Source organism: Saccostrea echinata, unplaced genomic scaffold (assembly GCF_033153115.1).
Source record: "Saccostrea echinata isolate AGI-Se365-2 ecotype Australia unplaced genomic scaffold, CSIRO_AGI_Sech_v1 ptg000022l, whole genome shotgun sequence".
Classification (NCBI taxonomy): Eukaryota; Metazoa; Mollusca; class Bivalvia; order Ostreida; family Ostreidae; genus Saccostrea; species Saccostrea echinata.
In genome coordinates, this window is record NW_026889771.1 from 6,587,193 (window position 1) to 6,650,355 (window position 63,163).

General features: G+C 34.3%; 4 protein-coding genes and 1 long non-coding RNA gene across 6 annotated transcripts; 2 read left to right on the plus strand and 3 right to left on the minus strand.

Moving 5' to 3' along the window:
- Positions 1-227: 227 nt before the first annotated feature.
- LOC133190311 (uncharacterized) lies at positions 228-6,240 on the plus strand. The gene is made up of 3 exons (XR_009721587.1): positions 228-337; positions 3,856-4,565; positions 5,595-6,240. It is a non-coding gene; the product is annotated as an uncharacterized LOC133190311 (long non-coding RNA).
- Positions 6,241-6,920: 680 nt separating this feature from the next.
- LOC133190310 (SPRY domain-containing SOCS box protein 3-like) lies at positions 6,921-10,130 on the minus strand. Its single transcript, XM_061325855.1, has 4 exons — positions 9,932-10,130; positions 9,160-9,299; positions 8,225-8,374; positions 6,921-7,868 (listed from the first exon to the last, which is right to left on the minus strand). The coding sequence occupies exons 2-4, from the start codon at positions 9,290-9,292 to the stop codon at positions 7,483-7,485; spliced, it is 669 nt and encodes a 222-aa protein (XP_061181839.1). The 5' UTR covers positions 9,293-9,299; positions 9,932-10,130; the 3' UTR covers positions 6,921-7,482.
- A 3,582-nt stretch (positions 10,131-13,712) lies between these two features.
- Positions 13,713-20,651, plus strand: LOC133190827 (PRKCA-binding protein-like). 2 transcript variants are annotated; one of them, XM_061326511.1, is made up of 10 exons: positions 13,713-13,818; positions 14,709-14,949; positions 15,355-15,421; positions 15,554-15,643; positions 15,777-15,893; positions 16,493-16,626; positions 16,900-16,992; positions 17,427-17,527; positions 18,027-18,121; positions 19,736-20,651. In XM_061326511.1, exons 1-10 carry the CDS (start codon positions 13,772-13,774, stop codon positions 19,978-19,980), a joined length of 1,230 nt encoding a protein of 409 aa, XP_061182495.1. In that variant the 5' UTR covers positions 13,713-13,771; the 3' UTR covers positions 19,981-20,651. The 2 variants fall into 2 exon arrangements, with proteins under 2 accessions (XP_061182495.1, XP_061182494.1); XM_061326510.1 differs by lacking the exon at positions 13,713-13,818 and adding an exon at positions 14,173-14,341.
- Positions 20,652-28,065: 7,414 nt separating this feature from the next.
- On the minus strand, positions 28,066-48,745 carry LOC133190309 (fatty acid synthase-like). The gene is made up of 29 exons (XM_061325853.1): positions 48,693-48,745; positions 48,270-48,440; positions 47,365-47,505; positions 45,865-46,038; positions 45,566-45,766; positions 45,158-45,268; positions 44,115-44,345; positions 43,334-43,767; positions 41,806-42,036; positions 40,713-40,902; positions 39,021-39,250; positions 38,373-38,674; positions 37,892-38,274; positions 37,492-37,761; positions 36,989-37,168; positions 35,602-36,841; positions 35,389-35,510; positions 35,023-35,276; positions 34,462-34,822; positions 32,355-32,465; positions 31,980-32,197; positions 31,457-31,807; positions 31,087-31,330; positions 30,664-30,912; positions 30,178-30,528; positions 29,970-30,088; positions 29,604-29,861; positions 29,153-29,392; positions 28,066-28,326 (listed from the first exon to the last, which is right to left on the minus strand). Exons 2-29 carry the CDS (start codon positions 48,406-48,408, stop codon positions 28,201-28,203), a joined length of 7,461 nt encoding a protein of 2,486 aa, XP_061181837.1. The 5' UTR covers positions 48,409-48,440; positions 48,693-48,745; the 3' UTR covers positions 28,066-28,200.
- A 2,198-nt stretch (positions 48,746-50,943) lies between these two features.
- On the minus strand, positions 50,944-56,096 carry LOC133190828 (uncharacterized). The gene is made up of 6 exons (XM_061326512.1): positions 56,013-56,096; positions 52,164-52,215; positions 51,604-52,069; positions 51,436-51,504; positions 51,249-51,330; positions 50,944-51,084 (listed from the first exon to the last, which is right to left on the minus strand). Exons 1-6 carry the CDS (start codon positions 56,093-56,095, stop codon positions 51,021-51,023), a joined length of 816 nt encoding a protein of 271 aa, XP_061182496.1. The 5' UTR covers position 56,096; the 3' UTR covers positions 50,944-51,020.
- Between the last annotated feature and the right edge of the window lie 7,067 nt (positions 56,097-63,163).

Consider the following 63,163-nt stretch of genomic DNA (forward strand, 5'->3'; position numbering starts at 1 on the left):
TCCCATGAAGATCTCTAATTACCAAAGACCCTGTATTCCATCGACGAAAGCTTTTATTAGAATCTCACACTATGAAATAAGTTTATAGGGAAATAAAGTTTTAAAAAGTTAAGCACAATATGATAAGAGAAAAGAAAAAGTTCCCGGACTTCTTGTATTGCCTTACTCACCATTCAACTTTACGGGATCGATAAGTGCATGCGCGTCACTCTCCTCGTTTGGTACATATTTTTTACCTGGACGATCAGATCTGGGAAGGAAAAGAATGAATCTAGAAAATTGGAAATTTAAGTTTATTTCTGTTTTTGTATTAATTGGGATTTCACATTCAAAACGGGTAAGTATCAACATTTGATTGTTTCAAAATTTGATTTGTTTTGAGATATACAGGTAGAATTACTATACAGTTGATGTATCCAATAGCTCGAAAATTGGGGAAATTTTTGTCTCCTCAATTCTGTCTCTTTATAAATTAATACCAATTTTATCAAGATCTGCACCCAAAGAAAAAAATATTGCTCGCTCATCAATTAATGTCTGAGATTGATGTAAATGCAAGTATTTAAACAAAACAATAATATTTTCAAAATACATATTCCCGTTAAACTTGTGCAAGTTTTTCCCCTTAACAAAATTATTGTATCGGTACAAAATTCAAGAGTGTTTGATAAAGAAAATTCTGTGCAAATAATGTGTTTTATATTGAAATTCTAAGTATTGAATTCCGGTCGAAATGAACTGACTTCAAATGATACAAAAATAATATTAAAATACAAAGAGACCAATAATTGTACTCTGATATCTGAACACAGTAAATTAAAATGACAACACGAGCCATATCAGGACCATTATGGAGTAACATCAATATTTTCTGTGAACAATCACTAATTACGAAGCCAATTAAGTACGTTTTTCCTCCTTATAATGACCAAATAATGAGACAAAGATCTGAAAAAGAACATGAGGCGAAAATTAATTTACATGTACATCCTTGTGTTGCATGACTTAAAATGAATGAAGGGTCCAATATCGTGAAAAATACATACCTGAACTATTTTGGACTAGTTTTTCATATCATGCACACATAAAGCAGATAAGCTGGAACATAGGAACCCATTCAGATAAAAGTAAAAGAATGTAAGGGCTGTGACTTCTAAATGATAGTGAAAACGAACAATTCTCAGCGTACAATACAAGCGGGAAATATTAATTTGTATTTGATCATTTGTAAGATACTTTTTATATCATGCCATAAAACTGTCATATAAACTCAAGGTATACATCCAAAACACCTCATGTAGGTGTAAAGCAGAGGTTTTAGTGATGAGTTTTGAACCATAGTGTACAATGAATGTCGACTCTTTTGAACAATTTCAGATTTGCAAGGTGTCAATTTAGTATATGAACTGAGAGATACATTTTAATTAGTGCAATGAAATTCTAAATACCATAATAATCACGTTTTATTTGCCCTTCCTTGTCAAAACGACTTACAGTCCTAAAGCAACGTCTATTTGTGATTTTTATACCGGTATACTTCAAATCAAATAGTTACACTGGGTATCATGACATTTCCATTGGTCGGTGCCAAGTACCCATAGGCCCAAAGCATGGAAATAAGTTGCCAATTTGAACTATCTTTTGAACAATTGTCAAAATGACTTTGCGATCTATTTACCCCTTAATTATGTGATCTCGGAGTCTTTGAAGTAATATTTGTATGAACTTGGCTACAGCCTCATCATAAACGGTATCAACATTGTATAATAGTCCCTTCTGTGTGCGGTATGTTGTTGCCAAATCGTTGTTAATCAGACAATTATAAGCAAAATTACCAAAATTCTCTCCTTCAACGTCCCTTGGAGTAGAACGGAAATCTCCGGTGTTATTAAACGGATAGTATCACGTCTTGTACAATCGTGTATCGATCAAATGAGATTGATTAGATTAGGGGAATATACCCACATTCAGTCATAACACTGACAAAAGCTAATAAATTTCATTTCTTGGACAGCCTGCTGATGACACTCAATGTCTGCCATGCTGCATGCTGATTGGTGTACATTAATGTTTTATATTCAGTCTCCGAGGACTAGGGATATTTTCATTTAGTTGTCCATTAGCTTGGAGTAGACAGGTCATCTTCTGAAGCAAACTTCGATGGAACAGACGTTCGACATCTCAAACAAATTGTGCTTTATTTGTCCATAGGTCAATATTAAACGTTTTCTGAGGAGCTTTACGATGAGAACGTGGTTAATAGTACTATATTGGTGCATTTAGCTTTATTCTTTTTCCTATGTTTTCCCCGAGATTTATACGACTAATTTACTTTTTCATGTAAATATTTCTATAAAATTATAGACGTGTAACCCAATAAATTAATTAATCAATGAAACAAAGTGAAAGAATACATGTATATAAATTGTTATAAAAGACAAGGGGATCGACCCATAATTAAATTGAACAAGTCAGCTGTTACTTATACACGGTGTTGAAATTATTGAGCTTCATTCAACAATAGCTGCAGGTTTGTAGCTCACTGGTCTGGGAAAAAATGGATATGAACGACCATATCCCATTTTTTTAAGACCAGTGAGCTACAGACCTGAAACTAGCCAAGAGGCTAAGAAACCCTATAACAACCATGGAACTCATGAAAAAAGTCATCTACTTTATCTTAAAAAGCTTTGATTATTCTGTAATCCAGAAAAGGCTGACAGAACCATCCATTGATGTAGTTAAAATTCTTATGACTACATAAGAGGAATATCATACGTATATGATGGTATCGGTAAAGACATTATTCCAAGACATCGCTTTAAATAACAAAGGAGAATTTATGTATAAATCTTGACTTTTTGTGTATGATTATGCAGCATCCTACCACACGGAAAGTAACTAATATTCGAAACTGCATGAAATATTATTATAAGACATGGATAAGCTGTTAAGCGATGTCAACCGAGTACTCTTTTTATAACCTCGATCTTTGACTGTGGTGTGGTCTCAACTGTTTCTTCCTGGAGCTGCTATAGCTTCCAAGTCATAAATAATAAACGTATCACGACAAACAAATCCAGAAAACCTAATATTTTTTAACAAAAACATGTCATTTTACCCGTGGGATCAGCCACCACGGTAAAAGAAACTTGTGGAATAACGAACAGTTTATCCATAACAATACATCAATTTCAGAAGAAAAAAATTATCACGCCAACTTTAAAGTATAATTATCGATTGTAAAGGCGCTTTGGTAATGGGGATCCCATTGCGTTATAAAACAAGGCCAGTTGACATTTAACTTGTGCCAAAATAGATGAAGACTTGCGGGACGCAATGTACTTCTTGAATCAAGGAAGTCGTTTGTCACAGGCTCTTTTTGTCACTTGTCACTTCTTATTATATGCACTCTTAAAGGTTCTTTCTTTGGTCTTTGGACACATAGGATAAAGGTTACAAATAAGTCTGCGTCTGATAAAACTACATTCTGCCGAAGAATGCTTGCATTTTGTGTTGTCTGCCGAAGAGTTCTTGCATTTTGTGCCGTGAAAACCTAATTCTAGTTAGAGTTAATCAAATGAGACCCTATGAATATAATGTCTCTGGGAATTGCAAACTTTCAACAATCATAAATCATTTATATATACAGTGTACATTTTAATAGAATATTGGAGGGTGTGTATTGTGTGCAGAATTAAAATAATAAAAATTAACTGATTAATGCAAGTTACTTGAACTGCGAAATAAGAACTGCTTTTTATTAATAACTGTTTAACTTTCTCTGGAGCAATTCAGAAATGTGTAATACATGTGTATTGGTTTTTGTCATAATTTTTGTCGTTGTTGTTTCAGTACAAGTACTGCGGGGAGGGATGCTGTCCTCACGAATTCTGTGCTTATCATAAAATATGTTATCCCATCATCCATTGCGATCCTACGTGTCCGGACGGCAGCTGTCAAAATGGACTATGTTTTCCCGCCAAACCGTGCACGAGGAATTTTGAATGTGGTTTTGCAGAAACGTGTACATTCAACTACAACCTCGGTTACACAACTTGCCAGTATAACCTTAACATTGGAGAAACTCTTTGCTCTGATCGAAATGGAAATGCTGCATTTAACCCTAAACCAGATGAAAGCCCATTTGTCCACAAAAGTTTTAACAATCAGGATAGTTTTTGAGACTTACCCTCACCAGCTAAAGTTTTCAATAATTTCAGTATATAATCACAATGCCTTTGAACTTTTCTCGTTGAATCGTAATATACTGAGTTTAGAAATATTTCTTTTCAGGAAGAATATTTTTTTTTTTAAAAACTTTAAATTTTTACCTCCATTTTAATTCACATTTCAGAGCACGTTTTAAGCAATCAGTGAGTCCATAGAATGGATCAAAAACAAATCAAACAAGAAATCTGTCACATATATATCCTTTGTGTCAAAAAGCATATTCATTCATTCCAAACAAAGCCAGTTTCAGATAGAGCTTTTCTATTTTTATGCCCCGTAATCGAAGATTCGGGGGTATATAGTTTTTGCCCTGTCCGTCCGTCTGTCTGTCTGTTTATGTTTGTCCGCAAAAACTTTAACATTGCCCATAACTTTTGATTGGTTGGAGCTATGACTTTCATATTTTACATGTGTGTTCCTTGTGACAAGACCTTTCTTTGGGTACCTTCATATTTGACCTTTTGACCTTGACCTTGGAGATTGACCCAGTTTTGCAAAATTTAAACCATCTTTAACCTTGACCATTACTTTTGAACAGTTGGTGCTAGGGCTTTCATACTTCACATGTGTAATCCTTGTGACAAGACCTTCCTTTGGATACCAACAATTTTGACCTTTTGGCCTTGACCTTGGAGTCAGTCAACTTTTGAAAAACTATAACCTTGGCTATAACTTTTGTTGGGTTGGAGCTAGGACTTTCATACTTCACATATGTAATCCTTGTGACAAGGCTTTTCTTTGGATACCAACAACTTTGACCCTTTCACCTTGACCTAGGAGTTTGACCTATTTTTGAAAAACTTTAACCTGCCTAAAACTTTTGAACAATTGGTGATAGAGCTTTCATACTTCACATGTGTAATCCTTTTGACAAGACCTTCCTTTTGTTATCAACAACTTTGACCCTTTGACTTTGACCTAGGAATTTGACCTACTGTTGAAAAACTTTAACTTTGGCCATAACTTTTGAACGATTGGTGCTAGGGCTTTCATTTGTTCACATGTGTAATCCTTGTGACAAGCCCTTCCTTTGGATACAAACAATTATAGCCCATTGACCTTGACCTTGGAGTTTGACTTACCTTTTGAAAACTTTAACCTTGACCATAACTTTTGAATAGTTGGTGCTAAGACTCTCATACTTCACATATGTAATCCTTGTGACAAGGCCTTACTTTGGATACCAACAACTTTGACCCTCTGACCTTGTTCTTTTACCTACTTTTGAAAAAATTTAACCTTGGCCATAATTTTTTGAACAGTTGGTGCTAGGGCTTTCATATTTCACATGTATTTCTTGTGAGAAGGCCTTTCCCTGGGCACCATTAATTTTGACCATTTGACCTTGATGTTTGTCTTAGGTACTTTTGAAAAACTTTAACCTTTTCCATATCTATTCAATGGTTGCTGCTAGGGCTCTCATATTTCACAGGTATATTCCTCGAGACAAGATCTTACTTTGGGTATGAACATATTTGACTTGCATTTGAGAAAGTTTAACCTTCACTATAAGTTGCCATACGGGGGCATCAGTGTTTCACAAACACACCTTGTTTTCATGGTAAGCGAATAATTTGCAATCATTTCCTTAAATTCACTGCAGGTTTGATTTTTTCCCCCAAAGCACACTCAAATATACCTTAAAGAAAATATTCCATTGAATCTAAGAATACTCTGTTAAACTCAGTGTCATTTACTGATCTAATTTAGATCATTTTCAGGTAATCTTTGAAAAAAAAATATATAGGCTGTTCATTACTATATAGGTTTGTTTGACTGTACTTCTAGTAACATTAAAAAATCTGAAGCTTTTAGTTTAGTATTTATTATCATTTAGAAACATTATTACTATATCATAGTACTCATGTTTTGATATACCAAGTACCATAATCAACACTTAATAATAAATGTACAATCATGTAGAACTGTAATTGATAATTTTTTGAAAGAATACAACCAATATGAATGTATGATCTTACACAAAAAAATTAAGATTGACATTTAATTTTCATTTACATGTATATTGATGATGACAATTTTCTTTTGGTTTAAATTTCTGAAATGTCCAAAGTGAATTTGTATATCTTTTTATGTCTCTGAATAACAATTACTGAAAGACCTATTTTGCAATTTGATTTTGTTTCAATGTTCACATGGTATTTTCTTCATGTACACAGTAAAATTCTAAATACAACAGTTTTTGAATTGCTCATTTTTAACACGGCAACATTAAATATTAAGCACTTAACACCATTAGCTACCTAATTGAAAAAAAAATATTGAATGGTAATAATACAAATATTTCAAAATATATAATAGAAATTCTACTACATTGTAGTTGCACTGAAAGATCTGATCAATTTGATCATTAGTAACAGAAAACTTGTCGATAATTTGTTTCAAATTGTTTGATACATGCTTTGAGAAATGATTCAAAGTTATTATCACAAAGTGCAAAAATCCAATAATATGGAATGTTTTCAAAAGTAAATATGATACATGTATCACTTAAGAGTGCCTTTCAAATCACTGAAAACAAATTTGATATCAATTTGATTAAAAGACAGTCACAACCATGCCCGAGACATTAAAAAAAATTAGTACTGTGTGCGTATGAAAATGCAGATAGTTACTGCTACATGTATAAATCAACAAAAGCAAACCAAATTACACAGAAAAAAAAATGATTTCAGAAATCTCTTCACATAACATACTCAACAAGTCAAAAATTCAAACATAATACAAATCTATCTCATAACTTAATATATTTACATACTAGTATATATGTAAATGTCAGTGCACCAATTAATTTGCATTGTAATTGCATTGTCAAGATTAGGCCTGAGGACAATTTTTCTGTTTTGCACTACATCAAAATTTGAAAACCTTTTTGCCAACATAGAAAAGAAACAAACAAACAAAACAAAAATCACACACACAAACACACACACACAAGTTCATGGATAAAAAATATTAAAATATGACAAAAATCAGCCATCTTTATATGTATTTGCGTTATCATAAAAAAGAATATCTCTGGTAGAAAACATTTGTGTTTGTTTTTCAAAAAACCAGGTTGGAAAAGATACCTGTGTACAAAAACAAAAAAAGAAGGAAAAAATTCCTCTGGCCTTAATAACAATTGTACAGCACTATATAAACATTGAAGTATTCTGTACATATGTATACAGTGACATAGATTTAGCAGATACAAATCTAACACAAAGAAATGCAACCTTTCTCCAAACATCAGATATTCTTCAATGAAGTTTTAAGGACTTTTGGGAGAGGTAAGGTTTCAGCAGAATCATTATAATCTAAATGTCTCTTAATGGTCTGGAGACACTTTTCCTGGAGAGTCAGGTATCGACAATATTGCTCCCCTAGTCCCAGCTCTGTTTCTGATGCCGTAGAACTGACAATGGGATATAAACAACCCGAGGCATTGTTCAGTCCTGTAAATGCCACACCCATATATGTTCCATTGACACTGAATGCCAGGGTCCCCTTGTAGAGGTTAAGATGGCATCCAATCACAGTTGTTTTGTCAAAGAAAGGTTCACAATACTGAATCTTTTGGCCTCCATGCCATGTTGTACCTTTGTAAGATAAGCCCCAGCTCTCTTTGTCAAACCCTGTTGAAACAAAAAGAAATGATTAAAACTGTTTTAGTACATATATTTCGTAACAGCTCATGAAAAGCACTGAAAAACCAATTATTACATGTTTTTGGATAATTTGCTAATTCCTTCATTTGTAAACTTTCTCACTCCCAGGGGAAATTAATATATTAACAAATTGTAATATCTGTATTTACTTTAACTGCTATCTTTTTCACTACATACTTCCTGACACACATAAATGCAAACAGCTGATAAGAAATCTGTCATTATTTCCTTAAGTTTATAACTTAACCATTCTCTCAGAGGATATGAAATGACAACCTACACATTAATTTCGATCAAAAACTAATCATTTAAATGGTACCCACCAATAAGGTCTACATATTCATAATTGCTTCTATGTAGAACTGCATTTTCTGTTCCTACACCCACCATCACTGAGGTTCCACATGGGGGCTCCAGGAAAACAATTTCCCAGTAGTGTTCCCCCTCTGTAAACCCCTTTGAGCCTCTAACTCCTGAAATTAAAACATAAATCTATTGGAACCCTTAGGAGAAGAAATTGTACATTTTATATATGAGAAGATAACATTTTTTAGCATCTGGTTAGATTTATGAAAATATGTAATGATGAAGGCAATTGTTTGATCAAGTATGAAAAAATCAATTGAAATGACTTTGAAGTACTATGCACATGTTCTTACAACCGTCCAACACCATGACAATGAAGTACAAGTGTTTATATTTTTGGTAATTGGCATGTGATGAGGCAAAAAGAATCTAGTCTTGTCTCTGTTAATGCCTCAAAACCTGAGAAGCAAAGGATATGCTGTACTAGCTTGTTTATTTTATGTTTGTTTTTGCTCTCTCTATAAATAATAATCTTCACTTGGCAGTAAATTGAAACTTTTCAATAAAGGGACTTCATATTGGACAAGGTCAAGTAAATTGAAACTTTTCAATAAAGGGACTTCATATTGGACAAGGTCAAGTAAATTGAAACTCTTCAATAAAGGGACTTCATATTGGACAAGGTCAAGTAAATTGAAACTTTTCAATAAAGGGACTTCATATTGGACAAGGTCAAGTAAATTGAAACTCTTCAATAAAGGGACTTAATATTGGACAAGGTCAAGGCAACAGTTTCTTCAGAATTCAAGGTCAAAAATGTACAAATATACCATGTTCAAGAATAGATAAAAACTACCAGCAATCACTACCAATTTTTCATCAGAATATATTGATAAAGTCCTATAGTGATTTAATAATTTTCAATGAATAAAAATTGCATAAATATGAATACCAGCAGTTCCTGTGCTTTCATAAATGGGGTCAATATAAAAGAAGGCACTATGTCTGTCTGATGAAAGCAATACTTCTGGAGATTTGGCAACTTGATCCCAAACCCAATATTCTTGTTGAAATCCACTGAACATACTATTCCTACAAGTTAAAGACTTCTGATTAATTCGGTAAGAAATGTATCCAACATGCTCATGCAGGAGTGATCCAACATTAACATATTTACGTAGATTGAATAACATTACATCCTAAGCTTTTCATCCAATTAACTGATTATCTACTTATTTGAGACATATCAAATGCATGCATAATAAACCCTGACTATTTAAACTTAAACGAATGCATGATATTATTATTATATGTTATTAATATGTTATTATATGTTATCAATTTTAAATGCAGGATTAATAACCTGAGAATACTGGATCAGCATTAAACTGTACACAGTTATAAATCTGTGAATTGGATTATAGGCCTACGTATTGTTGGGTTCAGGGGGCATACATTGTACATGAAAACATGTGTAAGTGTTAAAGATGTACGTACACGTTTTATGACAATCATTTATCATGATATATATATATATATATATATATATATATATATATATATATATATATATATATATATATATATATATATCAATCAATCAGGTCTAAAGCCCTGGGCAGCTCTATTTAACATGCATTTGTGAATAATTATTCAATATAAACCTCTTAAATACAAGAAGAATATTATATATATATCGTACCACAGTATAAATTTTTACTTACACGTCCTTTCTCGGCAGCGACTGGAATTCTATTTAATGTTTACTATATTTTCGGTATCGTGCGCAGTGTTTACTTCCAACGTCCTTGACCCGTGATAGATAACACAATCCGAATATATTTACATGTAAACAAGATTTCCATATCGACGTGCATTTAGTCACATAGCTATAACATTAGCTAAAATAATGCTATATTTTGATACATGGAGATTCTTTCTGATCCCCTTAACCACTGTCAAACAAGCTTATTTTGCTTAACTGGAAACGCACGTTGATTGGACATGTGAGGCACACCCCTTGCTAAGTGTTGGTAAAATGGGTAGCAAAATCGCGGCCGATGTCGTATAACGTTTCCTCTGGACAGCTATAGTAATTTTCGTTCTCGTCGAGTGTAATTGGTTCCATTCATTAATTTTGCTTTCTGGCATTTATTTAACATCCTCTGCAGGTTAATCAACTGAATTTAAACTATACTTTACACAACTAGAACTTCCTTTAAAATGATTTGGACATTACTTAAATGAGACTTAAATGTTAAATTGGCTGGAATAAATCCCACAAGCTGGAAAGGCATGGTCACGTGTTGCTGGGACATCCTGGCAAATTCTAAAGCTTCTAAACAAAGACCATAATCGTAAAAGCGTGCAAGCGATGAAATTCTTGAGCTTTGACCTCGAAAGTCAAGGTCAAAGTCATGGACAACTTAAACAACGATGAGAGCGTGTGACCTTTGACCTTGACCTTCAGATCACAAGAAACTTTTGGTTTGATTATTTAAATTGTCGCTCGATTGTAATATCCATCAGCTTATAATCACCTTACTTTCAACTTAACACCCCCACACCGCAGTAGGGACGTAGGATACTTCTTTTAACTTAAAACCAGACCTCTAATCGATACTACTGTACTGCAACCAAGAGCGTCCCCATCCAATCCCACGCCCTTCCTAAGGAAGAAATATTAAATGGAATTTAAAATTTGAAGTCGTTTTTCCTGTCGTTTGATGTTAATGGTGCATGGAAATTAAATAAGTTTAGATTCCTTCTGAATGATAGATCTTGACCACAAAACTGCCTATTTTCGATGTATCGGGTTGAGTGAAATTCATGAAAATTGGGAGCATCATATCTAAAAAAAAAGAAAGAAAGAAAAAAAAAAGCTTGCCAATGGAATTACACTGACTTGTTTACATTATTCATGTAGAAATAATTAAAAAAACAAAACAAAACAGAAATTAGAAAAAATAAGACCCAAACCATAAAAATCTAGAGATGCTTTGATTGTAGTTCCTCTCAAGCGAAACTATATAGGTGTTATTTATACATGTACTTATCTACTCCGTGATCCGGGGGACGCATGATTAAACCATTCAATAAATGAAGCCATTAAAGACGGTCACTGGCAGCAACCTGCGCTCTCCAACTGCTCCACTCCGGTTCTTCTCTCTCTCTCTCTCTCTCTCTCTCTCTCTCTACTGTGCACCTCCAGGATCGTTGGTCTTCCTCGCTTTCTTTTTTTTTTCCTTCAAGAGCCCAAGTTAAAGCAATTCTGATCTGGGAATTAATGTTAACCATTTACAAATGCTAGACTGTTTACCAGCTTGTATAGACGTAAAGACGTATTTTTTAATAGTTAATTGTTTATATTCGTTCGTGAATGATGAATTCGTTAACAATAACTATGTATTTTACATTAATTTTGTAATCAGATTTTGGTCGAGGTGCACTAGATGAAGTTTAGAGAGATAAACTACAATATTAAGATATGCTAACTAGAAATCATATATGTATTATTTCTTTTCGCCATCTTTTTTGTGTAAAAATTGAACTGTTTGACATATTGTATGCATTGAACATGTCTATAGGCATCCTAAAAAAAACAACAAAAAAAAAAAAAAACAACTAAAATCCAGAATTGCACAATTCACATTTATATTTTTCACCCGTCAACTTAATTTATTTACCAAGCAGCTGATTTATCTTTGTATTTAATTTAATATCATCGACATTTACCATTTCGGGAAACAAAAACACCAATTATACCGATGAACATTCTGAAAATTTTGATATAATTTTTTTTTACCCTAACCCTAACCATGCAACGGACGGTCCGGTTCTCTCTTATTACACTCATTATACGCCCGCATGGCGCAGTGGTTAGAGCGTCTGCTCTAGAGTCGCGAAGTAAGGAGTTGATCCTTACGTCGCGGGTTCGAATCCCACTGTGGGTTATGGAGACCGGTCCTTCGGATGAGACCGTATAAACCTAGATATAACGTTCTATCGTTAAAAGGATATTGTCCTACGGACCCGGTTTATAGAAATTCGTTCTGTGTATTGGCAATGTTGCAAAATAAACTCGGACTCTGTGCATTTTCTATGAACAATCCAGAGAGTTCCGAATGTCAACATGGCGTTAAATTTGAAGCGAGGAAAAAACGTTAAGAAAATGAGTTGAATTTTCGTATTTATATGGATTATTTTAGGTTCGCTATGCTAACGCATAGCTCATGGCTTGGTCAATCGAGTGATTTTTATTGACTTTATTGATAAAATTGCGAACTCCTGTGGATTATTCTAACTCGTATAAACCGAAGTCCCGTGTCGCAGTAGGTGCTGGCACGAAAAAGATCCCTCACTGCTCAATGGCCGTAAGTGCCGAGTAAAGGTCAAAATTTGCAGCTCTCCACCGGCAAGTGGTGGCGTCTCCGTATGAGTGAAAAATTCTCGAGAGGGACGTTAAACAACATACAAACAAACACTCATTATACCGGCAAGCGGTAAATCTAGTCTTCACGACTCCCGACGGTCCCGGATTTGGGTTTTTAGTCGATTTCTTTTTTATCTGTTTAAAGAAATTCTTCAAACTTTTCAGGCACATTTTCTAAGTTTAAATGAATTCATTAATACATGAAAACCTTAACAAATTTACGTATTTAATACTGAATCAGCAGTATCACCTGCCAAAAAGCGGTAAATCTAGTACAAGCTCCAGACAGCACAGTATTACGTTAAGCTACAACTCCATATCATTGTTCGTAGGGAAAGTAGTCCCGGAGAATTGACACTGTATGGAGTTTGAAATTTACGGGGTTTTTTTTTCTTGTTGAACTCTTTGCCACATGTTTGTGTCTACGATAGTTATAATTAACTATAATTTAAAAAAAAAGAAAGGAAAAACTTAAAATAAATAAATGAAAAGTTAATTCACGTTTGAAAGAAAAAAGAAGAAAAAAAAATTAAATTAAAAAAAAGGAGGGGGGGGGGGGCTCTGAGGTAGAACCACGTCCACGTCGTAGAGCCTGGGAACACAAACATGTTGCGGCAAAGAGTTCAACAAGAACCCCCCCCCCCGGAAAATGTGGGTTTTTTGTGCATGCAAATTAACTGGCATGTAAATCAGGTTTTCCTCTTATTTTTAAAAAAAATCTATACTTCAATTTGTTGTATTCAATCGCAATTCTACGAAAACATCGATGTCCGTCTTTGGTTTTCGCATTTATAACAGAATACTAGATTTACCGCTTTTTGGCAGGTGATACTGCTGATCCAGTATTAAATAAGTAAATTTATAAAGGTTTTTATGTATTAATGAATTCATTTAAACTTAGAAAAGGTACCTGAAAAGTTTGAAGAATTTCTATGCATCGATAAAAAAGAAATCACCAAAATCCGGGACAGTCGGGAGTCGGGAGGACTAGATTTACCGGTTTCTCAGTATACCAGTCCCTCTTGCACATGCGTTGAATATATTGACAAAATGACAACTTCCGGTTAAAAAAGCTGATACGCTCAGGTTTAGTCGTCTTTAAGTACTGATCTTGTTTATTCGGGGAAGAAAAATGTATTATGATGGAAGTCAGGAATTTGAACTGGAAGAGGATAAATTGTATGATTTATTTTTGGATCTGCACTTGAATTTAAGCAAATAATTCACACCATGAAATTTAAACTTCACCGTACCAGCTGTTTCCCACTTTCAAACACATTATTTTAAGCATAGTCTATGTTTTAAGATATGCACTTTTTGTCTTACTGGGTAGTTTGAAATTAGACAAAACTACATATAGGTTTTATGCAAAAATTCAATAAGATTTTGCCTGTTAAGGCTGTTTGCAAGGAAGTATCCTGTTCGAATTGTAGTCACGTGATAAATGTCCCTCTAAACTAGCCGTGCGTGTCACATGCAAAGAGTGTATATTGCTGTGACGTGGCATATTTATGCATCAATATTATTTGATATTGCAGTTTGAAGAAACCCTGTAAAAATCATGGAAAATTGAATATCTAATATAAGTTGAAATGGATGAATACATTCATGAATATGAATATACACTGGTTCCAACTTTTGATATGGATGAGTATGACCCTGAAGAAGATGGTTATTTTGAATATTTGCCAGAGGATAAAATGTATACTAAAGTTCTAAGTTGTTTTGCATTTATGTTTCAAATTATTTGCGGAAGACTAATGTTCTATAAGCATGATTTTCCCTTTTCAAGATTTAACTTTTTGAATGAAAAGTGCATGGCTGAGAGGTTTTTAGGAGCAAAGGGTGGTTTTTATTTATTGCAGTGCAGATATTTTTCCTTAATTTTTTTCCTTTGAAATTATATAATTCATTGTGTATTGCTATCATATTTTTTTGCATTAAACAAATTTCAGTATATAAATGACAGAAGTAAATATAATTAATTTTATTTGACATGTTCGTGATATGCACACAGAAGAAGCTCTGCATAAGGTATATGCTTCACTAAAATGACATTTAATTTTTAGGGGTATGACAGTGACCTCTGGAGTGGTCACACTACAGAAGGACTCCCAGAACTTGATAGGTATCAGTATTGGAGGAGGGGCACCTCTCTGTCCCTGTCTATATGTGGTGCAGATCTTTGATAACACTCCTGCTGCCAAGGATGGAACCTTAGCTTCTGGGGATGAGATTGTGGCAGTCAATGGACAGACAGCCAAAGGTCGTACCAAAGTTGAAGTGGCCAAAATGATACAATCTATTAAAGTGAGTGGTCATTTTTATTATAATTTTTAATTATTGTATTTGTAATTTTTTTTAAACAAAGATTCATATTTTGGCACTTTTGGTACAATTTAGCAACACCACCAAACTTGTTGTAGTGTGTTTGTTTTCTTGATCAAGTCGCTATTCTTGTCTGAAGTATGTAATTGTGTTGTGCTTGTAATACCAATCAATATCACATTATCATAGTCAGCTGGCATTATTTGCTTTTTTGAATTGTCACTAATAATTATATTTGTGACTGGCTCCAATGTGTGTATGGCAGCTGCATGCACTTATATACTTAATGTTTTGCTTGATATTATGACTTTGGTACCTTGTATGATACATGTACTGTGAGCTAAGTTACTTTTTTTTATTTACATGATACTGATTTTATGCTTACAGGGTGAAGTGTCCATAACTTATAACAAGCTACATGCTGATCCCAAACAAGGCAAATCTCTAGATATTGGTAAGTATTTTTTTTCCCCAGAATTTTCTAATAATAATGCATTGTAAATAAACCATTGTTTTAACATATGGTGCATGTGACATTCTGCTTTAAATTAAAAAAAAAAATAAACTATTGATTTTGTGATTTCAGTGTTGAAGAAGGTAAAACATAGAGTTGTGGAGAATATGAGCTCCAACACAGCAGATGCTTTGGGGCTTAGCAGAGCTATTTTGTGCAATGGTATGTTTTCTTTCTCCTTGGATTTATTCCTGAAAGATCAACTTCAATCTTATTAATTTAAAGTTTATATGTTAACTTGTCACACAAATATACATCACAAAAACATGCATGTATTGTGTTTTTTATGTTTCAGATGGTTTGGTTAAGAAACTTGAAGAACTGGAGAAAGTTGCAGACACATACAAGGGGTTGATAGACCACACCAAAAAACTCCTGAAAGCTACCTTTGAGCTCTCTCAATCACATAAAGGTATGCAATTGCTATGTTAGTTTTCATTTCTAACTGTTTGAGTTTGTCAGATCTTATGACTGAAAAGAAACTCCATGAAATACTTCAATGACAAAAATCTAACATATAGTATGGTTTTGTGCCAGAAAAAGGCCCCAAAAGTCACATATTTATTCAATTTCTGAATTTAAATTTCATTTATGTATTACCATCAATATTAAAATATATTTGGTTCAGGAAACGAAGGTTTCAAGCTATATATGATTCTCAATTTGACATTTTTTAATGGAGTAGTATCAGAAAATGTCTCCTATACAGATTCAAAAGTACATTCACCAGTGTTCCATGTTTTCCATTGCAGAGGATATACCAATGAATGATCTTTAAAAATGAAAATGAAATTTCAACTTGTCTGTTCCCTTACTGTGGGGCATGTGTTCGCTGCATATCAAAAGAATACTTACTTTTGTCAAAGTGTGAATTTAGGTTCTAGATCACAAAATAACAACTTTGATTTTTATGTCAAATGAGGGACTGATTTTAGCCATCACAAAAATCCTGTTCTTTCTATGGTTATCTTGAAGTCGTGTACAGTGCATGAATTTTACATTGTTTTGCAGCATTTGGAGAGGTCTTTGGGTCTATAGGTGTGAGGGAACCACAGCCAGCAGCCAGTGAAGCTTTCACAAGGTTTGGAGAAGCACACAGAAATATGGAGAGATTTGCAATAAAAATGTTGAAGAAAGTCAAACCTGTAAGTTCCTATTATAAACTCTGTTTTCTTCTCTTTGCATTTAAGTGAAATATTCAGTTAGAAATTCCCAGTATTTTACCTATTTTGAAATTAATTGCATTTTAAAAATATACATTTATTCAGAGCCAAGATATGACATGCATATAGATATTTGAAATGTATAAGCTTTACAGAAAAATACACTATGATGAAAAATTGTCCCTGATTGCATTTTAGATTTAATACATTGGGACATTCTTTAAACTTGCTTTGAACATTCTTACCCTTTTGCAGATGATCAGTGATCTTAACACATACCTGAACAAGGCAGTTCCAGACACAAGACTTACTATTAAAAAATATCTAGATGTCAAGTTTGAATATTTGGTAATTTTCTTTTTATTCTTTGGTTCTCTTTGATAATGATAATATTTTGTGGAGAAATCCCTTCTATATCAAAAATGAATTCTAATGAATCAAAATAAAACTTTTTTTCTCATTTATTAAAAAAAAATAAAGATTGTAGGGCTTTTTAAGGTTGTCCATCCCTTGCATTATGAAAATCAGCAGTTTAGTAATTGCTATGCACATTGTAACTAATCAAAAGGATAATTTTAAGAGTAATGTTTGCTTAGGGATGACAAACATTCATGAAATAATTGAGTGGCCTTAGATTTTTCAAAACTTGTAAATATATATATATATATATATATATATATATATATATATATATATATATATATATATATATATATATATATATATATATATATATGTGCATTTGGTCATTAAATTTGACTGTTTTTTGGTGGTTTATTTAGGCATACTGTCTGAAAGTGAAGGAGATGGACGATGAGGAATACAGCTACGCTGCCCTTCAGGAACCCCTTTATCGAGTAGAAACCGGAAACTATGAGTACAGGTCTGTATCTGGGGAACTCTTTACATAAACCTACTTGGTTACATGCAGATAACAAATGCAGAGCAAATACTGTAAACAAAAGACAAAGCAATAGAGTATTGGTCAGAGTATTGATACTGCACTTTATCTGCAGAATAAGGGAATCTGTGTAAAGAAGGAGGAGTAAGAATAACAGTATAATTAGCACATACATGTATCCACATAACTCCTGATACTTAAGCATGAAAGTACATGTAGTTATCAGTCAAAACTGTGATACATGTAGTAATGTTGTTAATATGCTACTTTGTAAAATGCCATATACATGAATGTACTTTGCTCATCAAACAATCGTTTTTTGAGCATATATATGGAGTTTGGAACATTTCTGGAAAGGAAGTCTGCTCATGCATTTGTTTTTCTCAGTAAATGTTTGGTGTATGCGATTCCCTAATACATGCATACAGTTATAAACTAAAAAGTTCTTAATTTTATACACGACATTTTTATTTTGTTTCAGACTAGTCCTGAGATGTAGACAAGATGCTAGGGTCCGATTTGCCAAGATGAGATCTGATGTTTTAGTGAAGATTGAACTGCTAGATCAAAAACATGGTAAGTAGTAGTTAACATATAAGTTTTTATTCTAGATACCCTATAGAGAGTTAAAAGGTCACGAGAAGGCTCAGCCTTTGAGTGACCTTTTAACCTCTCTATAGGGTATCTAGAGAAAACCAATAAAAAACTTATACGGTAAGTCACATGTACCATAGCACTCTCAGATTTCCTAATATGGCAGAGAGATGATGTATTAGTTGCAAATAAATTTCCTAATGTGGTTTGTCACCTGACATAATTATAATGGCACGGGCTATACACTGTACATATATATTACATTTTATCGCACATTTTGTGCACTTGCAATCAAAAAGCAAAAATGGGCAAACACAACGCAATGAGCATGGATCTCGATTTTCTTGAATTGTCGCAAAATTTTGAATGGGACAATTCTATCGATGATCAAACTCTCTCACAGATAGGCCAGTTGATAGACGAAGTAAACATGTTTGATGGTATTGGGGATTTATCTCTTACTCAAACGGATTTTAATTTGACCAAGGAGCTGGTTACACCCGAGAATGTTAAACAGCAGTTGAACCATTCGGACGATCGATTTGAAAAGTTTTACGATAACGACAATGTATATTTACATGGAATGTTATCAAAGATTTTAAATAAAATTTAATTGATTAAATTCTATGCAATTCAAGGTCCCACCTATAGGTTATGAAGCCTCCGCTCATGGGTTATGGTGTAGATAACCCATAGTTAAAACAATATAAAACATGGCGGCCTATGGTACATTAATTATTAAATCAATATGTAAGATATAGAATAAATTGATAGTATAAATGTTGTATTACAGGAGTAAAACATGCCGTAAAATCCTGAAAGAAAATTTGCTACTTACGAGATTAAGAATATCTGAGCTATAAATTGTCTGTCTGAGCTCTATGTTTAATATGCAGTAGATGCTGGTTTAGGGATGACAACTATGTAGTAACATCTTTTAATTGAACAAGGTGAAACATAGCTTGCGACCATTTGAACAATTTTATATTTCATCTTTTGACTTTGTTGTCTTCATAAAGCCACCGTCATTTTAGCTCAGTAGATAGAGTGCTTGTTCCGTGATCGGAAGGCCATGTGTTCAAATCACGGCCGCGACTTACGTAAGTCGATAAAAAGTAGGTAGCAACTGTTCCTTCGCCAGGCGCTCGGTGCTTCGAAGTGAAAGTTGCGGGTCCTTTGGACCTTAAAAACGAGGCCCCACACATAGGTGTTGGCATGATAAAGAACCGTAACTGCTCAGTGGCCCTGAGTGCCTAGTAAAGGTCTAAATTTGAAGCCCTTCAACGGTGTATGGTGACATCTCTATATGAGTGAAAAATTCTCGAACGGGACATAAAACAACATAAAATCAACCAATCTTCATAAAGCCAATGTGAAATTCTCATATTTTTTTTCAATAGTTTATGATCAAAATTGAACAAATTATGAGCAAAAATTTTTGGGATAAAAAAAGGTGTTAAAAGAGTTGTCTTTCTTCCCAAGTAGATTAATCTAATTCATCCCAAGGTACTCTCTGTAGCCAAAGAAATTTGTGTGATCCAAGCATTCAGTAGTTGTTGTGGTTGAAATGTAATATATGTACTTTTCTGCTTTCAGTGCAAGATATTGTGTTCCAGTTACAAAGGTTTGTGTCTGCCATGGCTAAATACCACAATGACTGCCATACAGTGATGAAGGAGGCAGTAGTGTTTCCAATTGAAGTGGATCTGTCGCGGGGCACCTTTACCTATGATACCAGTAGTCAGTTTAATGATGGCGAAGATGACGAGGAAGAGGAAGAAGGTGAGGAGGTGACAGAACCAAGTGAGGGTCAAACAGGGGACCTAATAAGTACAGACTGAAACAAAAGGAAGAGGTCATAGAAAATGAAGCCAGAAACAAATAGATTATAACAGGATGGACTGAGAAAGGACAAATTTGTTTTGATACAAGTTCCTTTTTTTGCAATATTCCATTGAAGAGTAGAAAATTCACCTGTGCATGGCAAGAACAGTCAACTACAGCAAAAGCATTTGTATTTTTGATCTGTTACAAACTTATCATTTAATGGCAATTAAAATGCAAAATATTTTCCACGTCAAAGCTGTCAGTGAAACAATAACAGGGAAAATTGTCCGTGATCTACTGTATACAACATGTATCAAGGATCTCTCTCCATCATTGTAACAAGCTTTTTTGCTCATTGAAAAACTTATGCATGATCATTTTCACATGTTAGGTCCGCAACATTTCCAATATTATTGTTACCTTTAAACTTTCTTGAGAGAAAACATTTGATCTGATCATTCCAAAGGCATTCCCAATAAATGTGATGATATATTTTCTACATTATTTTTAAATCTCTTATCATTAATTGTTGTGTTTTTTAAAATGTTTTTACTTGTGTACTATATTTTGAATCTCTCTTTTTGTTGAAGAAATCCAATTTTTCTTTCAGATGATACAGATTTTGTTTATTATTTAATGTTGTTATTTATAGAATTTGTTGTGGAATAAAGGAAAAAGACTTTGACATGGTGCTTTTGAATTTTAGGTACATACTGGGTATTTACTTCAGGGATGCCATTGGGTATAGTAAATTGATGAAATGGCAAGTAAAAGCACATTTATATCAAGTACTCTATCAGAAGCCTTAACATTGATATAAATTTTCAGTGCATTGTACCTGTCTCCAGAATCATGAAACATCTAATGTAGAAATCTATATTGTCTGAAATGGTATAGAAGTCAAACAGTCCAAAATAATTATATTAGCATTATGCATCACCATTGTGCTGTTAATTGTAAATTTTGAGCATCAGTTTTTGTTTAGGAAGTTCTATTTATTATATAGATTTAAATTCAAGTTTGTTGTACAATCCAGAGGCCTGGATTCAGAACATTCACATGAGTAGCATTTGCTTTAATGGAAAAGTTGATTTAATAAGCAAATTCAAGGAATTGTGGTCCCCCACTTTCGGTGTCTTAGAGGTTAGGACACATTTATGGCATATTGTAATACAAATGTACCCAAGTTCCCTATCTTCTCTCATGCAAAAGTTATCAGTAATATTGAAATTTTTAAAAGTTGGATCAAACTTCAAAATCAAGGTCATGGGGTTAAAAATCATAGTACATTAGGAAACATCACAGGTAAAGCACATGTCAATTATGAATGTCTTCTCTCCCTCAAAGATTATCAGCAAAGACAAAATTTTCGAAAATCACGTCAAACTTGAAGGTCAAGGTCACTGGGTCAAATATTATAGCACATTAACATCACTGGTAATGCACTTGGTCAAATATGAATGCCCTATCTTCTCTCATTCAAAAATTATCACCAATGCTAAAATTTTGAAATTAAGTTCAAACTTCAATGTCAAGGTCATGGAGTCAAATATCATACCATGTTAGGAAACGTCTTGTCACAAGTAATGCACATCTAATATGAATGCCCTAACTTTTCCTATTCAAAAACTATAAACAATGTTATGTTTTTGAAAATTAGATCAAACTTCAAGGTCAAGGGGTCAAAAATCATAGTTTATTTAAAAAGGTCTTGGTAAGGTCACAGGTAATGTACACGTAAAATATGAAAGCCCTCTTTCTTCTCATTAGAATGTTATGAACAAGTTAAAAGTTTTTAAAATTAGGTAAAACTTCAATACTTCACATGTACATTACCTGTGAAGTTTGAACTACTTTTCAAAAAATTCAATAAATTTTAAATTTGGTCATTACTTTTGAATGAGAAAAGATAGGGCTTTCATATTTCACTTGTGCATACCTGTGACAAGACACTTCCAAGCATATTATGATTTTTGACCACGTGACCTTGAAGTTTGACCTACTTTTCCAAAATTGTAATAAACTTTTACCTTGGTCATATCCTTTGAATGGGAAAAGATAAGGGTTTCATATTTCACATGTATATTACCTTTGACAGACCTTTCGAACGTACGATGAATTTTCCCCTTAACCTTGTGCTTTGATTAAGGTTCATTGATACTCTGATAAGAGAGATAACTCTTAATGACATAAATGTCTATTATTCCTTTATAGATTTGCCAAGTTGAAGTGTCTTTTTTGTCCAATTTTGCCCCGCAAGCTATTCTACAATTGTTTGTATTTTACTTAAAAAATACATTTCTTTTGGAAAATCATTAAGGATCAAGCAACATTTCACATATGAGTGAGCAGAGGGTTTATGAACCTTAACCTTGGTCATAACTTTTAAATGAGAAAAGATATAGGGCTTTCATATTTCAACCTGTGACAAGACGTTTCCAAACATACTATGATTTTTGACCACGTGACCTTGAAGTTTGACCTACTTTTCCAAAATTGTAATAAACTTTTACCTTGGTCATATCTTTTGAATAAGAAAGGACAGGGCTTTCATATTTCACATGTACACTACTTGTGACAAGACCTTTCTAAGCATACTATGATTTTTGACCCTGTGACCTCGAAATTTGACATACTTTCCAAAAATCTAAATAAACTGTAGCTGTGGTCATAATTTTTGAATGAAAATAGATAGGCCTTTCATTTTTCAAATGTACATACCTGTGAGACGACCGATTTTTAACCATGTGACCTTGAAGTTTGACCTACTTTTTCAAAATGTTAATAAACTTTTACATTGGTCAAAGCTTTTGAAGGAGAAAGGACAGGGTTTTCATATTTCACATGTATATTCCTGTGACAAGATGTTTCCAAACATACTATGATTTTTGACCCCTTGACCTTGAGGTTTGACTACTTTTCCAAAAAAAATTAAACCTTGGTCATTACTTTTGAATGAGAAAAAGACGGAGCTTTCATATTTCTCATGTACATAACCTGTGACAAGACCTTTCCAAACATACTATGATTTCTGACCCCGTGACCTTGGCAAACTTTTCAAGAATTTTAACCATAGTTATAACTTCTGAATGAGAAAATACAGGACTTTCATATTTGACATGCGCATTACATATGACAAACGTTTCCAAACGTCCATGTTTTTGACCCCTTGACCTTGACTTTATAAAGTTTGAAGTATTTTTCATTTTTTTTTTTACATTGGTGATAACTTTTGAATGAGAGATGAAAGTTTATATTTGACAAGTGCATTACCTGTGTCAAAAAGATTCCGAATGTGATATGATATATGACCCCGTGACCTTGACTTAATTAGAAAAAAATAACACTGGTATTTACTTTTGAATGAGAGATGATAGAGTGTTCATGTTTGACAAATGTTTTACCTGTGTCAAAAAGTTTCCGAGTGTGCTATGATATTCGACCCATGACTTTGAAGTTTGACCTTACTTTCAAACATTTTATCATTGCTGCTAACTTTTGAAGGAGCGAAGACCATTCATATTTGACACGTGCATTACCTATGACAAGCACTGCTAATTTACTATGATAGTTAACCCAAGACCTTGGCCTTGAGGTTTGACTTAATTTAAAAAAAATTAACATTGCTGATAACTTTTGATTGAGAGCAGATATAGGGTATTTACATTTGACATGTGCTTAACCTATTTGGAGACCTTTTCCAATGTACTCTGGTTTTTGACCTCGTGACCTTGAAGTTTCACATAATTTTTTTTTAAATTAATTTTACATTGGTAATATTTTTTGAATGAGAGAAGACAAGGCTTTCATCTTTTTACGTGTACATTACATATGGAAACACCTTTCAGAAAGATATATCATTTTTGACTTCATGACATCGACCTCGAATTTGACCTTCATATTAAAGATTTTAACTTTGACCATCAAGAAGATGGGCGTGTTTGGCGTGTGATCTGCAGGAATCATGTGTACGAAACATTTATAGTTTAAATGTCCACGATTTGGTCGGCTGACCACAGCTGGACAGGCTTTACATATATAGCTACGCACATAGGAAAATGTTATATTTGATTTGAAATAACATGTCAAATTGTAATATTTAGGTCCGCTTATCTTAATAATCAAACTTTAACATAGTAATGTTTCATATAAATAATAAACACCTACAAGATAATAAGGGTATAGTTAAATGCAATTACAAGTACATGTGTATATTAAAGCATTAGTAGGTTGGAAGAATTGCTTTCGCTCTCGGTGCAATAGAACCAGAATTTATCCATTTTAAAATAAATCGGTACAAACAAATTAAACTGACAAAAGAATTGATTACTTGCATTAAAAAAATATTAACGCTCCATGTGAGGATCGAACCAAAAATTTTCGTCTCCATTGCACTGGACGGGTAACGCATATTACTGAGCTATCATCGCTACACATTCAACTTGGCTTTTAAAACGACAATGAAGCACCGCATTTACACATTGGAATTCTTTGGGGGAAAAGTTCATTTTTTATGGTCTCTGGGTCTTCTCTCCATTTTTTACAAATGATTTTTTGTTTCTTTGAATTAGAATGCAAACAAATAACATTTGAAAATCATGGAGAGATGACCCAGAGATAGCAAATTTTTAGAAAAACGTGTTTAAAAATGTGACATTTTGTACCAAATGAATCATCTAGCCTATTTTCAGATTATTTTTTAGCAAATCAAAATAAATTTCGGGAAAATATTTCCCTTTCCGATTTCACAGGAACCCAAATGTTCAAAAGAATGCTAAAATTTCGTGTGACAGATCAATAAATTTTTCATTTTTCAAGTGCGCCCAGATTCCTGCCGAATGCCAATCAAAAGCGCCCTCGTTCTTTGTTCCAGAGGAGACAAGGCTTTCATTTTTTTATTTTCACATTTGCATTACTTGTGACAAGGCAGTTTCTAGTATGATATTTGACCTCATGACCTCGATATTGAAGTTTGATGCAGTTTTGAGAAACTATATTTTTGCCATAAGTATTATTAAGGTATTCAATGTATAATGAAGGGATTTTGAAGAATTTTGAATCATTTTAAACTAGATAAAATTGCATTGCTAGATAACGATGAAAGTGAAATGAACCAAATTCACATGACTGATAACATATAAGAAGCTGGTCATTCTGCACTTTTAAAGTTTTTAAAGAGTTATCTGCCCTTGATGCAAAGAAGAAAATTTTAATTTCGTCAAAATATCTGTGGTAAATGATTAATTTTATTTCATATTTTAATAATGAGAGAGTGTATGCATATTTTCCCCAAAAGCTTTTTATGAAATTCAAAATACTTTTTACAATATTCTAATAACTCATGCATTGCCCATAGACTTCAATGTAAAATTCAAGGTGCAATTAATTCGACAGTAATAAAATTTTTTTAAATTTCTTGGAGTATTTTTATTTCACACCACCATCAAAATGATACCATAATTACAAATATAGGACCATTCATTTATTAGATACAAAATATGGTCGTTATACATTGAATACCTTAATTCAATAATTTATGTCATTTTGTACGATGCAACGACAAAACAGGATACACAAACAAAACAGTTACAATACGCCATAGAAAATTGCATCCTAACCACTATGACACCGAAGGCGGGTGACCACAATTCTTTGAATTTGCTTGATTACCTTAAGAGGGCTGAGAGGTCATGTTAATCTTTAGATTATTGTAAACTCATGAGAAAAAAATCTCTGTATAAAAAAATATAGGAAATTGCATACAATATTATAGCTGGAACATGTAGTTAAGTTGTCTTTATCAGAGTGTGAATTTTTTTTATAAAAGGTTAGATTAAGGATAAACATTGTATTTAGAATTTTTCAATTGTAATACTTTATGAATGTATTATAGAAAAAAAAGTTAGACCTCTGAGGTACGGAACAAGTGGGGGGGGGGGGTCCCAAAGTACTCATATCATTCATTGAGTCGTTTTATCTGTAATGACAGAATATTATTCACGCAACAGATTTAAACACTTCATTGGGGGAATGACTGATTGCAAAGGACAACCAAGAAATGACTGGATGTAAAGGTTAACCGCAAGATGAACGGATGTAAAGGACAGCCATGGCACATGATGTCTCGATGTGAAGGACAGCCACAAGATGACAGGATATAAAGGACAGCCACGTGATTACTGGATGTAAAGGTCTGGGTGTAAAGGACAGCCACAAGGAGACTGGAGGTAGAGGACAGCCATAAGGAGACTGGAATTAAAGGACAGCCACAAGGTGACTGGATGCAAGACAGTCACCGGGTGAATATATGTAAAGGACAGCCACGAGATGTCTGGGTGTAAAGGACAGCCACAAGATGTCTGGATGTAAAGGACAGCCACAAAATGCCTGGGTATAAAGGACAGCCACAAGATTTCTAGGTGTTATGGACAGCCACAAGATGTCTGGATGTAAACAACAGCCACAAGATGTCTAGATGTAAAAAAAAAAAAAACCAGCCACAAGATGCCTGGGTGTAAAGGACAGCCACAAGATGTCTGGATGTAAAGGACAGCCACAAGGTGACTGGATGTAAAGGACAGCCACAAGGTGTCTGGGTGTATTTAGGACAGTCACAAGAAGACTGGAAGTAAAGGACAGCCAGCCACAAGATGTCTGGGTGTAAAGGACAACCACAAGGCAGAGTTGTGGAAAACTGTCGGTCATGCCGGCAAAACCGGTTAAAAATGCTTGTGACCGGTAAAAATGTCAACGATGTCGGTCCAAATGACCGGCCCTTTTTTGGTTCAAGTTTTATTTTTCCTATTATTATTGGTGCAGTTTCCAGCCCAATTATCGTATGAATATAAAGTACGATTGCGTAATACTTCTTCTTTACACGAGATCGAGGCTAATAATTCCCCAATGCATAAATGTTTCAATAAAATTACGTTTACTGTGCTGAATTAGTATTGTCATCTGCCCAAAAGCGGTAAGTCTAGTACGTATTGTTATAAATGCAAAACTGAAAACGGACGAAGACTTTGAAATGGAAACGTAATGTTATATAATTATTAATAAAATAGATGTGTAATGAAGAAATACATGTTATATTTTTTGTGTGTTTGATTTTTGTTTGTTTGTTTTTTTGTTTGTTTGTTTTTTTTTGTATGTTTTTTGTTGTTTTTTTTTTTTTGTTTTTGTAATTTGCGACTTGAGATTTCGGACTGGCAAAAATCTCTTCGGACTGACTTATTTTGTCTTCTTGCCAGTCCAAATGACTGGCTATCTGAAAAAGTTTTCCACAACTCTGCAAGGTGACTAGATGTAAAAACAGCCACAAGCTGAATGGATGTAAAGGACAGCCACAAGGTGTCTGGATGGAAAGGACAGCCACAAGATGTCTGGATGTAAAGGATTACCACTAAATGCTCAGGGTTACTACTTTCAATATGGACCTCTATTCAGAAGGAACTTTTCCTCAATGTCAAGTGATCCTTATTGTGTCACATGCATACACTTGGCTACATCAGTGCACATACTTATTATTGCAGTAGATTTAACTTTTAAGTGTACTTGCAACTTTTAGAATCTTTCACGTTTCAATCTGTGAATTGTGATGATAGCCATAAAAAATTGAGTTTCTGCATTTTGAGATACCTGAATTTGAATTACCCATAAAAGGATATCACATTATGTACCTGTACTTTATCTGTTTTCATTTGTTTCTTAGATTTTTACACATAGGAACTTTGCTTTGTAAAAGAAATGTTTATTTTATAGTGAATCTTAAAAAAAGTGATTTTTTTTTTTCATTTTTTTTTTCAATGTAATCTTCCATAGTCATATATAAAAGGTGTACCGGTAACTAAAAAGTGATTCGTTTCAGATCTGGTATTGATCAGTTTCTAAACGTTGATCTCTGTAATGTAAGTGTGTTCTTAAACAAATTGACAATTTAAATCCAAATTTTTGAGAAGGCAAAGGTAGTATTCCTCCCTGTGTGTCCCCATCTACATGTATTGCAGATATAGTTATGAAGAGTTTTCTCACAATGAGGAATAGATATCTAGGCACAACTGAACATGATTTTAAACAAAGGCACAAAACGGTACTGTATATCTGTACTTAATATGTTTTAATAAATTTTACAACTGTTTTCTGAAGAAATTTGCAAATTTAATGATCTTTACACACCAAATAATTCAGCAAACAAATTAGCACATATTATTTTTGGCTGATGATGACAAAATATTTTATATACTGTCCATAAACTGAGAGAGTTTGAGAATGTCAGCCACTTCTTTGATGGACTCTTTATTCTTGCCAAGCTCTTCATGTCTGAATTCAACCTTGTGAACAGTCACCTTTCCATTGCAGTACTGAAAATATGATGAAGAGGAAAATGTAATGTGCATATGAATACATGTATATACATTCACATATGCAAATATTTTTCTTTTTATAAAGGTATTTACCAGTATATGAATTTAAAATTAATTTTGGATAACATGCATTTTGTCAACCAACTTTGATTTCAAAGATCCACATGATTCCACTACAGTCAAACCTCGTTATCTCGAACTAAGTGGGACTAAGAAAAAACTTCCAGATATCCGAGGATTTGAGATATCCAGGGTAAAATACTTAAAGAATAAGTAGTTAGGACTTTGAAATCACTTTGACATATCCAAGGTATTCGAGATATCTGTGTTTGATATACAGAAGTTCAACTGTATTATGGAAATAACCAGCTCATCAAGTTAACATTTCAATTTTTATTTTTAAATTTTAGACAATTATTGCACATTGGTTGCAAATGTAAAAATAGAGTATCATTTTAAATACACTGTACCTACTGGGATATACAAATCGGTATGCAGGAACATAGTATTGGGCGGTGCACATTTTTTCTGAACACAATGTTTTTACTGTTAAGCTAGAATTTTTTTTCTTTTTAGATTTCTGAGGCAAATTGTTACATATTTTCTAGCTGTCCCCTTTCCCTTTCAAAAAATGATGCTATGTGCCTGTTATGGGTTGGCACATGATCAAGTTCCATTAAGCACAAGGGTTAAATTAAAGATTAAGAGAACAGAGCTCACAGAATGGTAACAATTCAGCATTGTTATACATAGCTCTGGCAAATTTTTCCACAAGAAAATGAGTATACTAAGTTCTTAAAACAAAAAACAAAAAAACCCCTACCTCATTCCATTTGTAGTCATTATACAATTGACAAAATTTAAACTCCGAATTTTGAGGTCTTATGAGAATGACATCACACTGTACAGATGGGGACTGGTTGTGCATGGCATTCAGGGCCCTCTTGTGGTAGTTCTGTATGGTGTATGAAGCATCAGGAGCACTGGTCACCAGGCCTGCATCCATCACAGCATGGACTGTTTGTCTCAGCTTTTCATGCAAGGAAGTCTCCATTTGGTAATTCTGTAAGTGATATTCATTTTGCTAACAAAATTATATAGGCAAGAAACCTCTGCAGTTTTTAGTACATTAATAAATTATCATCAAATTTTGATTCATTTGTAATTACATACCACTGCCATAAGGACTGCTACAATTCTTTCTAAGACAAAAAATATCTTAACAATTTATCTTAATACAAGTAAAAAGATTACATTTTTTGCTGGCTACTTACATATGTGTCCAGTCCAACAAGTTGATGGAAGCTCCTTAGTATGACATCATCACACAGACTGGCACTTAGGTCCCTCTGTTCCCTCAATGGCTGTCCACACAGACTGGGCAGTATCTCAGGACTGCTGTCTATAGCCACTATCTTACAAACAGCAGCCTTCCAGCAAGACTTGACCATCTGTGCAATGTGTAAAGCCAACAGAGAACCATAGGACACACCAACAAGGAAGCATCCCTTCTCCAAAAGAGGAGCCAATTTCTGCAAAACAATTCAATTATTTCTCTATGTGTTGAAATGATAAAAATTTTGTATGATTTAAACTACTATTGAGATAATTCCAACTGATGCATCTGGAGTGTTTTCTACCGCAGTATAGAATCCTGCCATTGCTTTCACGGACACCAAAGGAGTTGTAGGGGTACACTGAACACCATACAGTGGATTGTCTAAGAACTGACCAAGTGTTTTCCATGACCCAAATGAACCTTTCAAGAAAGACCAACAAATATCTTATCAACATCAATTTTTGAAGGAAAAATGACCTTTCTGGGACATTCATATGACACTGACTTACCATCTAAGCCATGTAGGATGATAATGGAGGTTTTGTCCTGTTGTCCTGGAGATAGCTGAACAGTGCAATCCATGGGAATGCTGAATGAACTTGACTCCTCTAGCTTTATATCTATATTTGAATTCTCCTCCTTGACCTCATTAAGGTTGACATCAGTCTCTTGTTTACCCCCCCTCTTGGCCTCTGACATCACCTGGAGTTTTTGGATGGTGAGTTTTCTGATATTTGGGAGAGACAGGTCAATGTTGTACTGATTCTCCATGATTTGTTTGATTTCTACTCCCATTAATGAATCCATACCAAGATCTAGAAGTGTAGACTCTGGTCTCAAAGCTGCAAGACCTTGTAGACCTGAAGTAGAAAAGAACATCACCTTCACACATAACAAATCTATGAGCTACTTTTTTTGGATACTTCTTAAATGCTTATCCTATATCATTTTCTTTACTTAATCTTTCTGTTCAACAAAGAAAGAAGCAACTCTACCCAAGACTTTCATAACAGACTCCATTAATGTTCGTTCGGATTGCTTTTCCTGTGCTCCTGCTTTCATGGCCACTGGAGCTGGAACAAAACTGGATACCACTGGTTTAGACTGGCAGAGGAACTGGTCAAGGGAATCCAGACATGAGGACAATCTCTGGGGTAGGGTCCCTCCAACAGCTGTTACCTTGGTCCCAAACTTCTCCACTGCCACACCCACATCTCCTATCACACCCCACTGAATAGCTAGTGCTGTAATTGACAGAAACATGACGGCACTTAGTTGTCTTTGTAAATGATATTAATAATTGCAGCAAACAGATCAATAGCAGTATAAAGAACACATAACTCAGGAATATTTCCAATTCCTTTGTTCTTTGAAATTTAAAGTAATTTTATAACAAATTAATGCATCTTCTAGCTTACCTGGAAATCCATTTGCTTGTCTCTGTTCACAGATCCTCTCCATAAATGAGTTGGCATAACCATAATTTGCCTGCCCAGCATTCCCTCTACCACTGGTCACTGAGGAGAACACAACAAACCAATCCAGATCCTTACATAGAGTTCTGCTCCAGTTGTCCAGATGGACAATACCCAGAACCTTTGGATCAAGGACATCTTTGAAATTTTCATTGGTCTGGTTTTCAAGCATACCATCCCTCAACACCTGATGAAAACAAAATTTGTAAATTCCACAGCAGTCTGCCCACATACCTCATTTTTAAGGTCAGCATTTTCAATTTTAATTCATGAGTTAATTACTAACATGTGTGAACATTTGCTACTGACTTACCATTGCCAGGTGGAATATTCCACCCACAGGTCCTTGTTTCATGGTCTCCTCTATCAGGGAGCGACAGCCTCCTTCTGATGTCATGTCTTCAGTTGACACATACACCTTGATTCCCTGCTCCTTCAGAAGCTTTACCTTTCTTGCCTGGTACCCATTTCTGATTCCAGATCTGGATGTTAGAACCAGTTTTCTGGCTCCTTTATCTACTAACCAGTTGGCCAGCTCCAAACCAAAACCTCCCAGTCCTCCAGTAATTATGTAGATTTTGTTAGGATTACATCTAGCTTTGCTTTGTACTGGTTTTACTGTTGGGTTCACAGGCTTGTCAACTTGGTCTTTCTCATCCCGGATCTAATGTAAGTATTTCCAAAAAAATTGACCCTGAAAATCTGCATTTTTAATAAAATCTTGAAATATAACGAAAAAAGCCATTATGGAATAAGTATCTTTTAAAATATTTCTCAATATGCTGTACTGTGTTCATTCTTTACTAAAAATTAATTAACTTTATTAAATGCAGCACCTTAATAACAGTTTTAGAATGATATCCCTTCATTGATTCCAGATCTGCCATAGCTCTCTGTATGTCATCACTGTTAAAGCATTTGTGAGGGATTGGCTTATATGCTCCTGACTTTATTCCATTAGAAAAGTGTTCCCATATCACTTCAAAATCATCCATTTTTATTTTTTCTAAGTTCAATCTATTGCACTCCATAGCATCAACTATTCTGACCACATCTACAAAGAAGACAATTGCACTGGAATCTTGAAGCTTAATTAAATTCATGTGGAGATGAACAATAAAGATTTGTTTTAAATAAAAGAAGACCACAAATTTATAAAGATCATTTGAGCATACGAAGTCAGATTTATGAATGAGTTAGACACATCTTACTTTTCTGCATAGTGTTTTGAGCAAAATCCATCACTTTTCCTCCAGAGGACAAAATGCTGACATCAACAGATAAGGATCTGTCCAATACCGTGTTCATCACAAGATCTACACCTAGTCAAGAGAGAAAAAATAACCAGGTCATTCAGGGACTTGACATGAGCCTTTTTTTAATAATATTGACACTTTGTTATTGATTTTGAGCAAAGCATCTTAAAATCAGTCCAATTTAATTGTGAAGTAAACATGAAGTTTACATGTTGAGATATAATAAATTTTTTTTTTGCTGCATGAAATGTGAACAATTTTTACTGAACTAAAAATTTCTTCCCTTAATCCTTATTCACCTATATATTGAAAGAGCACTTTTTGGAGTTTTTGGGTTACTGCATAACCGAAATATGCAATAGCTTTTATTATTAATAATCCTAATACTTTGGCCTTGACCTATGTTCAAGAGAAATCAACATCAATATATATCAACAATATATTATCTTGTCTTTGACATTGACCTTTGATAAAGTAACTCTAAAATTTATAGGTGTCTTTCCATGGCATTCCCCTTCCATATATAGTAAATTTGAAGCTTAAGCTTAAAACATTAGTTTTTTGCATCACAAGGCCATAGCAATGATTTTGGCCTGTGACCTTAACCTCTGACCAAACAATACCAAAATCTATAGGTGTTTTGTATTACTATTCTTCATAAGGTCTGTAGGTAAAAAGATGATTGAGTTAATGTGTGTTGTTAAAGGTGCATGGACACAGATTTGAAGTTTATATTTTCTCAAATTTTCTGTATAATATCACCACTTATATGTTGCTATAGCATTTCACACGAAAATAAAATTAAAAACTTATTTAATCTGGAAATTATTGAAACTACGAATTTCGGGAGGCATTTGATTAATACATCCTTGCACTTTCACAATTTTTAACTTTATCCTTAATACTTAAGAAAAGTAGCAATTTTGTTGTGTATTAATGAATAATATTACATCTATAATCCAGAAAATTCAGAGTAAAAAAGAGCAAAAGCAAAACCCACTCACTTAAGTATTGTCAGCCCGTGTTCAGTGTTGTGTAGTTGTGCACATTGAATACACCCGTGAAATGTAAACTGTTTTTGTAAACAGGGCACGAGCTCTGTTGTTGTTAATGTTTACGTTTCACTGGGTGTGTTCAATTGTTAAACTCTGCAACACCATGCACTGAGCACGGACTGACAATACTGGTGAGAGGATTTTGCTTTCTACATTTCTACTCTGAAATTTCTGCATTATAGATATAATATTATTCATTAATACACAACAAAATTGCTACTTTTCTAAAATAATAAGGATAAAGTTAAAATTTGTGAAAGTGCAAGGATGTGTCTATCAAACGCGTCCAGAAATTCTAAGTTTCAATAACTTCCAGATAAAATAAGATTTTTATCAAATTTTCGTATGAAATGCTAGAGCAACATATAAGTCATGAAATTATAAAGAAAATTTGAGTAAATATTAACTTCAAATCTGTGTCGAAGCACCTTTAATAAAAATTACCATGACTTTTGACCCTTGCGCAAGTAACCTACTAAACTGTAGGTGTCTTTATCCTTCACCTAGGTACAGTAAAACTTGTCTAATCCGGACACCACTGGTTCTAAAGAAATTGGACTGATTAGGCAACATTCCAGATTAGACAGCATCCTAAACAATTGAATTTACTGAAAGGGACATAACGCTTCCATCAGTATATATTAGACAAGATTTCAGATTATACTACATCCAGATTAGACAAGTTTCACTGTAGTAAATATGAAGTTGGTAAATTGAAAATTACTCAATTATCACAACACATAAAAAATGTGGATGGATGGCAAGATGGACAAACAAAGTGATTAATATAAGGCACTGCCATATTCATATTATGGGACCCTACCTTGTTTATTTCATTTAAGGATATTTTGCATAAATTTTTAAATTAAAAAAAAAAATGTTTGAATTCAAACATTTGTAATAAGACACCAAAGGAACATACCTCCAAAATGAAGTCTCTATCTCTGCACAATATTTTGTGTTTTCAAAATGTTGAGAAAAAACAAATTGTTTAGCGACTTTATTACCTTGCCCGTCAGTGAGCCTTAAGATATCAAACTCAGGCATGGAATGTTCATCTACAACAACCACTTGGCTCGGATTCAGTTTCGTAAAAAAGGTCTGGATGTATTTTTTCTTTTCTGCTGTGGGGACAGTAACGAAAACATCACAATTCAAATTGCAGGCCACTGACAGAGCAGCTATACCAATATCAGTCTGTCCATCACAGATTAACACTCGTGATCCTGCAGAAACGTTTCCTTCCAAGATCAGAGCCTTGATAGCTATCCCATAAGCCCATAATGTACAGGAAGCCTCTTGCAAAGACCAATCTTCTGGTACATCAGCTAAAAACTTTTTCTTTACAACTGCAACTGTTGCCACTGCCTGAAAATATTGCATATATTCTAAACTTGAGAGGATAAATCTAATAAGTTTGCCTGAACAAATAAATAAAACATGCTCCTACATGTACCTCAAAATACCTTTTAGCAAAAGTAGAAGTTTTTCAATGCATTTGACCAACTTGTCTATTATTAATTCCCTTGAGAAACTTTATCACAAATATAAATGTAGTCAATGCCTACTGGATGGTGTAGCCCAATGACCCTTCGTCCACTGCTGGCGATTCCTGCGAACTCGCTTCCCAGTCCTGGTCCTCTTTGGTTTTTGTATTGATCCTCTGTGTTCAGTGAAGCATAAAACACCTGGCACACCTCTGTCTCTTCTGTCTTGTTCTCTGGCTGCATTGGCAGCTCTCTCCACACAAAGCCCTTGCCAGACTGGGCTTGTGTCAAAAAACACCTATCACTCTTTTTGGGCACCCAATTTTCATTTGTGACTATAATGAAGATGAACATTAAAATAAGTTGCCAAAATACAGTTTTTAAAAATATAAGCACACTTTATATAAACACAATAGAGAAGGCTTTTCATTGTATTCACTACTTTACCTGGAACATGTCTATAAGAACCCCATTTTCCTTTTCTCATTATGTTCATTACCAAATCTTTACTCCTCAATTTCTCTGGCACCTTAGTAAGAGTTGAACTGTGATCCATGTTGTAAATGCACCTAATCATCATAAAATACATGCAAATAATAGTGTTTACAATATAAAAAAAAAAATAAATTCCTTCAAACCTCTTCATTGACGTGTACTTACCGCACTCTCTCCCCTCCTGGCTCTTTCCTCAGACAGTTGACCATTCCCACAATGCCAGAAGGCTCCAGTGAATCAGTAGTCAGCCATAAATTAAATCCACAGGATTTCTCTTGAATGGCTGCTACTTCTTCTTTCAGACTGCTAAGCCATGAGCTATGTGAGCCACTTACCGATAAAAATTTTCCCTCAACATCTTGACACGTCTTTCTGAGCAAGAAAGTGGTAATCAACAGACAATCACTCTTTTTAGCAACAAGACAAAAACCACTCTTCTCAAACAATTTCTCCCACTCTGTCTCAGACATGTATTGTGGTTCCCCTACAGGTTCTTTGGAGGTAGAATTAATGATGTCCAAAGTCTTTGGCAAAATTGCATTGTGGGTAATTTCAGTAAGCAATAGAAAGCCATTTTCTTTTATCACTTGATGAAGATTTGCTACTGCCTTTTCCACATTTTTCTGTTCATGCAAAATATCACTGACAATTACCAAATCATATTCCTCCTCTTTCACATGTTTCTCTCCAATATCCCACTGAATTGAATCAATCTCTGATGAGGTAATTTCAGACTCAATAATACTTTTCACTGAAGCACTAGCCACTGTGTAGCTGTAGTGTAGACCAGGGGAAACCTTCAGGTAATTCAGTACTTGTTTGTAAAGTCCTGCTTCAGCAATCTGTACCTCTAGAACTTTCAGATGATTTGCTGAGTTTTCTATTGCTACGTCAATGCATGTCTTCAAAGATCTTGCTTGCAAGTGATTTGACAATAGTCTGTCATTTAACAGATCAACTTTAAATGCAGAGAGAATATTCTTAACATTTGTCATAAATTTATCATTTTGGTCCACAGAATTCACCTTCAGTAATGTCTGTAGTAAAACACAGTTCTTCTTCTTCCTGAAAAACTGAATGTCTTCTTCCCTTTGCTTGATATCTACTTCCTTTGACTCTTCATTGCAGGAAGACAGAAAAGAATACTCCTGTGTCAACAATCCTTGATTTTGTAACTTCTTCAGCACCTGTTTCACTTGATCAACACAGAGTTGACAATATCTCTGCAGACTTGTCGAGACTAAGGCATCAGAACCCTCCTCTACGTACGGTACAAAAACATGCTCCTCTAGGACTGGGGGTTCACAGACCTTCCTGGAAGGTGCCCTCCTGGTGATCAAGCCCTGCATTTCTACTCCTCCAGAAACTGTGGTATCAGCATACTTATAAACTTTCACCAATACTCCTGAAAAGTTTTTCCAAGATGGTGATCAAAATTAACACATTCAAGTTTACTATTTGTTGTTTTTTCAAAACTAATTAAATAATGATTAATTCACTTTTTCTCTCTCAATGATCCCTCTCTAGCTAGATATTGAACTAATCTATTTACCACTTTTGTTTCCAGTAATGGGCAGGACTTTATTCTTGTGTTGCACTGGGTTGATCGACAAATACTTTACCCCAGTGGGGAGGATCAAATGATTCCCTGGCTGACTCAAAAGACTCATCTGCATGATGCTGTCAAGGAAAGCCACCCAGTTATTCTCCCATAACAGGTGCCCTTCTTCTCCTTCAATAAATTATGTATAAATAATAATGCAGACCTACATGTAACAAATATCTACCATCCACGCTTTTCAAAATCTTCATAATCAAAATATGCTATAAAACAACTACACAGTTAAACATATCTTATAGTGATCATGGTTATAATGAATTGACGGATAAAGCGATGTGATTTTCATTCCCTGTGGCTGTAAAATATATTGTTAACTTTACATAACGAATTATGCTTATAATGAAGCAAAATCGTTCATCCCTCTCACTTCAGCATGTTTTACTGTAATTGAAAACTGAATAAACAAAGAAAAGATAGAAATCAAAATATTTTACCATTTACTGTGGCTTTGAGTATTCCACAAAACTTGGGTCCATATTCATACCCTCTAAGTTTAAACTCCCTGTAGACTTCCTCCAATGTTAGTTCTGGGGTAACATTTTTTGTCTGTTTACTTGGTGACAGTACATACTCTGTTTCATCACTCAGTGTTGTAAGGGGCTTATAAGGGGTCTCCACCACCCCACTGGCCACCAAGGTCCCTCCCTCACAAACCTCAAACTCCCCAGTAGAAGGTATTAAAGAGACTGTAAACTTAATCACACCTATTAAGAGAAAAAACAATATTCTCTGGATGTATCTGGATTTTGAAATTTCATTAGGGTCCCTGTGCATCCTACACAACAAGGGAACAAACTGAAAATTTTAGTGTTAAGAAGTAATACCTATACATACCTATGGTAGGAAGAACAGTAGCCCTGTGTATACTGAAATTCTTAAACTCCACAGACATTCTATCATAGAGCAGTCCCTTTGATTTAGCCAGGATCTTCCAGCCCAGTACCAGATATCCTGTGGCTGGAAACAGAGCCCTGCCATCAATACAGTGATCCAACAGGAAGTGGTCTCTACTCTCGGTTGAGATGTCAATTTCAAATACAGCCTCTGTTTGCCGACCAGACTGCCCACTGAGAAAGTCCTCTGGCTGAGGAATCTGCCAGGAGGTGGAATGATCCCATCTGATGTAGGAAGAAAGGTTTGGGGTGTTTGAGGGGACAGGGAAGGTGGGAGGTTTAAACATCCCAAGAGGGTTGATGTTGATGCCACAGTTAAAGCACCTGCAAAGAATGACACAATCATTCTAAAAATTGTTTAACCATTATCAAAATTTTAGGCAATTTATAAAAAAAACTTTCATTTTTATCTTCAATCTCACCTCCCAATGTTAGACAAAAAGAAATCCAAATTATCCTCATGGTCTTTCTTCATAAGAGGTATGACTGTGCACTTTGACCCCAGCGACCTCTTCAGTACAGCTTGCAGCAGACAGTGAGGAGCTATCTCCAGGACAACAGCGCCATCTGGAATGTGTTTCAAAGCTTCCTGGAATAACACTGGGTGTGTCACATTGTTGGCAATGTACTCAGCAGATGACATCTGAGCAAGATCTGAAGACCACTCAGATTCTGGAATGGATGAACTTATCCACTTCTTGCTCCTCTTCTTTGGCACTATTACCTATATTCATTATACAACATCATATAGTTTTGTATTGAATTACAGTTAGACCTTTGTATCTTGAACTCTGAGGAACTGACCAAAACAAACTTGGAGATATGTTGATGTTTGGTACAATGAAGCTGAAACTCAAACTCAAATTTACATGCAGTAGTACCAATTAAACTCTCCTGACATATCCCTGGTATTCAACATATCAGTTTTCCAGATACAGACGTTCAACTTTAAAAGTTTCACATATATGTTGTCAAGCTAGAGCTCTGAAGGTTTTTTTTAAAATTCATTTTTGATATGATGGTGAAAACTTTTACATCCATTACCTTTTATGAAGAACTAAAATTACTACCTCTTTCAGTCTTTCTGTTATCAATGGAGCAACTTTCTCCATGAAGTAGGAGTGGAAAGCTACCCCAGAGCTGTTGACTTCCCTGGCAAACACCTCTCTTTCCTTCAAGCTCTTGACAAAATCATGCACATCCTTCAGTGGTCCAGAAATGGTGACCGTGTGCTCAGTGTTGTGACAAGCAGGAACCACTCCACAGGGACACTGCTCCTTGGCTTCTTTCCAAGTGAGACCTGTGAAGGTAATATTGCAAACAGCTGAGTGTGATATTCTGACAGGGGCTGACAAATCCCATTGCCCGACGCCCGGGGCTAGTGAATTTTAGAGGCGGACAAGTGAATTTTTAACAAGCGCTTGTCCGTGGGCAATTGACTTTAAAAAAAAATCAATCAATAAATATTTTTAAAAACGTATAGTTTTACACGAAATCGAAATTATTTTGTTGTAAGAGTTTTCTTCCTTTGCTTGTCACACTTCGTATGTGAACCAATTTAATTGTGTCATCATGTCATTACAAGTTTTTAGTACATGTATTTGTACTTAATTGAAAGAGACAAGTTGGCATTGGAGAAATGGAGAACGTTTTGACAGTTATGTGGTAGAAAACGATCAAAAGCTGATGATAACTACATTGTCCATAACTACCATCTAGGCATACATGTACCAAGTATGAAAAAAGAAAAACAACGGTCGGAAACAATTATTTTTAACAAATAGCAGGTATCATGACTTTAGCTGATATATGATAGTGACACATATTGTACGTCTCTATATGAGTGGAAAATTCTTGAACAGGACATAAAACAACATACAATCAATCAATCAACAGATTGTATGGTACTTAGTACAAATTTACTGGCAGGTGGTTTTAAATGTCGCCAATATTCAAAACAACACATTCCAAGTTGCAAAATTGTTCGTTTTGGTAACAAATCAATTCATAATGATGAATATAAAGTGCTGGATAGTACACAACAATAAAAGAATTAAAGGAAGTAGTTTTGTTGTTTTAAATGAAATCGAAATTATTTTGTCATAAGTGTTATCTTTAATTTATAGTTTACGGTGGGGCAAGTAAAAAATGAAGTAGGGCAAGTGAAATTTGACCATGCACTTGCCCGTGGGCAAGTGCTTTAAAAATCTATTTGTCAGCCTCTGATTCTGAGGAGTAAAAATTCCTTATTTTTAGGTCACCTGAGTCACTCGTGATCAACTGCTTTCTGTTTTGTCTGTCATTGTGTGTCATTTGTCATCAGCCGTCCGCTGAACATTTTCAGCTTCTTATACAGAACAGTGCATCAAATTCCAACCAATTTTGGTATATGGCATTTATGGGTAAAGGCGAACACAAATTAAGAATTTTGCTTATCATAACCATGCACTTATGGATCCTTTACAGGGTTATACCATACTCAGATGACCATAATGGCCCGTAGGTCTCTTCCTTCATTATTTTCATTCTGAACACTCGTTACAATGACAGATACAGTCCAGAAGACAGTGCAAGTTAGATTATTTTTTCATGAGATTAAGTATTACAATTGTAGTGGAAAGAAGTCGCATATTTAACATTTAAATCCAAATTTCATCTCCCACCTTCCCTCTCTGCCATCTCCAAGCAACCCCATTACCAACAGCTGCCTCAGTTTCCCCACCCCACAACAAGCTTAATACATTATGGAGCTTAAATCTTACCAACTGCTGCCATTCCACCTGTGGGGAGGTCTGACTCCAAAATACACCTCCCTCTCCAGTAAGCAGCTAGCAAAGTCTCCTCGGCAGTGAGGGACCCATCAGCATAACCACACCCCAGCTCCCCCACAGAGTGACCCACTATTCCATCTGGCTCCAAACCAATGCTTCTCAACATGTCCACAATGGCTATCTTTTAAAAGACTGCATTTTTCAACAATGGTAAAAAAAACAGTTCCTTCTTTACATCATTTTGCCAAAGTCAAATTCAAAAAACTTTCCATATTCTATAGTTGAGACACGACTCAACCCTAAATTCCAGAAAGCAATCTGCCTTGTCTAAACAAGCATTCATTGACTTTATACTGTAGATTCCTAATTATAGGCAAGGAATTTATTATTGCATTACTTTGGGTGAAGAACAACTTGCAAAATAAAATTACTTTCACTTATATTTTGCTGAGATATGGTACAGTGTATATTTAAACTCTTGATCAACAGTTCCCTTATGAATTAATGTTCTCATCATTTTGACATCTACTAGTCACTTTGCAATATCAAGTACTCGTATAATATACACCTATTTACTGGCTATGAGGACAATAGCAAGTTTATCGTTCCCCAAGACAGCAACTATTGATATCAGTAAATAATTGCTGTCGAGGGGAACGATAAACTTGCTATTGTCCGAATAGTCAGTAAATAAGTGTTTTATTATACCAAAGCAGTCTTTACTTGTGTTACGTCACAATCTGTATAAAACCAGAAGAGTTCCGAGATGAAAAGTGAGGGAAACAGAATGCTGCCGGTGAATAGTTTAATGACTATTTCACCAGGGGCAAATAGCACAAAAACTATTCCACGGTAGGGGCTGTTTGGAAAATATAGCATGTTTATTCGTAATATTTTTATATAGAAAAAATCACAGAGGTATAATATAACAAGGATATTCAACAGTACATGCATTAATTAAAGAGAATTTATCATTTTATTAGTATGAGACTAAACATCATTCATAAAATAGTTTTTCTGTGCTTTGTGTGGTGAATGTTTATATATAAAATTATACCAAAGGAAATCTTAATGTTTAATTTACCTGGATGGAAGTGATCCCAAGAAAAGAATTCAGACATTTGTCATAGATACTATCTCCACCTTTCATGATGACGTCATAGAGAGATACTCCGTGACGTTGTAGAATGGAGTCACAATTCATAATAGACTGCTTGAAGATATTCATTTGCATCATTTTTCTCCCCATTGAGGGCCACTGTGATCCCATACCAGAGAAAATGTACCAGAGTGGTCTGTTTGTGTCCAAACACTTCTGTGATGACGAAAAAAAAAAATATCTAAGGATTTCTTCACACCAGTCTATATAATTTAATGTCATCAGGGACAATTAATAGTCTTAAAAATGTTAAATAGAAGACAGAAAATGTAACGTAAAGAAATTCAGCAAAAATTTATACAATCATTATCTATATCAGCTAGAATTAAATTTAAAGAATACACAACTTGTAAGAGATTTATTTTTGTCAACTATATTTCTCTTCTGATCATTCTAAAGGCTTTATTCATAGAGCCCCTAAATAAGCCTTTAACTTGGTCACTCACAGTTCAATGCGATACACTTTTTAGACTTCTAGTGTACATTTATCCTGCATTGTCACTTTGAAATACTTTATAACTAACATGCTTCTGCCAGTAAAAAAAAAATAACCACAGAAATGTGACATCAACTTTTAGGTCAGTGCAATGCAAACAAACAGATGTAAAATGCAATAAAATGTAAACAAATTAAGATTATCAACACTCGTCATCCATTCCTTTAAAAGCAGCCAGAAAACAATTCAAATACGAAGGGTATAACCTAGTGCTGATAATGGAGATAGAAAAACTAGTATGGGTATTTACAAGTCATGTTCAGCTCTACGCTTCATTCCACATTGGATAAGTTATTCCGGATCAACTTAACCTATATTATCTTAACCCACAATCCTTGTCAAGTCCACCGCATTTCTTAATGCTTTACTATAATATGAAGTTGACTTCACTGTCATTCTGTTTTAACACACAATATGATTATGAGTTAATTTAATTAGGGCTGGGTATTGGTTGAAGTTTTTGTATTGCAATATATTGTGATATTTGGAACTGTATTGCAATATTTTTAATAACAGTTAAAATGCTCTTTTCTTATTTTATTAACCTCCATTTATAAGCAAAGTGTATAAAACTTTTATAAATACGTTGTAGCCAAAAAGTTCTAGTTGATTTCACTATAGTTTGGTAAGGAAATGCAACCATACAACAGAAACCTTTACCGTTTGGTACTGTCTGGCATGATTGAAAATGTTTGACATCTTAAATTTCATATTTTTCTTCATCTGATCAATCTAAAGCCAAATCGTTTTGCCGGTATATCGGTACTGGAAAAACGTATCGCAATACAATATTTTTTGTTAATGAATTGCAATATACCTGAATATCAATATTATTGCGCAGCCCTAAATTTAATGCAGTGTGCATGCTAAGTGAATTTAATTCATATTTACCTGAACAGGTAAATTCTGTACTTTGGAGTCCCCTTAAAATTAAATCGGAAGTTTTTATTTCCTTACCTGTACTTCTTGACATTTCAGCATTGAATTCAGTATGGTGAAACCTCTGAACTGATGCTGGACTGGAGGAGATTTGGAATTCTCATTCAGCAGGCTATGAAGAGCTAAATTTGCCAAGTTTTTTTCTATGTGTCCTAATATTGATCTAATTCCATGTTCTGTAGTAGCAGAAAAAACAGCCAACCTTTTCTCCCTTGATTTTTCAACATGAGAGGGATTTTGCGTAAAGTCGAGTATGCAGTGACCATTCAAATGTCCCATTCCATAACAGTTGACACCTACAATTGCAGGTGACCATCTAGTTCTCTCAGTGAGGTAATTTATTTGTCCATCTGAGAGAGCTGGAATTAAAATGCTAGGGGAGTTGACATGAAGATTCGCAGGCATCATCCCATCTTGAGCTGCTAGCAACACTTTGAGAATAGAGACTAGGCCTAAAGTAAAAGGAAACTTAGATGCAGAAAAACAGTGGTGAAATTCATTTAGGGAAATAGAATATTTTCTCCCCAAATTATGACTTTTATACCTCATTAAGAATGCCAAACATAATGAAACAATGCACAGAGCTTGTTGAAAAACAAAGCTAGTCCTAAAGTTCAATTTTTTTTTCAGGATTAAGACAAACATTTTTAAAAATTTAAAAGATGTTTCAACCCTGGTAAAAAGAGTTCATCTGGTGTTAATACACTGCATGATTCTAAATATTTCAAAACTACTATAAAAATTTCTAATTTCATACGTAAAATTAAACGAACAAATTTTAAGTACAACTGTACTTTACCTGATGCAGTTTCTGTGTCTCCGACATTTGTCTTGACAGAACCAATCATCAGAGGTTTTTCCCTGTTTCTGCAGAATATGTCTGCTACACTGTTCACTTCCTGTGCATCCGCCTTAATATTACAACTGCCATTGATTTCAACGTAGCTCACTTTAGTTGGATCAACGTTAGCTTTTTCATAAACTTCCTTTAAAAGCTTCGTCTCCTCTTCGTGTGATGGGTAATATGGTTCTTCAAGAAAATGAAGTCTGAATATGACAGTTTGATGTTAATTCAGCCAACTAAATTGAAATTAGAATACTTTAGCAGACATCCATTAAAAACACAATGACTCAATTCTCATTAATCTGTCACCTTTTGTAATTTAGAATCATGGGGGTGTAATGAATTTGAAGAATTATTTTGCATCTTTAGGGAAACAGAGTTACCGTTTGTTTGTACCATAAATTTATCACTGTTTTTAAAAAAAAAAACCCAGAGTTACCATTCTTGGGAATTAATCATTTAGCTTCTCAAGAAGCGGTAGCAAATTCAGAACATCTAATTTTTAATTAGATTGACGTTAACCCAAGACTAAATATACCTGTGCTTGAATCAAATTGAAATGGCAGCATACCAATCTGACTCGGTCTTGATACTCTGAGAAGAATTTAAAAGAATTGTCTTTACTTTTTAAAAAAAAAAATATCATATTCCTTTGAAAAACTTTTTACTCAACTTGTGGCCCCACCCTAGCACAGGGGCTAGTAGTTCTTGGGGGAAAAAAACTATCAAATCAGTTCCTTTCCTGTTTTTATCATTGAGTAAGTACCCTCTCTCCTTGGAAAGAAACACAACCCTTCATTTGAATAAAAAAAATTCCCTTAGTCACCCAAGGATGTTTTATGCCAATTCAGTTTGGTAGGAATTAAACCGAAGACCTCCAAAATATTTATAAAAAAATTAAGATATATACAGATAAACACACTATAGAAAAGAGTTCAATCAGAAAAGTTCACATGAGCCTTTGGCTCAGGTGAGTTCAAAATAAATGAAACACCCACTTTTCATGGAGGAACATTTGAGGCATCTTAAGGTGGAGTAGATTCTTTTGGCAGACCTGCGCTTCTGAAGCAACATGACAACCACCCCATCACTTCTATTTGTACCACAACCTGAGGAGAAATTAACAAAAAAATTTATCTTGCATATTAAAAAATTAGGTAACATCATTAAAAGAGTATGGATTGAGACAGTGACAGAAACTATGAGGCTTAAATCTGCAACAAAAAAAATCTTTGGAATTCTTTAAATTCATATCTTATAAAAGTATAAAAGATATTTAAATTAAAGAACTTTTGGGATATTGCTAATAACTAGACTCTTAACTCTTTTAATTAAAACAAACTTTTGCCTTAAACTTCATTTTTTTTTTTAAAATATCATAAAATTCCCATTTCACCGGTACTTACTGTTGGCATCACAACAACAGCATCTTCCATCAGGAGACAACAAGTCTAGCATCATCAACTGGAAGGAAGTGGCCACTTTCATACACAGATTACAGGCTCCAACAACAGCGGCATCACACTGACCCTGTTGTATGCTTGCGAGAGCCCTATCTAGTGCCAAAAAACTGGTTCCACTTCCATTTCTGAAGGCATAACTAGGACCTGAAATTCAATATACCTCAAATATGACTGCACATCCAATGCATACCAAAGGACGTACATATTCAAAGTTAAAAGACCTCAAAATTCTACAAATTTACCTTTCAAGTCAAAAGCATAAGAAATCCTGTTGGCAAGCATGCTGGAACTGGATCCTATGGGAGCATAAGCATTGACATGATCTGGATCACTGACATATGCTTCCAATGCTTCAGACAGTCCACATCCAATGAAAACAGCTGTGTTAGAACCCCTCATCACTTCAGTACTCACTCCTAAACATGGGAACAATTTAATTTTTATTTCATTTTTTTATACCTAGGTTCATTCTTTTTACTAAATCATTTACAATTCAAGTTTTTACTTATTTAAACAAATTTAGGAATGAAGTGATAGAAAGTACTTAGACTCTGTTGGAATGTATTAAAATGAACTTTTCTATTTCAATAATGCCAGTTTAATTGTGAAAACTAATACATGTAATAAACTCACATTTTTATGCCCCTGTATCAAAGATTCGGGGGTACATAGTTTTTGCCCTGTCCGTCCATCTGTCTGTCTGTTTGTCCACAAAAACTTTAACTTGCCCATAACTTTTGATTGGTTTAAACTATGGATTTCATCTTTCACGTGTATTTCTTGTGACAAGATTTTTCTTTGGGTATCACCATATTTGACCTTTTGATCTTGACCTTGGAATTTGACCCAATTTTGCAAAATTTTACCAAACTTTAACCTTGGCCATAACTTTTGAACTATTGGGTCTAGGGCTTTCATACTTCACAAGTGTAATCCTTGTGACAAAACCTTTCTTTGGATAACAACAACTTTGACCCTTTGACCTTGGAGTTTGACCTACTTTTGAATACTTTTAACCTTGGCCATAACTTTTGAATGGTTGGTGCTAGGGCTTTCATACTTCACATGTGTAATCCGTGTGACAAGACTTTTCTTTGGATACCAACAATTTGACCCTTTGACCTTGGAGTTTGACCTACTTTTGGCAAACTTTAACCTTGGCCATAACTTTTGAATGGTTGGTGCTAGGGCTTTCATACTTCACATGTGTAATCCTTGTGACAAGACCTTTCTTTGGATACCAACAACTTTGACCCTTTGACCTTGGAGTTTGACCTACTTTTGGAAAAATTTAACCTTGGTCATAACTTTTGAACGATTAGTGCTTCGGCATTCATATTTCACCTGTATATTTCTTGGGAGAAGGCCTTTCCTTGGGCACCATTAATTTTGACCATTTGACCTTGACCTTGATGTTTGACATACTTTTGAAATAACTTCAACCTTTTCCATATCTACAATGGTTGCTGCTAGGGCTCTCATATTTCACAGGTTTATTCCTTGAGACAAGACCTTACTTTGGGTACCAACATATTTGATTTGCATTTGAGAAAGTTTAACCATCGCTATAAGTTGCCATACGGGGGCATCAGTGTTTCACAAACACATCTTGTTTTTTAAGTTTTAAATTTTGTAGCTATACATATGTACATATATTGCCAATAGATATATTATTAACTGAATTTATTTGATCCTGCAAATGGTACATTCTCTTTTAATTAGCATTTATAAGATTATCTTACCAGCATCAACAAATGCTTCATATGTAATCTCCAGCAACATCCTTAACTGGGGGTCCATAACATTAGCCAGTTTGGGAGGGATTCCAAAAAACCCAGCATCAAATCTGGTCAAATCTCTGATGGTGCCACCAAATGGAGGAGCTGTGTTGTGGTTTAAAATTAAAACAGTACCCCTGAACTTTCATGTCTTCAATAGGTACTGAGATACTGTGATATGATTCAAATGGCAGAAATAAACTGTGTAAATTATCTAGAATTAGTAAGGGGTAATTTTTTTTTTATCAGACTGTTCCAAAAGAAACCCTTGGGTAACAATGCTCAGTCACCCTATCAAAGGTTGAAAAAAAAATCAGGAAAGCCTTTCCCTATGAATTGTGTTTCTACAATTGGGCTAACTCAATTCTCATTAACTCACAGATATTTTGGGCCAATTTTAGTTTGGTTTCAAACTCTGGTTCAGCAAAAGCCAAAAAAGACAAGTTTTCAGGCTGAAAATCTCACTTGAGGGTACAACTCAGGTGACCTATTTACATGTTTGTAAGGTGTCCCTGTCGTGCATGCTAAGCAATTTTCTGCCAAAAAAGTACCAAATACATACAAATAATAAAGAAATATCTGGTGCATTTTTTTTTATTTAGCTGCAAATCTTGAATTTCTCCTGCATCTTTATTAAGCTATAAAGAACAGTTTGACTTTACTAAAACATATTAAATGTTTAATTTAAAAAATGAGAGTAGACTTAAATCTGTTCCTTGAATTAACTTAGAACATTCTACATATATTCTGTCAACAAAGTAAGACTCTGAATATCCTGAATGAAATGCTAATGTAAGAGAAAACCTTTTCGAATAGCCAAATAAAGCAATAATTTATTATTAAGCGCAATGTTTATATATGCATTATACCAATATCTTCTGCATTCCTTGTGTGGGTGACCATATTCTGTCCTTTTATCAGATTATTTCGGAATTCCTCCACATTATCCGACTCGGGGAGGCGACAGGAGACCCCCGAAATCACGATCGAGTCCCCCTCCTCCTCCATGCTTATAAGTTACCTCGTTGTTATAAGATTCTCTGAAAGTAATGACAGAATATATTCTGAAATTCTTAAATAAAATAATTGGGTCCATGGATGCCGGCTATTTCGGACTACCCGTAGACATAGCGTTATAAAACTAATAGACACTGTGCAAAATAATCAAGTTTTAGAAAAAAATTGTGATTTGGTCTTTTCTTCGAAAGGATTTTATGCATATTCTTAAGATCAGTGCTATATAATTGAAATTAAAAACTATAATTATTTTTTTTATCATGAAATACACTTACCTTCCATAAGCAACTGAGTAGTCTAATTTAGCCGGGAAATCACTCGTGCGTGAATACGTCTGCTACCCATTCTGTGAGGTGCCATCTGGGGGCTTTTTACCGTTTGGGATTGTAAGAGTCTTGTTGACCCGCGATGACAAAATATATTTGACATTGATTCTTGAGTCGAAGATTGGTTGGTCTGTGAAAGAAAAAAATGTAAGTAGTCAAAATAACTGATTTAGTGAATAGAGAATTAAGGACCCTCTATACACCGATGAAAAATGTTTTTTGGACTTTGAGAAAATTGTATAGCGTAAAGGAGGTTATTTTGAAATTAATTAACCCATTTTTAATATAGGGAGCTTGCCTTTTTTATTAAGGAAAAATCTTCAAAGACAATGAAGTAATAATGAAGAAAAATTGCCTTTGCTTACTCAAATGGATAAAATACATGTAAATAAAGTTTTCAAATGCTCTATTTTGGTCTAATAAAATGTTTAGAATACTTGGATTTATTTCAAATTATGTAATACAGTTCAGATTACAATTTATTCTATCCATATCAAATGGTGGGTCAGTCTAATTACACAAAAGTACCCTGAAAATAGGGTGCAGTGTAGAGAGGGTCCTTAAATTTCTTATATTTTCATCGAAATTTCGGAAACGTTTTTTTTACACATTTTCTCGGAAATGTCCTGGCTCTGAGGCCATATAACTTAGACAAGCTCACTTTTGATCTCAGTCTCACTTTTCCACTGTATATTCCTTTTGTAAAAGTGAGACCGAGATCAAAAGTGAGCTCGTTTAAGTTTTATGGCCCCGGAGCCTGGACCCTCAAATTATACTACTTCATATATTATTTTCGTATTCTCCTCTCGCTTTGAAAAGGCACTTTTTTTTTTTTTACTGATCTTCTACCTGATTTCTCTTTACACAATTTGCATGAGGGTCATCCACTTCTCCTCTCTTTCCACGGGCATTTATTTTGTTTCTCTTTCCACATGCTCTTATTTTGTATAAGGGTCAGCTACCTCATTTCTCTTTCCACAGGCACTTATATCGTATATCATCTACCTCATATTTTTTCCACAGACACTTATTTTGTATACGTATCATCCACCTCATATTTTTTCTACAGGCACTAATTTTGTATACGGGTCATCTACCTTTTCTTTCTTTCCACAAGCACTTATTTAAAATAAGTTATTTTGTATATGGGTCATTCAACTCTCCTCTCTTTCCACAGGCATACACAGGTACTTGTGGACAGGACCCCCCCCCCCCATATACCCCACGGGTCAAAAATATTTTTCTGTATTTTTTTCATAAATTATTCTTCTAGTACACATTTACAATGTATTCCATAAGAAAAATCCAAAAAAATAACGCAGAATTAACGTTTTACTAAAAAATCATACCCGCGGTGTCATAAAATAGCTCTATTTTGTAATACCGCGGGTAAGATTTTTTAGTAAAACGTTAATATTGCGTTATTTTTTTTGGATTTTTCTTATGGAATACATCGTAAATGTGTACTAGAAGAATAATTTATGAAAAAAAAATACATAAAAATATTTTTGACCCGTGGGGTATACATGTATTCGGGGGGAGGGGGGATCCTGTCCACAAGTACCTGTGCTCGCAGTTTCTTTTAGTTACTTGAAAAGTTCCGATATGCCTTGGGGAACTGGAATCTTGCCGACTCCCTGTATGATATACTTTAAGTGTATAATGATACCCAGGCGATAGTCAAGGCCTATTGGCATCTTGTGTTCAATGAAAAGGTAAATCATGAAAAAGATACCCCGTTTAACTTACTACTCTCTCTCATATCGTGCTTTTCAGTGTGTGTAGATATTTATAAAGTTCGCCGACAGGATGCGCTGGTGTCATGTTCTAAATTTCGTATAAATTTACCGGGTGGGAGTCACTACAAAATTTAGAACATGACACAATAGACCTTAAAACAGTTGATTTTGATGCTTTTTGTGTGCAAATATTCTTTGCTCATGAGTGCGAATCTTCTTTATTGATTACGTCAATGAAAAGGGGAAATTTATTCACTCTAAATCCCATTGCAGCATATTTCTATAAGCCATGACATACACCACTGAATTATTTTTTGAAAAGAAAAACTCATTTTATGCCCTAAGCGCAAAAATCCATTCAATAGTTGATGATCAGGCAAGACACTTTTTTAAGTACCACCAGAATTTTGCTATGTGTGATAAGCTTAGAACTACTTGGAAAAAATCTATAAATAAACTCGTTCAACATTTCAATCATATTTTAATTCAACAATAAAATGATTCAACAGTTCATCAAAGTTGTGAAGAAATAGTCAATTCACAATAAATTCTGACGCCGTAAGGACCTGCGAAGAAACTGTCCAGCAGACTGCATTTCAATCCTGAAAAAGAGCATATAAAAAAACTTAGTTCGGTGATAATAATTATCTTGTGGGATAGTGAAATCAGAAAGTCTTTAACCTTGCCCTGTTATTGAGGATTCTGCATATTACATCAGTGAATTTTAAAAAAAAATAAAATAAAAATTCTTTCTAAATTTTCTTACTTTCTAGACAGTCCAGTTGTGTAGATATTGATCCACATGGACAGTGCTTTGGATCGTTTTTCCAATTCCTTCAGTGTTTGCTCTGAAAATGAATACAAACAGCTATTGAAATGAGTCGTATATGTATAATTAATAAATGATAAATTTCTCAAACTTTAAAAAAAATCTATTTTTAACTGTTAATTACCTTTTTCTTTTCTCTGTTCTCCAATAGCTTTGAATTCGACACTGATCTTCCATTTCAACTGTTCGTTTTCTGCAAAAGGGAGTAAAAATACATGTATTTAGACCAACAGATAAAAAAAAAACAGAGAACAAATGTTATAAATGATTAAGATGCAGAGTTAATAATAACCTTCTGCTAGACTGGCTACTGTCTTGTGCATCACATCAATGCGCCCCCGGAAGTCAAGGACCATCCAAACAAGTGACACACACAAAGCCATGAAGGAAAAGAATGCAGACAGACGAATGATGCCTTTAGAAGAAATGGAAGATAGAATGTCTCTAACAAGAAAGAGTTCCTGAACCGACATAGAAAGAGCCTTCTGAACAAAGTCCAAGCCGAATCCGACGAGAGATGAAACACTGCTGACAGTGTCACCATAGCAACTATAAACACATGCTGAAACTCTGATGGCATTATCACTGAACTGAACTGACAGTGTCTCCACATAGTTCAGGATGTCAATAAACAACGAGCGAGTGTTTGAGGAGAAAGTGAGAGCGAAAGTGGAGAGAGAGTCCAAGGCACATACACTGCTGGTGGCGAGAGAGGCCGAGAAATTGAAGACCATCTCATCGACACTGAACAGCGTTTGCTGAGAAAAAGAGAGAAGAAGGAATTAGAGAACACAGGATAGGAGGATGCCATAATGCAAGAGGACATATTGACAACGGTCTATTTTTACTTACCGAAATGTGCAAAGTGGCTTGCGTGGTCATATTCCACATGCCCTGTACAAATCTAAAATAAATTAAAATCAAAGTACTGAAAGTACTATTACGAGTTGATGGTATTGATTATATAATGTTAAAATCAGTTGAGGTCTCTAGTCCATATATGGATTATGTGATATTATGTGCAATGATGAAAACTATCACTTAATCTTTTCTTTTTGTTTTCTTTGAGAAATAAAATTGTATCATTTTATTTCCACCTTTTCTATCGTGCATTTTTAATGTATTTTATTTTTTTTTAATATCTACTGGAATGTATAAAATTTATCACAAATCGATCCTTTAAATATAGAAAACAAATACAATGTAATACTAATTCAGGCGCGGATCCAGGAATTTTTTCCAGGGGGGGGGGGGTCCACCCCAGTGAAAAAAATTTCCAACCCAAAAATTTCTTGACATGCCAAAAAAAAAAAAAAAAAAAAAAAAAAAAAAAAAAAAAAAAAAAACAACCCCCCCCCCCTAAAATCCATTTCCAAAACGTGAAAAACACCTATTTCGTGGTAGTGGGGTCCATGTTTTCAAGGGGGGGGGGTCCAATGTCATTTTATTTTGCTTCAGTATATACTTTTAGTAACTCTGCAAATTCCAGGAAGGTTCGGACCCCCCCCCCCTTCTAGATTCGCGCATGTAATTAGTTGTAGGATTTTTTGTAAAATGACAATGTAGCTTGCATTTAAAGTAATTTGTATTTTTACAAAATATTAAAGGATACTACCATCATTGAAATGGTCACAGAGCACAGAATATCATCATTAAAACTACCGGGAACATTTTTTGGGCACTCAATATCATTTGACAGAAATATTATATATCAAGTGACTAGAAATTTCATATAGGGAAAAATGGCACAACTGTTGTATAAAATCATATTGCAGAACTAAAACAACTCCTAAATAGACAAAAACAAGAAAAAGCTTTAAACACACATATCTCAAACTAACTGGCAAAATCTACAATAGTATTACAAGTAGAGAATTATTACTCACAAATAGCACAAATTAAATTATTTCATTAACATGTTCATTGAACATTTTCACTGCTTTCTTAAATTGACAAACAATTTGACATTTTCAATGCACATCAATATATTCCAATTCTCGTGATTAAGCCAGTCTTAAAATTCATATCTTTTACTTTCATTTAAATGTATATTACATAATTCAATTTTCTTCATTTAGTTACTATTGAAATTCAACTCCTTGTCTTTCAAAATTTACATGCACGTATTATAATTCAATTTTCTTGATTTAGCCACTCTTGATATTCAGCACCCTGTCTTTTATGATCATTGATATGCACAATAAATATTTTAATTATCTTAACTTGATATAGCTACTCTTGAAATTCAACTTCTTGACTTTAACTGAAATGAACATTTAAAATGTCATTTCGTTGGTTTAGTCACTCTTGAAATAAATATAACTACTTGACTTTAATTGATACATGCACATTTTATACATCATTTCTCTCGGTTTAGCCTTTCTTGAAATTCAACTACTTCACTTTCATTGATACATGTATGCACGTTTGATATTTCAATTCTTTCGGCTTTTCGACTGAAGACTTTAAATTCATCACAATGACATGATATTGACTATTTACATGATCTGTCTATACTCTTGAATTAATTTGATTTCTTAATCTCTTCACATTTATAAATATGCATTTCACATTTAATTTATCAGTAACACCCGCTTAATTTTTTTGATTTTGTTTTTATTTATTGCCTTCACAGTACTAATTCACTTTATCACATGGTCAGTATCTGATAGCAAATCACAGCTGCACATATTAAAGGTGCTTGGACACAGATTTGAAGTTAATATTTTCTCAAATTTTCTGTATAATTTCATGACTTACATGTTGCTATAGCATTTCATACTAAAATATAAAAAAAATCTGATTTCATCTCGAAGTTACTGAAACTTCAAATTTCTGAACGCGTTTGATTGACACATCCTTTCACACATTTTAATTTTATTCTAATACTTAAGAAAAGTGGCAATTTTGTTGTGTATTAATGAAAAATATTTAAACTATAATCCAGAAAATTCAGAGTAGAAATGTTCGAAAGCAAAACCCACTCACAGTATTGTCAGTCCGTGCTCAGTGGTGTGTGCAGACTTTAACAATTGAACACACCCGGTGAATCGTAAACATTAACAATAACAGAGCTCGTGCCCTGTTTACAAAAACAGTTTACGTTTCACGGGTGTATTCAATTTGTTAAACTCTGTACACAACACTGAGCTAGGGCTGATGATATTAGAGAGGGGGTTTGCTTTCGCACATTACTACTCTGAATTTTCTGGATTATAGATGTAATGTTTTTCATTAATACACAACAAAATCGCTTCTTTTCTTAAATATTAAGGATATAGATAAAATTTGTAAAAGTGCAAGGATGTGTTAATCAAACGCGTCCAGGAATTCGTAGTTCCAATAATTTCCAGATAAAACAAGTTTTTAATTATATTTTCGTGTGAAATGCTATTGCAATATTTAAGTCGTGATATTATACAGAAAATTTGAGAAAATATTAACTTCAAATCTGTGTCTAAGCACCTTTAAAGGAAACCACTTTCCGGTGTAATGCCGACAATTAATGAGATAAGAATCACAGGCGTAGTAAGTGACCATTGCTGTATTTAAAGCTTGCTGTGAAACAGATCTAGATTGTGGAAGACGGGAATTTTCAACACTGTTTTTAACAAGGAAAAGTAAATTGGAACACAAAGTTGTCCGCTGCTGAAAAAATCTAACCCCTAACCCTTTAAGCAATCGAAATCTTTTGTTGCTTGCACAAGAAATCAGAACTTTAATTTCAATTTTTTTTTCAACTGGTACAGCTCATTTCTTCCGTTTGAGATAAGTAATTGGTTTACTTCGATCTTCTTTACTGCAAACTCCTCGCTTTGTTTACAAACATAGGCAGTGTTCTCTGTGTTGAACGATTCATCACTAGCGCGGGAAAACTGCTCTGTTCATTAGCATAACAGCGCAAGAATATTAGTTTATTTATATACCACCAGCACGTCAATCTTGTAAAAATAACCTGGTTTGTACAATGTTCAATTTTGTAAATTTTCTTTAAAAATCTGTTTTCAAAATACTTCTTATTATATTAAACATTATTGATTTATAAATCAAAACTTTGTTTGCACGATATGTCACTTTTGTTGACCGCATGTCCCTAACACTATTTTCTCTAGCGGATAGACACAAATTCCATTAAAATCAATAATAAATATATAAGTTTATAAACACTTCAAAGCATATCAGGAAACATATTCTTGTTCTGTAGATTACGAAAACTGTAAATAAACCAATATTATACAAGAACCCGCACGCAAAGTACTCAAACGAAAATGTGATTAGTTTCGATACATTGGGGAATCCCTTACAAGTCACATAACATGAGTTGATACCATCAACTCGTAAAAATTAATAGTGAAAATAGTGAAATTTCTTTGTATACACGAATATGTAACGCAGAAGGGAAAATGTAACCCCCCCCCTCCCCACACACACTTCATAATATTATTTATTAAAATAACTGCTAATGATTAATGACGAATATCATTATAACTATATACTTTGTATTTTACATCAAATTTGAAGAGATCATAACATTGTCCATGAATTTATTGAGATATTGTCGAGAGGAGATTAAGACCGTATCTAAGGAAAAAAGCTCAATGATGCCATCATTTTTATCAGATTTTATGTATATTTCTAAATATTAATTAATATGCTCATATGTACTCTTAATATTTAATTCCTTTATAGGATAACACTTACTCATGTATGTCTGGCATTTCCGGGATGGTGGCCGGACCAGCAGGGATCATCAACAGAGCGATTACGAATGTTGCGATGCACATCCCGAGACTGTTGTTTTTCAACTGATGCTGAGCTACGGGAGAGCTTGTTTATATACCCTCCCAGTATTTTTGCGCCTTTCTGATTGGTTCAATTTTGAGCGCGCTGATTGGCGATTAACGGCTGGTTTGGAAAGAGCGCGAAAATGTGACGGACCATCAGTTGGCCATCTTGAACGACGATTTTGTGCTACTGGTCTAAAAAAAAATCGAGTATCATGTCGTAACGTTACGGTTTAATTGAAAAATGATATCGGATATAAGATCAAATTTAGACGAGCTTTGATAATATGTTAAAATATTTGTCAAACTTTATTTATTTTTTTCGAAATTTATTCAAATTCTTCATATTTTTAAAGTGATTTTCAGTTTCGGAAACTGATTAAATTTTTTTTTTCACGCTTTCTCATCTTATTTTCTTTTAAAATTTATTAAAATCTAACAAAACATATACAGAGGCAGTATTTGGTACAAAAGTTTATAGACTGTAGTTGAATTAAGCATCATATTTTCGCCTTCAACACGAAAAACAAAACACAAACAGTAAAAGCACCAATATGTGAAAACCTTTTTCGCACTAATTGTATTTTTTACCAGATATTTAGGAGAAGAAAATGTTGTTAATGCTATAAAGCGTTGAAAATCATCTGATTTTTTTAACGTAAGCTTTTAATACCATGTTTTAGATTCCCCACTAGACTTTCGCCTAAACGCCATGTTTGTTTACAGTTTACCTTAGCTACGACGCCATGGTAACTTCAAAGCATTTGGAGTGCACTCCGTAACGTTCACAGAATGTTACGAGTATATTTCGCGGGGAATACACAGAATCACATAAAAGCAATGTTGTGCGGGTGTATTGGTTTGCTAAATTCCTCATAAACCTGATAGTCATTTCACGTAATAGATCTGAGGGGAAGTTTCTAGTATGCCGGTCCCCAGAATCAAGCTACTGCGCATGAGTGGTTATTTCCCTTGCCGTTGCTATGATGTAAGCGGCCATTTTCCTCTCGCTTCTACAAAACGCATTCGATCGAGTGATTATTTAGGGTTAGAGTACATGTGTATACAGTTTTAACATAGGAACTGTTTTATAAATCCATTCTTAAATCTTCCTGACTTTGTAATATTTGTAAGACATGTAATATTTTTGCTTCCAAAAGGCAATGCTATAGGCCCTAAGTGCCTTTTGTGACCATGAAACACGTAAACAGACCAGGAATTTTCTCCTAACTTAAGCAAACCATTAATAATTAGATATAGGTGCGTTGTATGCGATCGAAATATTAGGGTTAGAGTATATATAGCTCGGAGACTGTGTTCTATATATATATATTACATGTAGGCCTAAATATCATCTACCATGCCTACATTTCCATTACTTTGGGCTAATCATGGGCGGATACAGGATTTGTGATTAGGGGGGGCGTGGATAACTTTGTTCAGGCAGTGGGTCTCGGGGCCGCCTTAAGGCCCCCAGTGGGTCAAGGGCGAAGCCCTGGTGGGGGCCCAGGGGGCGAAGCCCCCGGAAGCTCCTGGGTTTTCGTGTATTTTAAGAGTAAAACCAGGCACAATAATAGGGGTATTGGTTAGTTTATATGTTCCAAAGTTTGGCATTATTAATACTAGTCATATCATACTTTGAATAGAGGGGGCCCAGGGGGCGAAGCCCCCGGAAGCTCCTGGGTTTTTCGTGTATTTTAAGAGTAAAACCAGGCACAAAAATAGCGGTATTGGTAAGTTATATACCAAAGTATGGCATTATTGATATCAGTCATATCATACTTTGAAAATTTTAGGGGGGGGCGTGCGCCCCCCACGCCCCCCCCCCTTAAATCCGCCAGTGCTAATTCATGCAATGTTTGCTTACAAAGAACAGGAAAGTTTTGTGACGGAAAATTTGGAAGAATTAGCCTAAAATCTTATGTCGAAACATGCCCAATATACTGTGCGCTAAGTTTAGGCAATATTGGTAAAAGCGACTTACCGTTTACTTGAGCTCGAATATCCTGACCTCCTAATGTCCATATTCAAAATGTTTTTCCTTTCAAATCAATAACGATGCACAATTCAATCAACTAACTATTAGTCATTAGTTACCACTTGTTAAATCCCTGAATTTCTTACAAAAATCTCACAATTTTAGTAGCATACTTTGAGTTCTACCAGCTTTATTACGTCAAAACCCAAGTGACGCACTTCATGAATATGTATGAGATTACGTCAAAAATACGTTATATTTCCAGTAGTGAACTCTTCAAAATTAGAGGCGCGTTTGGTCGTCTGACTGGGACAGCATGGCATTGCGGATAATATAAAACATGTCAATCTCAATCCAGTTTTAAATGTTAAATGTATTTGTCATTCCAATTAAAGAATAGAATAACTAAAAGACATATGTAAGAGAGCGAGAACCCTAAATTTATCATCCATTAATAAAAAATACGACATTTCCGAGGCATGTGTATTGTATTTAGAGGTACCATACGATAAATAGATACATACGAATAACAATAGATATAAATTGATATCGTTGTCATTCCTACTCTTGTATATAAAGTTCACAAAAATAAAATATTTCATTTGCATTTTCTAAGGATTTGTTCATCGACATTCAACATATTGTTTACATGTTTATATAATGTTTGTCCCTGAAATCCCGCGAGATTTGTACATTTTCCGACTTTTTCACAAAAGAGCGCACTAAGAAGAATAACTCTTCCATAGTGGAAATAGAACGTATTATCAGGTGACGATAATCATGGAGCTTTACCCAATTTTAAAAACTGTTTGAAAACCCAATTTTTCACAAGGAACACAAATCTTGGCTAAATTTTGTAATTTCTTGTCTTTTTCGATTTTGTCAAGCGATCATATTTTATTGTACACAGCTTCGACGGCACATCTAACCCCCCCCCCCTCCCCCCCCCGAATAAAACTACAAATGCTGTTTCTACTTTCTTTCTTTACCTCTCGTATAAAAAAAAATCTTTATTTTTCAAACTAAATATTATATGACTAATATGCATTTGAAAAATACGACGCACAGACTGAATATTTGCAAGAAGCGTTTTGTTTTGAAGTTTCTGAATATTTTCTAAATAGCAAATTTTTCTATCATAGATTCTTCATTAAATTATATTTTATAATGTTTGTTAATTTACTTAGTTCTTCATATTCTGTTACCTTATTTATACAATGCATACCTGTTCGAGAGTTTTAAAATGTTTACAGTTTAAAAATTATCAGAAAAAATAAAAGAAATTCAGAATTATAATGTATTAATTACATACGCACCCCCTTTCTTTCCTAAAATGCAACGATCGTTTTCAGAATAAGTCTTCCCACCTACTGAAACTTAAATACATACCCAATTATCTTAAAGTTGTTTATTATTCATGTGAAGTTTTACTATGTTATTGTTCATCTAACTGTAGGATGAGCTAACTTTCGACCAAATCGTCTGTTTGATTGGGCATTTAAACTTTAAATTATTCGTACATACGATTCCTGCAGATCACACGCCCAATACGCCCTTCTTCTTTGTGAGTAAGGTGACCTACGAAATCCAAGAACATTCGTCCCCCAAAACAATGAGGGTTCTACTGTACTCAGTGTACTTTCATGTTTACTGCTACCCGACTAATTCAAATTTACAGCATAACAGTATTTATGGTCACCAATGATTGTAGCTTCAAATCAGCTAATGGTCACGTGATCTTATCATGAAATCAAACTTTTAATCAAATATGCAATTAAATTACAGTTATCAGTATGACACTGTGCACAAGAAAGGAAACAGAATTTTGTGAGATCTCTTTAGAAATGACATTTGAATTAACGTGTTTAGTTTCGATCACAGGTACTTGTGGACAGGACCCCCCCCCCCCCCCCCCCCAATATACCCCACGGGTCAAAAATATGTTTATGTATTTTTTTCATAAATTATTCTTCTAGCTCTATTTTATAATACCGCGGGTATGATTTTTTTTAGTAAAACGTTAATTCTGCGTTATTTTTTGGATTTTTCTTATGGAATACATTGTAAATGTGTACTAGAAGAATAATTTATGAAAAAAATACATAAAATATTTTTTGACCCGTGGGGTATATTCGGGGGGTGGGGGGTGGGGTCCTGTCCACAAGTACCTGTGGTGAGCAATAGTACATATTACACATATAAATAAAAGAATATGAGGGAATAAGGCGTAGAAAATGCCTGTATCTTCCAAGGAATTTTTCTAACTTGTGTGAAACACATTGTTTGTTGTTGTATGGTATGAAATTATGCCAAACAACCCTAAACCAATTTCTGCAAGAAATTATTGGGGTTGAATCCATAAAACTCTATCGTTTTTCTTTGTCAGATTTACATCATAATCTTGTCTGTAACACATCCCTCGTTTAACGTTTACAAAGGATTCGATTGCCATGACACGAAATACTTTTAGGGCATAGAAGGTCCTCGCTCCATTCTAAAGTTACTATAGTTATCAAGATATATACATAGAAGATATACTTTTTATAAAATGGAGTGAAAACCCACTCGTGAGTTAAACTGTTATACCAGTAGGGTTAATGAAATGACCAATTTTGTCTACTTTGGTTTTTATATTCATTTTTAAGGACGAATACATTCATTACCAGTGAGGTCATAGCATGTTATATAATTTTACAGGAAGTACATACATGTATTGAAATTGACTAACACTTTCAATAAAACAAAGCAATTACAAATGTCCGCTCTTAAAGAAAAACATGACAACAACTTGTGAAAATGATCAAATTTTGTAGTTGCTAGTTCATAGCCGAATACTTGCAATACTAATGAGATTGTCGCATGTTGTATGACTTTTACAGCAACGACATAGTTAAAGTGAACTGATATCTCTCAGAAACGTGATGTTAGAGTTTTTTTTTACCAAATTGTCCCCAGCCACTGGTATTTAATTTGGCTTATTAAACCAAGCCTTCTTTTAAAAAAAGAAAAATAGAAAAGAAAACATAAATTTGGAGTGGCTATGTGGGATTAATGCATCTGTTTTAGGACATCGTTTCAAATGATCAAACCCACTCTCACAGCGCCCGTACAATCATTAATTCAAATCCCATTATATATGAGATAAGGAAACGCCCTTTGTTCTTCAAGAAAATGAACAACATAGGCTATATTTTGAACAAGCGACAACTTTGCTGTAATTCATTTCCTAATAAAACATGCATACACAAGATATAATCTTTGACGATCCCTATGTAATTGACAATAGCCATGTATTTACACTGCAAGTGAAAAAGATGAAGATGCATGTTGGATGCATCAGTCTGTGAAATTCTCATCGGTTGAAATACAAGAATTTTAAAAATCTTTTAAGGGCATCAATGCTTTGGTGACAGAAGAAAAATGATACCCAGTGAATAAAAAATAAGAACATATAAAATATCGACATTAAAATTCAATTATTTTAAAATGGTATAAAATTATGTTGTCATTTGCTTGAAATGAAATGGCATAAATGTCAATAAATTGAAATTCATCATAGATCATGAGAACCGGAATTTATATGTCTCATTTTCATTGATTTTCTCTGATGGATTAAGTTTTTCTCCCTCTCTCCGGCTCCTCTATCACCAAAACTTTAATCGATTCTACAAACAGAGGGATATATAGTACAGCGCTACAAATTAATCGAGGGTCTCTACAACTGACGCTACCATATTGATTACTAAGAACTAATGAAATCGGAGATGGCAAAAATTGTATTTGTTCCAAGTTTACAAACATTCATTTGAAAGTGTAAATAAAACATGACCCGGGCGCGTCTATGAAGTAAGATACTGGAATGTCATAAATTTGCAAATCTTCATTGTACGAATACAGTAAAAACTATCTAATCTGACACATGTGCAATCCGTTTCGCTGTGAATTCCGACCCTTGTTTCCATTCCCACTTTACACTATATATTTACCATGTTCTTCACACAGTTAAATTCCACACTCTGTCAATCCTGACACAAAAGGCATCTACCATATTAGACACACGTAATTAAGCTTGTCAATTTGATCATAAACACAAAATACATACACAGACATTATGCAATAATTCCTGTAAGTTCTCTAAGAAATTTTGTAGACACCGATTAAAGCGTTAAAAAATTGGTAATCGACAGCTAACTTGACCAGAAATTTTGATTGTGACTACTGGAACCAGCTGTCGTAGAAAAAATAATTAGCAAACTATGCATAAGTTATCAGCAAAGAGTTAGCTTCAATAGGTCCAGAATTTCATGACTTATTAGGTTTGTATCTTATTTCTCATGCAAAGTTGTTAAGCTCACTAACAACTCTGCGAATTGGATATCCCTCCGAAAATCCGGACTCAACGATCTTTGATTGGACCTTGCCATTCCCAAAGTCTCCAATTCTCAGTCCCGTGTGAAATCTTCTGTTAAATTACAGCGGGTTCCTCGCACATTAGTAATCATTACTCGAGCTGATTTATGACGGGTTTTGAAATTCTTTCCTCTAGTTCATTAGTCGTTTTTGAAAACCAGAATAAATCATCACTAATTAATTTTTTTCTTGACATTCCACAAGGAATAACGAAGGAGTAAAATTAATGATGGCGCATTTTTAAGCAACAGAATATATTTTAAGGTTCCTATGCTCGAGAACTGTTAAATTTTCCGTTGCTTTACATTGGTTCTGTATCCGATTACAACACTTTAACTTTGATGCTGTATCTACGAGCAGGCAGATTAGAAAACGTCCAACTCAGTTACTTTGAAACAAAGACAAATTCCTTGCAAACCCGATAAGCATAGACACATAAGAGAAGTCTCAAATAATACATTACAGTTGATGCTGAGAGTTTCAGGGAAGATTGTTCGATCTTTATAAGAGGTTTAGGGTTAAATTCCCTGCTACGATATTTTTGCATATAAGAAATGGCTATATCGCACCGCCGTTTTATTTGTTATTTAACTGACTCTTGAATTCAAGTTTAAAATTAGCTTAAATTCAATTAGAATTATTACCTCATTGCTCTTTATTTTGTCTTGGATTCGAACATA

Bases quoted from the DNA above. Each gene is read 5' to 3' on its own strand.
- LOC133190309 (XM_061325853.1), bottom strand. From the start codon at position 48,408: ATGGAGGAGGAGGGGGACTCGATCGTGATTTCGGGGGTCTCCTGTCGC. The intron at 38,675-39,020 runs GTAGTAATTTTA...TAATGAATATAG, and splicing joins TAACAGAAAGACTGAAAGAG to GTAATAGTGCCAAAGAAGAG. The intron at 34,823-35,022 runs GTAGGCATTGAC...CAATATTTTCAG, and splicing joins TCATTGGGCTACACCATCCA to GCAGTGGCAACAGTTGCAGT.
- LOC133190310 (XM_061325855.1), bottom strand. From the start codon at position 9,292: ATGTTCAGTGGATTTCAACAAGAATATTGGGTTTGGGATCAAGTTGCC. The intron at 8,375-9,159 runs GTATTCATATTT...TTTTAATTTCAG, and splicing joins TGAAAGCACAGGAACTGCTG to GAGTTAGAGGCTCAAAGGGG. The intron at 7,869-8,224 runs GTGGGTACCATT...TTGTTTCAACAG, and splicing joins TGAATATGTAGACCTTATTG to GGTTTGACAAAGAGAGCTGG.
- LOC133190827 (XM_061326510.1), top strand. From the start codon at position 14,232: ATGGATGAATACATTCATGAATATGAATATACACTGGTTCCAACTTTT. The intron at 15,422-15,553 runs GTAAGTATTTTT...TTGTGATTTCAG, and splicing joins AGGCAAATCTCTAGATATTG to TGTTGAAGAAGGTAAAACAT. The intron at 16,993-17,426 runs GTAATTTTCTTT...TGGTTTATTTAG, and splicing joins ATGTCAAGTTTGAATATTTG to GCATACTGTCTGAAAGTGAA.
- LOC133190828 (XM_061326512.1), bottom strand. From the start codon at position 56,095: ATGTGCATCGCAACATTCGTAATCGCTCTGTTGATGATCCCTGCTGGT. The intron at 52,216-56,012 runs GTAAGTGTTATC...AATTTATTTTAG, and splicing joins GAAATGCCAGACATACATGA to ATTTGTACAGGGCATGTGGA. The intron at 52,070-52,163 runs GTAAGTAAAAAT...TCTTTTTCTCAG, and splicing joins AAGCCACTTTGCACATTTCG to CAAACGCTGTTCAGTGTCGA.